Genomic DNA, 57641 nt, shown 5'->3' with positions numbered 1-57641 from the left:
TCTTCTGCTTGATGATGTGTTGAACATTGACCATCGACGCAGGATTTCAATGTTGAAATAATCACCTGTTCTTTTTGGATTCTTGGTAGATTTAAAACAATTTCCGTAAGGTTTTCACGAGAATGTTTTTTGGAACACTTGTGCCTAATTCCCTTACCAATTTGATGAAAACATGTTTTGCATATTCGTTTAGTGGATGTTTCTTTTACAGTTGAAATGTTCCCATTCAAACGTTTTGGTCTTCCCAGAAGAGATTTCTTGTGACTTTTACTTCTAGCTGTCTGGCAGATCAAACAATAACAAGTGGCGTTGACATTTCCTCGGGTATTGGCCAAAATTACAATGTTTTAAAAATTCGGAGTTATAGGTGAACGACGTTTGTTGAAAATACCTTTTTCATAATCTAACACTACCAGACGACAAGTTCCACATATAGAGCTGGGGTATTTGGAATTGTTTTTACCAAATGTAGTCCCGGTATAAGTGCACACCAGTTTATGGAGTTTGTCTGTTAAAGCAAATACAGACTTTTTCGATTTTCCGAACACAATCTTGGAACCGCACAAGACACACACTTTTGAACGATTTTCTTCGTGATTTGCTTTTTGTGGCATGTTGACAGATCTGTCAATCAAATTTAATTCGTAAGGTAACTAGATAATCAGAAACAAATGATGAAATTTGGCTTTATTAAAATATTTTCAATTTTTTTTTATCTTTCATTTACCAAAAATATGCCCGTATTTGTTAAAACAATTTTTTATATTACCCGATCTGCTAGGATTTTAACAAAAACATAAAAATGATCAGTAAATGATACAGAACCAAAATTGGAAAAGCATTTTCGTTGACAATTTTTTCAAACTCATTTTTGCTTAAGGACACCTGTGAGTGACAACGACTCAACATTTTTAAAAATGGTGGGGGTGCGCAACCCCCACTTAAGAGATGCGCCTAGAAGGTAAAAGTCCTTATAACACCAACTTGATTGAAGTATACGAGTTATCATATGTCACATTTCGACCACTATTTTTTATAGGTTTTGTCAGTCGTTTTACTACAGCATAAGCACTATTGTCAACTTGGTAGGGACCGTCGCATTGTTTTCCGGCGTACAGCTCCAAATTGTAAGTATAGTACGATTTTTTAGATCGTACTTTGCAGGTTTACTAGGAATGTATGGCGGAATCCACATTTTCCACGAAAAGCCTCTGACATTTCATCTACAGTTACAGTAGTATAATTTTCAATGCATCTTCGAACAAATCCATCAAGCATAGACCTAACTGCTGCTAATTTGTCTGTCTCCTTTCGAATTTCTCTGTCAGTGATGTCATCAAATATAAGACAACGCAAAAGGAACTGGAACCTATTTAGACCCATTGTCAGACGGAAAAACTCTACTCCTGTTCCATCCGTCTGCCAGAAAATATACTTTCCAGGCATCAATAAATAATTGTTATTGTTAGTCTTGCTCGTTTTTTTGGACCTGGTCTTTCTTTGAAAATGTTAGCTCGCTTTGTTTTTGTGATGTCTTTGTTCGGGGGAATTTTATTCCATTTTGTAGTTTTGTCTTTTCCCACATAATGAAGTCGTGGGTCAATAAAATTATCGGTTTGCAGTGCTTCGTCATGATCTTGTTGAAATGGCACATCGTCAGTTAGATCTTGCACAAATGGTTCATCTACTTCATCAGCTGACTGTTCTTCATATGTATTATGATCAAGATCTGCTTCAACAATATCTTCATTATCGTCGTCTTCTTCATCAAAAATTTCCTCCTCGTCCCTGATGTCTCTCCACAAATTTAGGAGCCGTTGTTGCTTTTGCTCATAATCACCCATACTGTGAAATAACAAACGTGTTATTGTTGTACACAAAAAAATAGGTATTAGATTTGCGCAATACGAAAAAATTCGTTTTTGTAGAATTTTCAGAAATTGTATGCAATATTGCAGCTCATAACATCACTGTAAACATTCCTCCAACAATCACATTAAAAGATAATAAACTTACCTAGCCAGAAGAAGTCAACAACCATTCAAACAGAACACGCAGTGCCACAATAACCTAACCTCAATATATTTATGAAGTCGTAACCGAAAATTCGACAACACACGCACACGGTCAAATTGACCGTGGTTTCCAGAATTAATTCCATGAAACCAACATTTTACCAGAAAATAGGTATTAATAAGAAAATAACATAAAAAATTAAATTTCATGCGCATATTCCTGAGGAAAATAAAATAAAACAAATTTTGAAAAAGTTACATTGAATAAACAGCACACCCGGTCAAAAAGACCGGGACGCGTGTAACGGCCGGTTAAGGAAATACTGATAATGGGGTGGAGGAAGAGGAGGATTACGAAGATGAAAATGAATGCTACACTTGAGAGTAAATTACGAAAACAACGAAACCGTGTTTCGTTTGCTTATGGAATTTGATTTTATTTCCTTCTTTCATACTCCACTTTACTATTAGTAGTGGAATATGAAAGAAGGAGATAGGATCAAATTCGATAACACCGTGTGATAAGTTAGTTTCTTTACTCATACCTTCCCAATCAAATTTTCATGGAAATACTAATGAGGAGGAGGAGGAAGAGGAAGAGGAGGATTACGACGATGAAAAATAATACTACACTTGAGAGTAAATTACGAAAACAACGAAACCGTTTTTTGTTTGCTTATGGAATTTGATTTTATTTCCTTCTTTCATACTCCACTTTCATATCACTAGTGGACTATGAAAGAAGGAGAGAGAATCAAATTCGATTACACCGTTTGATAAGTTAGTTTCTTCACTCATACCTTCCCAATCAAATTTTCATGGAAATACTGATGATGACGACGAGGAGGAGGAGGAGGATTACGAAGATGAAAAATAATACTACACTTGAGAGTAAGTTAGGAAAACAACGAAACCCTTTTTCGTTTGCCTGTGTAATTTGATTTTGTTTCCTTCCTTCATACTCCACTTTACTATTACCAGTGGGATATGAAAGAAGGAGAACGAATCAAATTCGATTACACCGTGTGACAAGTTAGTTTCTTCACTCATACCTTCCTAGTCAAATTTTCATGGAAATACTGATGTTGAGGAGAAAGAGGATTACGAAGATGAAAAATAATACTACATTTGAGAGTAAGTTACGAAAACAACGAAACCCTTTTTCGTTTGCTTAATATGTGATTTGACTTTATTTCCCTCTTTCATACTCCACTTTATCATCACTAGTGGAATATGAAAGAAGGAGAGAGAATCAAATTCGATAACACCGTGTGATAATGTTTTGTGAATTTTTATCATTTTAAAAATTAAATCTAATTTTACTGTTCGTTTTTTATTCAATTACATTGTAATTAATAGAGAGATGCAAAAATAGTTCAAGGACGCGGTTATAACTCCCACTCCTCATTATCATTGCCCCTCCAGTGTCGCGCGGCGAAATGCAAGATTTAACATACATATCATGCACCGACAGGCCAAGCGAAGCAATAACAGCGGACGCTGCTGACGGAAAGTGGTGGGAGGCGCCTGGCCTAAAACTGCATCTCCTTAGTAATTAAATTGCATTAACTAAAAAAAATTTCGAATAAGTAGAAAAGTTTTAGAAGATTAAGATAACAGACTTGGAAGGAAGAAGGTTAATCTAGATAATTTGCTCCTCATCTTCATTACCTATAAAATCACTTCGATTCCATCGATTGAATCACGGAGGTAGAAAAGACCGGAGGGAAGGTGTCGTGAATTTTGTGACACAGACTCAGGCACCGATTATGACCCTATTTGAAATGCGCGCTGTGCTAAGCTCCACCCTCTAAATGTTTAGCAGTCATAACCAGTGGCGGGGCAACATATTTTATGTTGACAACCTTATATATAAGTCTCTAAATGTTATTATGATCTTTAATTATAATCAAAATCTATTCAAATTAAAAACACCAACAACACGTCCAAAACTAAAACAGCACAACTAAACTCGAAACTCAAGAACGAACAATTGCATATAAACAGCACGTGTTACGTGATAGTACGCCACTGGAAATCCAAACTCTGTCAGCTGTTGAGTGTAGGAGCGCGTTTGCGTCGGGCTGGCAAATATTGGCGCCTTGTTCAAATAAGATCATAACCGGTGTCTGACCGGGTCTTGAACGATGCCAGAATCGTTACATTGCTAGCATACGGTACGCTCCCTCCGGTCTCTTCTACCTCCGTGGATTGAATACAAATTGTTACAAAAAAATATCAAGATGAAAAACAATCCATGTTCCTTTTACAAGTTGTCAAAGAAACAAGTGATACGTTCCTTCCGATTTGTAATAAATAGTCCATTAAATTACCGACCATTTGCTTTGCATCTTTGTGCAAGGGCTTCGGCTTGGTGGAATGTTTACGTTCAAGCAAGCAACACGTACCACGGTACATGACAGTTAAGTTGGAGTTCTGAAAAGAACTGATACTTCCTACTTCTAATTTTGGTTATAAAATATAAGTAAGCGGTAAAATAATTTTATATTTTGTTGATTACACATTATTGTTCTTTATTCACGCATGTCTGGCAAGTAAAATATGTCGTTTCTTTTTTATGCATCTTGCATACTGGTCCTTTTCTATTAGTACAAACAAAAATTAGTAATCTAGAGCAAAATTACAACATAATTCTAACCTGTATCTTCTAATCCATAATCGATATCTGAATCTAAACCTTCGTTCGCCAGTTCTTCTAATTCAGTTAGGTATTTCCTTGCCATTGTCAAAAACGGAGTAAATTCACATGAACCACTCGCTGCAAAACTTTCACTACTAATAAAAATATACAAGTTGACAGCTGTCAGTCGTGGATGCGCAGCAAAAATGCGTATGCGCTTTGTGACATCGTTTCCGAAGTGGGGTGACCGCACACCCCAACCGACGAAATCTAATATAACATAGAGGCGTATTCTGTAAATTTTATGTTAAAATTAACACCCCTGTTAAAAGTTAAATTATAATATGAACGTTAATAGTAGTTTACGATACAAGTAACGTTATTAGGGTTTTTACATTACAAGGAATATGTTTGAAGGAGGGGCGATTTCAAATAATTGAACAACAAGGATGGATTTAGTGCGATAGAAAATGATAGATATTGAAAATCGATCTGACAACCTGTATATTTTAACACCCCTGTTATAAATTGCAAATTTAACGAGATCTGTTAAAAATGGTGATAAAGAATATCGATGCGGTTATTTTTTGAACGTTCATGTTATAATTTAACTTTTAACAGGGGTGTTAATTTTAACATAAAATTTACAGAATAGGCCTCTTACTGATAACGTGATAACAGACAGATCTTGATCAATTTCACCTATATTATGTAAAATTGATTGATTGAGAAATACATAGACTCACAATGCTGTAAACTGTGTGTGAAAAATTTTATAAAAAGAAATTTAATTTTGGGGTGTCGGAGGACCGCTTCGTCACGGAAGGGTTAAAAAGTTAAAATTTTATGGAATCTATCCCGTTTTTCAAAGTACTATCACGGCCAAAAAAATGGAAACACCTAAATTGCTTATGTCATCGATTTTTATTTAATTTTTCTATTGTATTTGTTAAATTTATTTTGTGTCTGCTTTAGAATGAACGCCTCTGATTTTCTGACGTCTTTTAACATCAACGTGACAGAGAAATTGCACTTAACAATAGAAAAACTAAATAAAAATCGACGGCAGGAGCAGTTTAGGTGTTTCCATTTTTTTGGCCGTGATAGTACCTTTAAAAAAGTTAAAATTTTAGGAAGCTACCCAGTTTTGTGTTTTTTGTTGGGCCACTTCAGCACAAAAATGAATACGGTTTCGTTCAAACAGGTTATGAAATTAAGGCAAAAGTAAAAAAAAACTATAAAAAACAACATCGTCAATACAACCATGTCAAATAATAAGACAGATTTTTCACAAATTCTACCCACTGTAATAATGGAAATTCGTAAATTACGATTGGAATTAATTATACAAAAACAAATCGACTGAGAAATTATGAATTTTTGCTCTCCTTTTGGGGCCCACAGAAATTAATAACAACCAAACCGTGAATAAAACGGAAACTTGAAATAACATTTCGTTTTTATGAAAATTAATTTTGCAACTTCGGCCAAATGTCAAAGTGGACTATTGCAAAGTAAACTAGGTGTGTATGACCACATGGAAAGTAAATAATAAGATAGCAAAGTGAGCATCTTCAATTATTATTTAAACAGAGCATATTTAGAACAAGTTTAAAGCAAATGTTACATTAATTATTATTATTTGGTCTTGATTTCTTTACCTACGTGTGAGGACATACCTAGTAATAAATACTAATTAAAGGACTTAAATGAGTAAGAAAAACCAATTAAACCAATCAAACATTAACATTAAAAACCCAATTATTACATTAAAGTAATAAATAAATAAATGTTTATTGCTCTCTATGCAAATATGTAGTACAAGCAATTGCCATTAAATTTATAGAAAATTCAAAAAATCAAAACGAGCAAAAAATAAAAAAAGGAGATATACATTCGTTACGTATATTTTTTTTTATTAAGAATTCGTTAAGGTTTTGTAGTTCTTAAGTTAATTAATTTGGTGGCAACCGGGTATATGATCAAAGAATCATAGAGTGTTATTATAATCCTCACTATCGGCTCTTTATCCCTTTCGTTTTTGTCGTCGACGACGGATATTTTGACGTACTTTTTCAGCGGCGGAAGCGAGTTGATCGTTGCTGCGGCAGAACGTTCTCGGGCCCCGGCAGAAAGAAGCCCAACGTTCCATTTGCGGACAAAGCCCTCACTATACGAGGTAATATTTAATTTTCTTTTTCGCCGCGCTAAATCGATCACGAATTTTAGGGTTTTTTAGAGTTACTGGAGTAGATACCGATCCACACTTTTGTCGAGTTCAAGCGCTAGTTTAACGGCACCATTTTGTGCTGTGCACGACTGTGATTTCTGGAGGTTCTGAGCCATTTGGAGCCTGTTATTTTTTTTTGCCGCACGCTACTCGATTGCCCTGCTCCAATTTTCACCCCGACGTCCCCGACCTACCGCCACCATCTCTGGAGAAACAACCAAGGTCAGATCTTTCTGGTATTATCGTGTTTGCGCCAAAAATATAAAATAACTGCGTCGTCATAATTTCTTATGTTTACAAGGGATAATTCCAATTTAGTTTCGGAACTAAGTTTAGGCCAAGAAACCTAATTGTTCGTACATGTTCAACTTTTGAAATCAGGCGTCGTGCGAATATCTTTTCATTCTGAAAATAAAACTGTCGTTGGTTCAAGATATTTTGATTACCAATATATTCAGTTATTTGTTTAAACAATAGTTTTTCGATAATTTTTCCAAGAATAGATGTTATAGAAATGGGTCTATAATAATTATTAATATCATTCACATTGCCCTTTTTGTGTACAGGTATAACTTTGGGTATTTTTAGACCACTCGAGAAAACGTTATGAGTGATACATTTATCAGTTTTGTGTTGTGCACTTGGAGATCACAGCATCGATCTACTTAAAACAAATAAAGAGTTACACATACTTCTCGTATTTGGAACGTTGTCATTGATTGAGCTTTTTCCTTATCGGGGGCAACAGTAATTTTTAGCTGTTGTACATGAAGCTCAGATTAGTGTTATTTACAAATTGATGTTTTATAAAATGTACGCAATTGTACACAGAAATGTAAAAAATTCACGTATCAGCTGTTTCCACTTCTGACGATTTTTGAAAACATGAATTGTATAATAGTCTTTCAGATGCCAGACACACAAATGTGTTGGATTTCTCAGAAGTACACTGTTTTACACTGTTTTTTCGATTCTGTGTAACAGGATCCGCAGTATTTTCTTGTATTTCTTGCAATTTTGTGATGTTGGTTGTGTGTTGTTTATTGGTGGTCTTGGGTTATATATTTCCATCAAAACTTGCAACTTTCCCGGCAAATTTTTTAGTAGCAATCTCCTGTGTAACTGTGGTGTCACTAAATCTTTGCTTGTTTTTTTCAAGAAATTTCTTTTTGAAATATATTCCATTCCGTTTAAAAAAAAAATATTCTGGAATTTATTCGAGCCATTTCAACACATGTTTAAATATTACAATGGGCCGTCTTCTTGTTAATGGTGTTTTGTAGTATGTGGCACATAATTTGTCCACAACATCAACATCATTTAGTCAGATTTTAGAATTAAATTATTTCGGTTTTTTTTTTTTCTATAGTTTTGAGCACATCCGAGAATTAAAAATGTGGCAGTTTGAAATTAGAACAACTATCTTTTTGTGAAACAAATGGAACAGGTATCTCTTGTTTATTTTTACGGACTTTCTTACGTATGGCAGCTTTTTATTCTACAATATATTTTTTTAACATCTAAAACTAGCTGTCAACAGTTTGTATCTTCCGCTCTCGATTTCAAAAATTGGTTCGAACATTCTAAGAATGATGTTCTGTTCTGAATTACTTTGTTTATAGTAATATTTTCTTCAAGATGGGTTTTATAATAATTTTATAGGAAAAAATAAATTCGCTTACATGTTTCGATACTTTCAAGTATGATCATCAGAGCTTAAATAATAAAATAACAGAAAAGTAAACTTTGAAGCAACGATATGAAAATTCACCAGCAACCGCGTTAACACATCTCACAGTCGAGGGCCTAGATGCCGCAGTTTGCGTGCGTCGTCTTCTTCGTTGTGGCGTAGTCCGAGAAGGGGCCGTGGATCCCGGGTTTCACCCCGCTCCGTACGTGCAGCTTGCACGTAAGCCGGAGCTGCGGTTGCAGCAACTGTACTGAGCTGCACTTACCTTCCCATAATGATAAATGCAGCGCTCCTGCGTTTGATAATCCTTCTAGGTCGTGAAAAAAATCTGGTCCACCCCGTACACGAAAGAGTCCCTGTTGTTGGGCAACGGGCTATTAATAATAATAATAATAATAATAATAATTTTTATTGAACCAATTTTAAATAAATAAATTATAAACATTGGTACAAAAGGTGCAGATACAGCAAACACTGATATTAATCTGACCTGACATTAGTATCTAACCTAACATGAGTATTAAAAGAAGTTTAATTATTATTAACAATTTAAAACAGACCCAAATTTATATTTGGTATTTCTCCATTCAGCAGTCGTTGTTTTAGCAGTTTTTTTGAAGTTTCATTAAAAATGAGGCTCTTCTCTACGCCAATGACATTATTTATAACATACGCCGCCAAGTAGGAAAATGAAGACTTAAAACATACCAGGTTATGCCGTGGTATGTCAGCTGAAAAACACACATTTCTTAGGTTTTTATTGTGGATAGTTGATCGCAGCACTATTTTGTTAATCAAATAAGAAGGTGCTGATGTGTGCAACACTTTGGAAACAATTGAGACGTAATGAATGAAGCGTCGTTCACCTGACTTCAGCCAATTTAGTTGTCTAATGAAGGGGGTCACATGAGCAAAACGTGGAACAGTTAATGTATAGCGGGTACAAAAATTTTGAATTTTCTGTAGCCGATATTTTTGCAGCTGAGATAGACAAGGGCCGTATACTGTGTCAGCATAATTTAAATGAGATAAAATCAAAGCATCTGACAGCCGCTTTTTAGATTTAGTATCCAGATAAAACCTGTAAGGACTTATTTGCTTAAAAGATAAAAAGGTTTTTTTGCAAATGTGATTGACATGTTCCACAAACTTTAGTTGGCTATCAAGCATAACTCCCAGACTCTTAACCACAGAGGAACTTTTCAGGACATGATTGTTTACTTTTAATTCAACACGATTTCTACATTGAAAAAGCTTTGTAGCCCAGGGATTGGTTATGAGCAACACCCCGTCGCACAGTGGTCGATTTGTCAAACCTAGATGGACAAAAATAAAACAAAGTCATTTTCAGAAATAAAATTTAATTCTAAAACAAAAAGTTCCTATAAACAAATGGGCTAAATTGTCTGGTTTTCGAGATACTGCAAAAAAAAAAAAATTAATACGTTCGTATCTACTTGTTAGAATTATTTCCTATTTGAAAGTGTTGCGCTATAATATAGATTATTTTATAGAATATTAACTATATAATACCAATAAATATAATAATAATAATAAGAATAATGAAATAATAATACTATGTACCTATAAAATGATTAATACTAATGAAATAGTAATTATATACCAAGGGAGAGAAAACAATTTTTATAGCCGAGCTGAATTATACCCGAGACGCGTAGCGTCGAGGGTAATAATGAAAGCGAGGCTATAAAATGGTTCTCTCCCGTGGTTTATATATTATTTTTTTCACTACTAGCACATTTGTTTAACTTTTCTTTAATGACAATGTATAAAAGTCGGAACGAATTTAAGATATCCATGAAAATCAAATAGCCTGTGAAAACAAATGAATAAAAATGACATTAAACCAAAAATCTTAATAAAGAGCAAAATGTCGACTAGCGACGAAGATACTAGTGTGTGCACCCCGCCAGAAATCCGAAAAGAAGCAAGTAACGTGCAGTGTGATCAATTACTGCCACAAAAATCAAAAGAGTTCTACTTAAAAGTTTACGCACAATTCAAAGATTGGTGCAAAATTAAAAAAGTGGCCAAAGTGTCAGAAAATGTCCTTCTTGTTTATATGGAAGAAAAAGCTAAAAACAAAAAAGCTTCCAGTCTATGGGCCACATTTTCTATGTTAAAACAAACTCTTAAATTAAAAGAAAATGTGGATATTTCAAAATATTATAAAGTAATTGCTTTTCTCAAACGCAAAAATGATTCCTACACACCCAAAAAGGCGGCTGTTTTTGAGAAGCATCAAATCACAAAATTTATTTTAGAAGCACCTGATGAAATTTTTCTTTCGTCTAAGGTAATTCTGTTAATTGACAATGAGATTTTAAAAAACGCCAAATTACATTTGCTTCCAGGTTATTCTCATTATAGGAATTGCAGGAGCTTGTCGGACAGATGAGCTCTGCAACATGAAAATGACAGATGTAGATACACGAGAGGATATGATAGTCATAAATATCCCTCAAACAAAAACAAAATCTTCTCGAAAATTTGTCATTATGGAGCCCACCTGGATTGATGTGGTTAAAAAATACTTGACAAAAAGGCCGTCTCCTGATATGGCAAGGCTTTTCATTGGGTTTAGAGGTGGAAAACCGACTAGACAAAACATGGGACATAATACGATAAGCAAGACACCTTATAAAATAGCTCAATACCTACAACTGCCAAATGTCGACGAATTTACTGGCCATACATTGAGGCGAACATCAGCGACTATTTTGGCTGATATGGGTGGGGACATATTATCACTCAAACGCCATGGGGGCTGGAAAAGCTCAATGGTTGCTGAAGGGTATGTTGAGGAGTCTCTCACTGACAAAAGAAGAATTGCAAATATAATTCAGGGAACACCTCATCACATTAACCTACCTGCTCCTAGCTCTTCCAATATTTTATGTGAGAGGAGTGAAGAAGTGTGTAGTGAAATGCCATCTACTTCCACACATGCTGCTACAAACAGTGAAATAACTATACCGGTGGAGAACTTTACCTCCAATCGCAATACATCGGGAATCAATATGACGTGCCACAACTGCACAATTAACTATTATTTCAAATAATTATAGTTGAGGTGTTAATCTTTAGTTACTTTGTTGTTAATACTTATTATTCTCAATTTTTTAATAAACATTTGTCTTTCGAATAACACAATATTATTTCTACATTAACATTTTCATTATTTATTATAAAAATACTACTTCTTAACAGATTACACAAATTAGAGGTTAAAAATGTCGCGTGCTCGTAAGAATAACTGCAATAGATTTTTCATGATTGCTCTGGTGGCATTCTTGCTGGAGTGTGGTCCAGGCGGCAAATTTAAGATTTCGCAAGAAATTTCAGCTTCCCAGTTCTACATCATCTGTCATTAATAAACAATGTATAAAATGTGGCAGCTTAATGTCAAGTAAACACCTCAACTACGACATTCTAAGGTAACCATGGCAATACTGTCAATTATTTTCATTATCTACTAGTAGGAGAGAAAAATCCATTATTGGGTAAGGTGGAGAACAGTAATTTCTCAAGCATCAAACACGATATATAATGAAGTCTTCTGAGGCTAGTAGTGAAAAACAAATTTAAATGCATCAACGACTATTAACTAACAACTTATTGCTTATTTATTAATTACTGTTAAATACTGTTAAAAACACTAAACTGGATATCACATTAAAACAAATAACTTATTCATCAGAGTCTGAAGTAGAGAGTTCATAAGGCGAATCTTCTTCTGTGTCTGTATCCATAGTATCAAGTTCGATTTCGGTCGAGGCTTCAGGTATTGTCTGAAGCAACGATAATACGTCTGGTGATAAAGTGCTGCTTTTTTTCTGTTGATGGGTCCTTAGGCTGGTTATTAGAGGATCTGATGTAATTAAGAGCATATGCATTAAATCTTCCATTGTTTCTTGTCGCGAAAATTTTCTGCTGTGACGTTCTCTAAATCCTTTACAATCTTTATTTCTCGCTTCTTGGGCTTCTTCCGATAATTGCCCAATAGGCAAGATTGCTGACGAAATTATGTCACCTCCATGTATTAACAGTTTATGTACACTTGCTGGCATGTAGTACCAACCGTATTCTTTTACATACATTTCGGCAGTGGCAAATGTGTATTTATTAAACGCATCTAGATTTACTTTATGTATTGTCGAAATAGCCTCTAAAATTACACCAAAACGTTTAATAAGTTCTTGGTTAATACCTGTTATTCTAGACGATATTTCAGGATTTTTAAAAAATCGTCGAGCGGTATTACCGTCATTGGTGGTTCCACTACCAGGCTTTGGTACATCCACTAGTAATCCAGTTTCTTCCTTAAATTTATCTTGTATTAGTTTCTTCCGTAATTCTACTGCCTCCTTGTCATGCTTTTTTATCTGCCAGGTTTTTGTGTTAACACGATACGCAATGTGCAACAGACATTCAAAACATCTAATCCAGGCATGCAAATTGGAAATACCAAACGTCAAAGCCAATGGATTGACTGTTCTAGTTTGGTGACTTTTCAGGTTATTCATTTGTGTTGGAGTAGCTCCACATATATAACATTTCTGCGATGATTGTCCCATCACAGCATTGCAAACTTTGCCATTAACCATTGTCATCACAAGTTGGTGTGATACCATCACTCTATGGTTTTGATGTAGTAATTCTGTACAACTTAGTCCACTAATTTGCTGTTATATTTCAGCAACTTCTTTTTTTGTCATCTCAGCTGTTTCCTTTTTAAAAATTAATTTTATGGGACGGCAATAGCTTGTCGATGATGGTTTTGGATTTTGCCATAAGACCTTTCCATTGCAAGTCATTTGTAATGGTACCATGGAAATCACAAATAAGAATGAATCATCTGCCTGTGGTTGATTTGTAAATTTTTGCTTATAATGTCCCTGCCCAGAAGCACCATCACATCCCCACTTATATATCATTTTGATGTTTTTTTTTTCATCAGTGGTTAATTCATTAAGCAGACGTTCTTCTATCGACATTATCAAACGTTGAACCGTGTGATTCAACAACGCTTGCAGGTTTACTTCGGCGGAAATCTCGGAAATCTTTATGCTTTTTGGGTAGCAAGCTTTCTTTGCGTCCAAAAGTTGGTCATAACCTGGGTATACATTTGCGTTTTGTTTAATTGAAACTTTTCTAATCACGGTATATTGATGTTTCGTTAATTTAGTATCAACAAACAATGCCAAAGCTTCTTCAGAGCTTAATTTTTTTGGTAAGTCTTTTGCAGGTCTGTGAAACGCTTTCTTAAGTTTTGTGGCCCTTTGTGGAGAGGATTCCGTGATTTCTTTTACAATTCGTGCCGCATCTCTCCGACCACCTTTGCGTAAAGTCATCTCTGTAGCAAAATTAAGGCGTTCAGGTGTAATATTTAACAGAAGCTCGACTTTTCGCTTTTTTGTTTTTGAACTAGATTCAGGAAATAGCTTCTTAGGACGACCACGACTACCAGAACTAGTTCCTGGCAGGTTAGTTTTATTTGCTTCTGTTATTTCGGCTTTAAATATGAGTGCAACATCCAGCCATTTTGCATTTGCAAGAAGAAACCTACTCTCCATTCTATTACTACTTTTCCATTTATTTTCTGCGTGACGGCAAAAATACCTTACTCTTTCCGAAATAGTAGTTTTAATAGACTCACTGATGTCCGTAAGATTCAGATGCTTTACAATAAAGTTGTATACCTCCGTTTTCTTTTGCGCGGGAGTTGTAGCGCGGCGCCATATGTCGAATAACACACGTCTAGATACGGCGCCGGCGGCGGTGGCATTCTCTAAAAAAATTCATAACCCTCGAGCGGGCGCGCGTTCTGACATTCCAAGAGCGGGCGCGTCGTGTATTTTGTACACAATGAATAGATGTGTCGTTTAAATGTTAAATTAATGTTTTTTATTAAGTAGAAATGTTGACATTTCCTTTATCATTTTATTATTTCAATAATTAAACAACATATGACGCTTTAGATATAAAAATTTATTTACAAAATTTAACAAGAATGTAAGACAAAAATCAATCACTTTCGATTTATCTTTTCCTATAAAGTTGTCATTAGATGACATCAAACTAGTTCCAGGATCATTAGGAAAATCTTCTGTATTGCTACAGTCCGCGAGAAGTTCAATTTCAGATTCAGAGTCGTGACCACTGAACGCAACTACTTCTTCATCCGTTTCTGAAATATCTTGATTTTCTAATTCAGTTCGCTCCGTTTCTGAGTCTTCATCATGCAGAATTCTATACAGGTCATCATCTGTTAGGTAACGTCTTCTAGCCCTACAAAATTTATATAAGATCACAAAATTTATTGGCATTCAAAAACTTACATATTTTTAGTTCTTTTTCAATCGGTGTCTTATACAAAAATTAATAAAACGTCCCTTGAAAATCTGAAAACAATAAAAATATGATTTTATAACTAATTAATTTCATGCAACAGGTTACTAATTGAATGAATATAAACAAATGTTGGGCTAAAAATGACAAAATATTAAATACTTACATCAGAAAGCGCGGCGTGTACTCTATACACAACACGGGAGAGATTCTTGTTTTTGCTAACTGTTTAGTTCTCACACTCACAAACAAAAGTTTTACTTGACCACTCGAAAGACAAAACTCGACTAGAGGAATACCTGAATCTACCCGACCGGATGTTGTATTATGCTAATTTTAGAACCAATAATCTGGTCACCGTGTACAAAATACACGTGCGCGCCCGCTCGAGGGTTAATAAAGGGGCAAATTGGGGCAGTATGTTTTTTTTTTGTCTTATAAAGAATCAAACGCGGAATATGCCGACATTTATTCCGTCAGTGCCAACTGATGCCAACATTATTAAAACATTACTTAAAGTTGGGCTTTTTTACGATTTCCTGCATTTGAATAATATGGTGTTTTTAACTAATTTAGGCGTACGGTCTTGTAGTAAAATTAATTACATACCTTCGATAGGAGTATCCATAATAATGTATAACCTTCAAAACACTGTTTTCACAAACATTCTTCAAATGACGTGATACTTTCGTACGTTCGTACTGACTGACGCGTGAACTAGAGCTGTGTCGGGGTGGTTTTACCTGCTTCATAACAATGAAACCGGGAAAGGAAACAGTTTTATTGCTTTGGATTTATTATTCATAAACATTTGTCGTCCCATCGGCATTAAATGGTTGAATTTGAAAAATAAAAATTTTCTATTTTTGTCCACCTACATTTAACAAATCGACCACTGTGCGTCGTCGTCTACGGTATAAGTGAAGTCGCTCAGAAATATCTTTGAGTTGTCCAAAGCGACAACGGCAACTCTCTGGCTATTTCTAAACCAGCAACCGCGTTGATACATCTCACAGTCGAGGACGTAGATGCTGGAGTTTGCGTGCGTCGATTTCTTCGTTGTTGCGTAGTCCGAGAAGGGGCCGTGGATCCCGGGTTTCACCCCGCTCTGTACGTGCAGCTTGCACGTAAGCCGGAGCTGCGGTTGCAGCAACTGTACTGAGCTGCACTTATCTTCCCATAATGATAAATGCAGCGCTTCTCCGTCTGATAATCCTTCTGGGCCGTGAAAAAAATTGTTCCACCCCGTACATGAAAGAGTCCCGGTTGTTAGGCAACAGGCTCTTCCTAGCCCAGGGATTGATTATGAGCAACAGCACGTCGTCGTCTACGGTATAAGGGAAGCCGCTCAGATATATATTTGAGTTGTCCAAAGTGACAACGGCAACTCTCTGGCTATTTCTAAACTATTTATAGAACGCATAAATTTAATTAAAATTTGTTGCAAAAAGTAAACTCACCGGACTGGGCATCGATCCGGATTTATTTTGTTTGTCACTAAAATTTTTTTCTGTGTTAGCGACCTAGCTCCTCTTTGCGATATCTTACTAAATTCTGGGTTGTAAATAAAACGTTGGTTGTCCAAAATTATCTATTTCTACTTCAAAAAAAATGGTAAGGCAGTTACAGCCTCGCCCTCTCGCCACGCAAGTTCGTATGAGGCAATGTGATAAAATTTGCGTTGCAAGCCTTCAGGCGTGTTTTCGTCCCATAAGGCAACCATTTTTTTTATGCTCTTCTACGTTGAAACTTGCAGCACTAGTCTTCCGTTAGCTTTTCTGCTTAGGGGATTGTTTTTCTTAATTTCTTAAAAAAAAAGATAATTTACAAGAAAAACTGAACATTTCACTAAAAATTAATATGTATGTTTTAAAGTCTTATTATAATTTATTTTTTTTGTAATTTATACATTTTACGACTCTTTTCTTCTCTTTGCGGTGCTTACAAAAAATTTTTTGCAATCGTCGCAACGAGTGTTGAGTTTCTTATTGATACTATTTGGGCAAAAAGAGGATCTCGCTCTGGGCAGGATTGTTTTCTAACGTTACTCCACAAGCTTCTATAGCATTTTTCTCATATTTGTGAAGCCCATTCCATTAGCATGAACTAATTGATTTTACATATTGGTTTTTGTCATTTTTTGTCTTAGTTGTAAAAGGTTTACGCTTGTCACTACGATTTTCGTTCCATCATCCAAAATGCAAACTAAATGTAAGAGACAAAATGTCAAATTCTAAAGAAGACATTGATAAATAATATAAATATCAATTTAAAGCCGATAGGGCATATAAAATTTTGTCTAACGTAAAGCACCAAGCGGGGTCCCAAAATGACCCCAGCCGATATTGTATTGAATATAAAATTATAAAGCAACAATGAGAAATTAAAAAGGACAATCTCAAAAAAAAAGTTGAAAAAATTACGAGTATTTACAAAAAACACCCGCTTGGTGCTCTGAGGGTTAACGGTCATTTGAATAATTTTTTTGCAAACTTCACTTTTGTGATTCGCACAAACAAAAATAGGATTTTGCTCATCATAGGGCTGCGTGAAACTAATTAATTGAGCGCACTTATTTTCATAATTCAAGAGCTTCAAAAAAGCTTCAGTAAGGTCAGCACTATCATTTCAAAAGTTATAGGTACTCATATATATTTCAAAAAAGGTTGAACCTCTTGAACCGATAGGTACCGGCTCATTTACTTGTAAAATAGTATCTTTTTGCTGATACCAAAGAAAATCAGCAGGATCCGCCCATCGCCAATTATTGTGGGCCGATTTGGAGAAGTTTGTATGATTTTAACAGTGTCTGTAGCTGCATGCTTGCCTTTATTCCATAAAGTATGTTGTGTGGCGCGAATAAGTTCATTTTCTGAAAATCGTTCACTGAGTTCGTGGGCCAATCTCCATTGTGTTCGATTGCTCGAATCTGAAAACAGTTTTTTTGGTCTGCCGATACTTTTTTTTAATTTGTGGAACCTTGTAAACATTTTTCAACTAACCAGAATTCTTAGCTAGAAATTTTGTTTTGCAGCCATGTGCCGTTTTCCATTTTCTGTTACTTAACAAAAATATTTAGTTTTGTTAATGTACTTACATTAACAAAACTAAATATTTTTCTTTGTTTATTTCGTCCTCATGTTTGCGAAAAATTTGTAAACCGAACCTTTCTCTCAAAAATTCTTGTAAAAATCTTCTATTTGGGGCTGACGATGCCTTCAAAGGTTTTCCACAACCAACGTGCACCAGAAGAAGATTAAACATTTCTTGGTATGTAGTACTACGTGAACCTTTAAGAGAGAAAGAAAGTGCTGCACTCACGGCTGAACAAATGGGAATATAACATTAGTGGAGAAGTATTAAGAAGTAATGCCTTTACAAAGTTATGCGATTTTGGTTAGGTAACTTGAAGTAATTCCTTAACCCTGTTCTCTAAAAATTGAAATATGAAATAAAAAGTTACATTACTTTGACAATCGTTAAAACTTTATGTGGTATCAATATGATGTTACAAGAATTGCGAAACAATCATACTAACCTTCCTGTTTAACGCTCATCTCGGAGAATCGACGATATTTACAACAGGATAAAGAAATTTTTAAAAAGCAAATGATCTAGAATACACACTTTCTAGGTTCTTGCAAACTTCCAACTTTCAACTTATTTCATAGCAAAACTAGTCTTCAATCTTATCAACAAACAGCGGTTTGAGCTTATTTAGACATTGACAAATGTATTATGCTAAATCACCAAAGCCTACTAAAAAATGAAAATTTGGATTTTTGGCCGCGTAGGATACGATTCTGTCCCACTGTGCGCCGTTCTCGATCATGGTGTTCTTGCAGTCTTGACACGTTTGGGACTTATACATACACTCGACCGCAAAATTAATCAGACACTAGGTTTTTTTTTAATATAGCAGCAGATATTTAATTCAATAAAAAATGTAATGAAATATTAAATTATATACCATTATACAAATCCCGTAATGTAAAAATAAAAATTTGACTTTCCTAACAATATATAAAATATTTTTTTTAAATTAAAATATTTTTTTAATAATTTGAGACTGCAAAGCTGCAAAATTACTGGGCAGAATCATGGTTTAATACCGCGTAATTCCTCCTTGAGCTTGTATTACAGCTCACATCTTTGTGACATGTTTTACACCATTGCAGCAAACTCTTCTTGCGCTATCTCGTTCCACTCATGCAATGGCGCTTGCGTCAGCTGAACCACGAGGTTAAATTCGCCGTAGTTGCGCCTATTTCTTTCTCCTAGGTTGTCCCACCCATGCTCTACTGGATTTAGGTCTGGACTTCTGGGTGGCCACCTCAAAACCTGAATACCAACATCCCGAAGGTACAACGTGTGATTCCAGCAATATGCGAATGAGCCTTATTTTGCATTACGACGAAATTTTCCACAACAAATGAGGCAAAAGGCATTACATATTTTGCAAGATATTCCCTTAGGGTAGAAATATGTTGGAGCTGTGATAATAGATGATAGCGGAGAGGTAACAGCGCTGGTAAAAACGAAGCAATGCATTTAAATGGTAGCATGTATGTTGAAGAAGGAACCATCGCTTATATAAGTGCTGTCACAAGCGCTGCAAGCCACGGAATAAAATTTTATGTTTTCTCCGCTCTCATCTATGTAAAATTGCGTAAAGGTAGAAACATGTTGGAGCTGCGATGATAGCAGTGAGCAATTCAGCGCTGATAGCGGCGATTCTATAGCGATTAGACCATCGAAGATGTATGTGTACATTGGAGCTGTGCGCAAAGCGCAATATACTTGCGTCTTGGATTCTCTCGGCGTAGAATCCCGTGTTGTTAGTTTGATTTCGTCAAGTGAGTAATAAAAAGGACGTGGAGGACATGACGTTGTTCGAAAGTAGTGCTGCAGTGAAATATTATTTATTACGGAAAAACAAGAAACACTTTCGAAAATATGGAGTTCATCCAATTAACTGTAGACGACTCAAACAGGGACAGTTTCATACGACGTACAAAGAATTAAGGGAATATCCTGACAGATTTTTCCAATATTTAAGGATGCTGCCTGAGACCTTCGACTACATTCTGCAAATTGTGTCACCACATTTAAGAAAGAACTGGACCAATATACACAGTAGACCTATTCAAGCAGAAGAACGACTTGTCGTGACATTAAGGTTAGTATATTCAAATAAACTAGCAACTCATTAATAAAAAAAATATAGATACAATATTCAAATTAAAAAACAATTAAACATAATTTCCATTCTAATAGGATGGGTGATTATTGTCGTCATAATTAAATGTCTGAAAGGTTGATTCAGCCAAGGGCATCGTATATCTTGTCCTCTGGTTTACCCCGTATGCATAATCTTGAACGAGTTGCTGAACCCTATTTCTAAACAAAAGTTTGTTTTCGGGAGCTATTTTTCTCACATGGGGAAGTAAACTTTCAAAAAATTGTAAATCTTCATCTTCTCGTACTTTTTCTTTGGATTTGGCTGCCTTTTCCAGGCACTGTAATTTTTGCTTTTCAATTGAATTTGTGTGTGGGTGCTTATGGCAAGCAGAGCGACGGTGGTATATTTCGAGAAAGCAATTTGTATCACTTACTACAAAGTTCGAGTTTGAACATTCCCGAAGAAGACAGCTTACCAGGAACACAAATTCACATGCCATATGTTTTAATTGGTGATGAAGCTTATCCTTTGCTAGAGAATCTGCTAAAACCGTATGCTAAAAATTACTTTACTCCAAATGGAGGTTACTGTCTAAAGCTATTGAAACTAATGAAAATACTGCCGATAATATTACCAAAGCCATTTGTGTACTACGCAATACAATATTAGACAGAGAAGGTTTCGAACGACATCTTAGCGAAATTACTACTCTTGCAACCCCAAGAGGCTCTAATATCCGCTGCTCTCATATTGGACGTCCTACAGAAAGTGCCAAAAACATCAGAGACACCTTTAAACAGTTTATTTGTCATAATCGTATAGCTTAGACCGAATAATAACAGCAAATTGCCTTATTATTATGAATGTAAGTGTTATGTAGCCTTTTGTATTTGATTATTTGCAATAGAAAACATTACTACCAACTTACTAGAGGTTTGCACTTCCCTGGCTACAGCATCCCATAATTTATCCAGAATGTACCTGTTATGGTGATCTGGATGGGCTTGGTTCCACAATGGTTTCCGTTTCCACACTGCAGATATTATTTTTTCGTTATTCATAGTGAATATTACGTAAGAAATGTAGTCTATTTTATTTGAGGTTAAAATAAAACATTCACACTTTACAAGCAAGTGCGCGTGGTGCTTGAGCTGTGCAGACTTGATATTTTCATCAACTAGGGTACAGTTTAATCAAAGATTTTTACATGGAGCACAGCAGCGAAAATGTAAAATTTCATTTCTCGCATTTACATCGCTTATAGAATCGATGTTAAAACGCTGATCTGATCGCCAACGTTTTGCTCACTGCGTTCATCACAGCTCCAACATGTTTACACCCTAAGGTACACATAATCTTTGTTACGGGACTCTTGGGCTTCTTCGGATAGCATGCCCACAGGAAGTAATGAATATTTAATTATAATGGGTCCATGCACAAGCACCTTTTATGTACTGTGGGGGTCATAGGGTACCATTTATATGAGTCGACATACAATTTTGCTGTCTGCTGCAAATTTTTTAAATTTGTCTTCTTCGATAACTTTTTCACTTGCTATGACAGTCAAAATGACACAAAATCTTTCCAAAATACTTTTGTTAAAACCAGTAATTTCAGACACTTTTTCAAAATTTTGAAAAAATTTTGTGGCAACATTACCAGTGTTTGACGTTCCCTTTCCCTGTATCATTCGGTCTACTTTTACACCACTTCAAGCCAAAGTCCTTTTTGGATGTTCTTTTTTCTTTCTTGGATTTGTGTCTTTTCTGCAGCACTTGTCTCGAGCAACACTACGTCTGCCACGTTCATCTTCAATGTTTTTTAAGTTTGCGTACCTCTTCCATCGCGGCTTCCGTATATCCACCTACCATCGATGGTATAAGCGCTGCAACCTCACAGTTATCAGCACCACGTTGCTCACTTTTATCATCACAGCTCCCAACATATTTCCACTCTTATGAATCTGTCAGCGTTCATACTATCTCCCAGAAACATTATAAGGGCTGTACGAGCTTCCAAAAAAATGCCTCCACCGCCAAGTTGTACGCTGGGAGAAAAGCAGTATTGGATATATCTCTCACCAGGGCGTCTAAACACGCGTGGACTATTATCAAAGGAATATCTGGTGAAACGGGACTCATCCGTAAAAAGAACGTGTCGCCATTCATTAATTGCCCAGTTAAGTTGAATTCCCGTAAATGCCAAGCGCTCTTTGCGGTATGCTGCAGTCAAAAGAGGGGCAATAGTAGGTGGATGGGATGTCAAATTGTGTTTCCTTAACCTTCTTAATACACTATCCGAGGAAATAACCCTACAATAAACATCGGCAATTCTTCTATTCAGAGCTGTAGCAGTGAGTGTCCGTTCTAGGAGAACTTGCATTTGGAGAAACCGATTTTCAGCAGGGTTTGTTGATCGTGGTCTTCCTTGACAAGGTAATCTGGAGTAGGAACAACTTGCTCGGAACGTTTGTATAGCGTCCGACACTGTACTACGAGGTATACTTATTACTTAGGCTTTTAGCGATATAACGGATGCTGCGTCCATTATTGTGAAGAGCAACAGCTTGAGCAGATTCTTCGGAGTCATTTTTTTTTCTTTAACAAATTACGTTTGTCAACTTCCACTGTCAAACCAAAGAACACGCATCAGTAACAACTAATAAAGGAACCACATGAAACAGATTAAATGAAGGTTCCTAAAAAATTGCTAAAAATAGGGTCCGAATTTCCAATGGATCTCAACAGCTGATCAATATTTTCCGATCCATATTTTGGAAGCATCGGGGCTTCATCCATAAGAAAAATATCTATTTCTGCTAATTTTATGGCTTTCGATGATCCTGGTTTAATACTCGAGACTGAGCATGATGTTAGTGGTACTTTCAATCCAAAAGTTCTATGAGAAGTCCGCATTAGGCAGTAATATGAAAGGAATACCTATAAAAGCCATGCATTTCACACTGCATCGTTTTCCAGTGAGCATGTAGTACAGTTTTGTAGATGAAGGTCTTTCCAGTGCCCCCTGGACCATCAATGAAAAAGCATTTTGTTGTTTCAGTATTTGCATCATTTACAGCAGTGATTCGCAAACTTATATGGCTCATCGCCCCTTTTTCAGAAATAAAATTTCTTGACGCTCCCCAACTCCTTCACGCTTTTAACAACAGCAAGGAAAAATGCTAATGTCTAAAAATATCATAATGAAAACGTGACAAAATATTTATTACAAATTACAAAGAAGAATTTAAAAATACATACATCCTTATGCTAATGTGAAGGACTACCAATTTATCAATATTAGGCTCAATTTTTGTTAGTAGCATTCGTAAATCACCGCGATTAGTTATTTGCAAAGTAAAAAGAAATGGTGTAGATGTATAAGTGTGTAAAAAATAAGATGTAAAAGTATATGTACAGAAGAAAATATGTAAATAAATAAAATAAAAAAGAAATTAATTAGGTTTCCTCCGCATCTGGTCCTGGCACCTTGTACTGCCGAACCCCCGTCACGTGTTCGACGTAGATGTCCCGGCTCCACTTGATGGCGTCCGAACACATCAATTTCCGCATTAAGCCAGAGTATTTACAACTAATGCCTAAGCGGTTCATGGTGTGCTCGTTGGCCGGGTCCCATCCCCCGAGGGGTCCGACAGCGAAGCCTTCCAGGAATACTTCAAACCCCTCCTCCTCGAATTGCCTCTTCATGTGATCGTATTTCGTCCTCTTCTCCCTCCTTGCCTCCTCGAATGTCTCGTACTGGTTTTCAAATGTCATGGTGACATCGACGATCGTCACCCTCTTCGCCCCCTCATTTATGACGACAAGGTCAGACCTGAGACCGTCCGTGAATCCTGGGACCGTTTGATTCACCCTCTTTACGGCCCCGGGCGACGGCCTGATGGCGTTGGCCAAGCGATCCAGGATTGCATTGTGGCGGCGCGTGAGTGTGACATTGTGGTGGCCACAATGGTTTAGGACGTGTGACAGGGTTTCGTTCGCGTGGCCACATCGTCTGCACCTCTTGTCGCCGTTCCCGAACCTCTTCGTCCCGTTCAGGGGCACACATTCCAGCCTCGCACGATGGACGAACCTCCAGTCAGCAAAACGGGTGAAGTCTCCGGCGCGCATGAAGTGGTTTGGCGCCGTTGCGACGGATGTTCCGTGGTAAACTTTGCCCTGGTCAGGTTTCGCCAGTCGTCTCCGTTTGTAATAATTCCGGATCGCGCAGCGGAGGGCCTTCTCGGTGTCTCTTGGCTTTAGGGGGCTGTCATTAAGGGTTAACTGGAGCACGCCATTGTCGTCGGTGGCCCATGCGATGTTCATGTCGTCTTAATCCACGTCGTGGCCGCCCACAGGCGAGTCCAGGTGCTACAGATATCGCTGGACTCGTTGGCGAAGTCGCCATGCATGCTCCCGTTAAGGTACTCGGCTACTTCTGACGGCATTGCGGCGCGACGCAGCCTCCATCGTACCACCGACTGCAGGAGTCGCTCGGAGAGCGGTCCCACCGACGGCGATATCAGGAGGCGAAGGCCGTGAACGATCTGGCTAGCGTCGGCCACGGTGTTGATCGGCATCAAGTTCATCCCGCCCGTTTGATGGCTCATATATAGAATTTCCGCCCCCGCTTGTTGGGGCAGATTGAGCCATCTTTTTGCGGCCGCCTTCAACTTATAGTCGAACGCCGTCAGACGTTTTTTGTCGACCGTTGCATTCTTGAGGTGGAAGGAATTGCAGGGCAGAATGAACGTGCTGACGGCGTCGATTTTTTGCCAGAGGGCCAGCAGCGAGGCGTCGATTTTTATTAGGTCGGCGATCATTTTTTCCAGCACTTTCTCCCCGCAGGGTGCTTTATGGTAGCCGGTCGGGACACCCAGATGTTCGTAAAACGTGTTGGAACGGCTTCTCGATGTTTCCCGTCATAATATGCAGGGTGGCACATTTTCGGGCGTTGAAGGTCAACTCTGCCCAGCGGGCCACCGTTGTTGTCACATCGAGAAGCCGTTGCAAGTCTTCCGGCTTCGGCGTAATGAGGGCGACGTCGTCGGCGTATGCAAGAGTGTCAATCTTGGACTCCTGCATCCTGTAGCCGACGTTGAGTGCCCCGATGGCGCGAAGAATCGGCTCAATCGCCAGATTGAAGATTATGGGCGAGAGCGGATATCCTTGTTTGACGCCGGCTTTGATGGGGATGGCCGACGTCGGTCCCGTACTCGTGCGGACGTTGGTGGTCGTGTCTACGTAGAGGTGTCGCACGACCTGGATGGCGTCCTCGTGCAGGCCTGCCCACTTCAGCGCCTCAAAAATAGTGTTGTGCGTTACGGAGCCGAAGACGTTTGTCAGGTCCAACCACGCGACGCAGCACCGTTTGCCGTTGCGATGGGCGTCAGTGATGATTGACTGGAGCACGAAGTTGTGCTCCGCGCACCCGTCCACCGGCATGAAGCCCTTCTGGCTCTCGCTGACGCGTCCGTTGCGAACGGCCCAGTTCCCCAGGCGTTCAGCATGCACGGACGCGTAAGCCTTGGCGATGGTATTTGCCAATTGCTGATGTCGTCGCGGTCCCCCTTTTTGTGAATGAGGATCGTCGAGAAGGTGGTCCACGCCCGCGAAATGTACCGCGAATCCCGTCGGGACCGGGCGCGATGTTACTACACCTCCGTAGACGTCCCCACACCTCTTCCGCGGTGAAGTCGGCGGCGAAGGGGTTGTTGTCGTCGTCGTCGTCGTCTGCGAGGGGCTGATGTTCTGTTTCCTACTTTTTTCAATACATTGAAACGTCTTTCTTGTTTACTGGACTGTGGCCGCTGTGCTGCAGGTTGTGACATGTTTGTGACGACACGTGGTGTACGGTGTAGGTTCCACCGAGGGGTTGGTCAATAGGCCAAAATGGCGTACAACCTAATTCCAATTCTGGCATTAGTAATTCCATTTTGAAAAAATTCCACCAATTCCATTGCAATGCCAATAATTCCATTCTAATGCCAAAAACTCCAGAAATTCCACCCTAATCACAAAAATTCCAAAAAAAAAATCCTTTCAATTCCCCTGTTTCCGTCTCATCCGTTCAACCTCATGAGGACTCGTGTGTAACATCGTTACGTCGACAATGTTATCTGTGATGTTATCGTGGCATTTTTAAAATAAGAAATTGAATTTGTATTGAAATATGTTAGTATAGACTATAGAAACGAAATTGTGATTTATAAATTGCATATTGAACAAGTACAAAAATAAATATACTTCTGTAATAAAATTTAAAAAAATAGAAAACAAACAAAATATCTCGAAAAATATATTACATAATTATTTTTAAATCTATATACTCGGTCCGTGTTAACTCGTTCGCCTTCTTTAGTTAGCAGCCAGATCAAAGAAGTCAAGTGTCGGTGTTCCGACCTGTCACGACCCGTTTGACCGCCATTTTGTAGATTTTTGTGAAATTTTGTGAAGTTGATGAAAAATAGTACTGCAACTTCACATGCGCAATGACGTCGCAAGGTTCGCGTGGTTCATTGTGCATGCGTAATAACTTTCACTTAATAAATTTTTGTTCAATTCCAATGCCAAATAATTCCACCATAATTCCATCAATTCCACTTAATTCCACATTTCAATTCCCCAATTCCAGTGATAGCGTACAACCTAATTCCACAGTGACCAACAACTCGGGTTCCACTTAACTAGGGTTACCAACCTGCATCAGATGAAAAAGAGTACAATTGAAATTTTTATTATTACAATTTCCAAGTATTCATAGAGGTATATACACATATTGTGTATTATTTTATTAACAGGTTTAGCGCCATGGCGGACACCGGTGTCCGCTATATGGTTTTTCACTATGGCCATGGCGGACACCGGTGTCCGCTCTGGTTTCTAAACTTTGTTGATCATTCCTGGCCAAGCGGACGCACTTTTGAGCTATTTAACGTAGTGGTGTGACCGCTGTGGCCCTGCGAAACTGCATCCTGGTTCCAGGTTTTTTATAGCAAAATTATTTAGAAAATAATAATGTCATAATTTTTTTATGTTTAAAGAAATTTATTGAATTGTTACGAGCCAAACTCACAGCTCGTTGCCGGCCTGCTAGTGGAGAAGGGGTGAGTTCCTGCGGGTGCAAAGAGTCAGGTCGCTAGAGGTTCGCAAAGAAGAGAGAGCACACTGTTTTGTGTAGCGACGTCGCCAGGGCGCCACCAGTTTTTATTAAGACACAATTACAACAACAAAAAACCGGAAAAATATTTAACTATTGTAATTGCAAGCTGTTACTTAAAATATTTGATTACAATAAAACCTAAGGTCACTAATTAAAAAGAAAAACAAGTAAGAGTGAGAAATAACTAAATAATTAAGCAAAAGAAAATGAGTAAGATATTAATGATAATGATTTAATGCGACTAACTGTTTACGATAAATACGAGCGATACGAACGAGGTTTACGAAGCGAACAAATTAGTTGGAGTCGTAACGAATAACGATTTGATTAATTATTTCGAGGGCTATGAGATAAACGAAGTAGGCCACACGCTCGGTAGTCCTAACGAACGTACGAAGGTATTACGTAGAGCGGAGCGTCACAGTCTTACCGATTGTTATTACTAGGTTATGTGCGAGTGCTAGTTACACCGAACTTCGAAACGTTTTGCGATACAATAAAGAAAAAGGTAAGGCGACTAATACTTAAACTTAATGAGATGGAATGGAAGTACCATGGGCACCTGCCTCCTTCGATATCCACGACGAGATGTCGAAACACAGCGGCGTCGCAGCGAATTTCCAGTCGATGTCGAGTCGAGGTTTTTGGTGACGGCCTGTCCAACCGATGGTAACTCTCCAGCTGTTCTGGGAGGGCTCACAACTGCCCACGACAGTTGGAATTCATAGAATTCGTTCTCCCACTCAAAACTGGCTCCAATTCTCGATCACGGGAATAACAAGATCAGCGACAAAACAAAAAAGCTGCGGATCGACTGCAGCTTCTCCGATTTTAGCGGGATGGTCTAGTGCTCTTAATCAACAAAAAATCCGACGAAGTTGTAGTGCTCGAACGCACTATTTCTTTTACAGCTCACAAATGCGCTCCAAGCGATAGCACCTTTTAGGGGACCCAACAGATCCGACGAATGCGATTCCAAACGTAACACCAAATAAAAGGGTTGCTAAAACGAACTGCAAAAGAGGAAAGCACTAACCCCCAACACCATTCAACACGGAGTACCAAAGCAAAATGGATTCCCTTCAACCTGCGATGACGTGGCAAGGTAACGAAGCGAGAGTTCACGGAAGTTTGGCCCTCTAGTGGCAAACTTACGAAACGTCGAATTCCGACGAAAATCCCTAATCGATGTAACTAATGAGTGGATGCGATGGTTATTAACAAAAGAAAAAAAAACAAACAAGGCTATCAAGATTCCAGAAATGACGAAGACTCTAGGGGACGCTCCACGGCGTTTGTTCCCACCTAGGTAAGCAAATGAAATTCGCGAACAAAAATTAACAAACAGAACGAAAATCGAATTTCAGAGTGAAGCTCTGGGATGGCGCGATCCATCCAGTTCCTTATAGCAAGAACCAAGCTGAAACGATCCAGAAGACCGATCTACAAACAGCGAGGCTGAAACACTCATCTGAGCCCCTCCAAGCTCAGAATCATCGCGACAGTCTTGCGACTGGGGGAGTCAAAAGCTCGGGACGAACCCTCCACCAAAGTTGTCCTTCATTGCCACCGTGCCCAACCCAACCACCCATGCACGAAATGACGAAACGAAAAAAAAAACGAGTAAACAAAATGTAATCCGATCCGAGAATGCCAATAAAAAACCGAAATAGCTACTGCGAATTTTCAATTCGTAACAGAATAGTATATTGAATATTTTTGTATTTATACAATGTATGATTAGTACAAATTATTTATTGTGGTATAAGTTAAAGCACTCGAGGCAATATCTTGGATTTCCATCGCATTGTTGACAATAGGTAGTAACTTTCTTCACTTTATTCTTTTCGATAATGCCATCCACCTTTTTTTGGTAGCATCCTTTGCAGTATCGACGATTTTCTCGAGCTTTACAGTCTAGTCTGGTAAATTGATGTGTTTTAAGAATTTGATGTCTTGGCTGACGAGTTTGCGCAACATCGCGTTTATCTTCGAATTTCAACAAGTCTTCAGTTACCAATAAGCGAAAATCGTTTATTGGAATGTTGCTTTGTTCAATATCCTTGTAAATGATGTGAGCATTTACCATTGAAGTACCTAATCAAACATACATAAAAGTCGCAACATTTACAAAAAAATTAAATGATTTCTTACCCAACAGTACTTCAATTGCCAGTTTTTTGTACCAGCGGATGGACTTCCGTAAAGCTGAACTGTAGCTTGCCATTTGATCAGAAAGATCAATCGAACTTTTGCCTGAATTATAATGCACGATAGCTGTGGGCTTTTGAATAGATTTTCCTCGGCGTTGAATTTCTACCATTTGGTCTGTATGACATGTGGACAAAACCAAGACATCCCGTTTGTCTCGCCATTTTGACTAGACATATTCCTCTTTCGTTTTCTTGGGAAAATACCTCACCTTTTTTCAGTTTCTTTTTTATTACTTCTGGCGGGTTTCCTTTCCGGTTCGTCCGCAATGTACCTAAGCAATGTGTTTTATGATCTAACAGTATGTGCGCAAGTTGAAGACTTGTGTACCAGTTATCTGTAATACACAGTCTACCGCTACCTAAGAGATCTTTCGCCAACTTGAGCACAATTTGTGTTGAAACGGCCAGTGGATTATCTGTCGTTTTCTCTTTTCCTGCATAAATACTGATGTTCCAGGTGTACCCGTTGTTGCAACAAAGTTTGAAAACTTTTATTCCGTACTTATGTGTTTTCTGTGGATTGTATTGTTTGAACACTAGTCTTCCTTGAAAAGGTACCGTCGTTTCGTCGATACAAAATGTCTTACCGGGTGTGTATACAGTTTGATAATTTTTGGTGAGCATATCGATAAGCGGTTGAATCTTATATAGACGATCTCCTTCAGGACACTGTTCGTTATCGGAGAAGTGTAGCATCTTTAGCAATATTTCAAATCTGTTACGACTCATGACGTTACGAGCAACGTCTGATTTTAGAAGCCATTTCTGAGACCAATAATCGCGAAGGCTGTTCATACGAACCATTCCCATATAAGAAAGCAGACCTATCAAATGTATGATTTCTGCCCGAGTGGTTGGTTCCCAATTGTGCACACGAGATTTGTTTGAAATATTGTTATTACACATAACAAACTGCGTTGCATAAATGTTGGTTTGATCCACAATTGCATCAATTATATAAAAATCAACAAAAGCAAAATAATAGTCAATTGGGTGGTGTCCCATCAATGCGGCCTGCCATTCCTGTTTTATCCCACTTTCAAAATTTTCTTCAAATTGAAGATGATTTCCTACAGGAGGACCCCAGACTGATTGTGTCAAATCATATAGCGTTTGATCAGCATCATTTTCTGTTTCAATCCATTGTAATATCCAACATTTTAAATGTCGTTGTTATATTTGTTGTCTGATTACATTTAGGTACTGAGTACGGGGGAAGGGTCACAGAAACGCAGGTTGCGTTCCTAGAACTTTATTCTAACACTACTTAACCCACACTATCCAACTGTACAATCACCTCTTATATATATTCCTTACGTTAACAATTTTCCCTACTCATTTTATTGACACTATACTACACCTCTACCGGACAAGAAAAAAAAAATTACATTTAAGTAACATTTAGATGTAATTTTTGTCTAAAACTAACCCATTCGCACAATCATTCATTCTGAAACTTGGTTTAAATTAAATCTAAACATGTTATGACCTACGCTAACTATTACTATTAAAAATTTTTCTTTTGATGACTTTACAAGACATGCTACACTACATGCAACGTGAGCCGTGCATAGCGTTAGTCATCTTTATGATATAATTTTGTTCTATTTTTATGCACTGTTACCTGTTTACTATTTTTAATTATTTTCACATTTGGTGTTTCTTCTCCTAAAACTTCGAAAGGACCGTTGTACACAACACTTAATTTATCACCTGTTTCGTTTTGCACTAAAATTAAATCACCTTTCTTATAAACTATGGGATTAGCATTTTTATCGTACTTATCTTTCCGTTTAAGTGTACTTGCAACTAAATTACAATGTGCATCTTGATGTGCTTTCTGTAACCTAAATTTTAATTCTTTAGAATAATCGTCAAAATTATACATTGGCTCGATTTCCTCAACTAAATTGCTAGGAATTTTACATTTTTTCCCGAAAACTAATTCATAAGGAGTGTACTTTGTTTCCGTATGTACTGTAGTATTATAAGAAAAACACCAATAAGATAGCCATGTACTCCATGATCTCGTTTTATTTTCTGTCATCGTTCTCAAATAAGCTCCTAAAACTTTATGAGAATTTTCAAGTGCCCCTATACTCTGATGATGGTAAGATGTAGAATGCAACTGCTTAATATGCAATAGTTTACAAATTTCAGACATTGTTGATGAAATAAATTCCGTACCCCGATCTGAAGCAATTTCTTTCGGAATTCCGAACCGTAAAATAAAGTTTTCTACAAAATTTTTAGCTACTGTTATCGTGTCTTTGGTTTTTAATGGATACGCTTCTACAAATTTAGTTAAATCGCATTGCAGTGTGAGTATATAGTTAAAACCATATAAATCTTTTTCTATGGGGCCTACGATATCCAAATAGATTTTCTCAAACGAAGAAGATGGTGTAGATGTAATTACCATTGGTTCTTTTATATGTTTACTAAATTTCTGTTTTTGACAACTATCACATTTTTTTACAAAATTCGTAACGTCTCTACTTAATCCTGGCCAAAAGTAATATTTTTTAATATTATTTAGCATTCTGTTAATTCCTGCATGACCACTAGTTGGTAGTAAGTGGAAATCATTTAAAATTACTGTTTGTTCATCTTTATTAAATACACGTTGAGCTCCTGACACAACATAAATCCTTGGAAAAGGAAGGTTGAACTTATTTGTATTTTGGGTACCCTGTGAGCTCATTTCATTATTACATATCCTAGCTAGGTCTCTTATAATATGCGCATTATCATTATTTTTTAAAACTGTCAACTCTGTAATATCAAATTTTTTACAAATTAACGCTAAATCTCTCGACAACTCGTCTCGCGCTGATGCCGATCGGGATTTTAGGTTTGTGTAAATTGTTGACACAGCAGGAATATAGGTAAAATTTCCAATCTTTTCTTTGTGATATTTCTCAAAACTTTTGGAAATTGCCTTAGGATTAACTACCAATTCAATACAATCTTTGGGTTTTTTGAGTATTTCTACAATATTCGGGTGATCAGTCCGTATGTTTGCAGTAATCTCTGAATTGTCATATTTCTGGTCACTGGATTTACATTTTTTTACTTGCGCTCTTGTCATCACAGCAATCAAATTTTCATTCATACTTTTCAATTCATTCGATGTCACACTCACTCGTGATAAAGCATCTGCAGAGACATTATCTGCTCCTTTCACATACTCGACAACAAAATCATACTCTTCCAAACATAATCTAAATTTAGTTAATCTGCTAGAGGGATTGGTAAGATTGAATAAATATACCAGTGGTCTGTGATCAGTTAAAATTTTAAACCGTCTACCATACAGATATGGTCGAAAATGTTTCACTCCCCAGACTATAGCTAATAACTCTTTTTCTATAGTTGAGTAATTCAATTCGGCTTTATTTAGAACTCGACTGGCGTAAGCTACTGGTTTACTATTTTGATTTGATAAAATAGCTCCAACTGCTATCCCAGATGCATCAGTTTGTAAAATAAACTCATTTTTTTCTGAAAAATCTGGATAATCCAATACCGGAGGTTTCGTAAGAGCATTTTTAAGATTTAGAAAAGCTTGTTGACAAGATTTAGACCATTCAAATGTTACATTTTTCTTACAAAGTTGATTTAAGGGTGCTGCCCTTTCAGCAAATTTTGGTATGTACTTTCTGTAGTAATTAGCAAATGCCACGAATCGTCTTACTTCATCAACTGTTGTCGGAATAGGATATTCATTTAATATTTTAGTTTTACTAGGATCAGGTAAAATACCATTCGATGTAATAATATGTCCCAAATAAAGAATCTCTTTCTTCAAAAACTCACATTTTACTGGATTAAGTTTCAAGTTTACTTTCCTAAGCCTGTTAAATACTTTAATTAAATTAGAATTGTGATCTTGTAGACTTCTTCCAAATACAATTAAATCATCTAGGTAGACAAAACATTTTTCATAATTTAAAACAGACATTGCTATTGTCATTAGTCGTGAAAAAGCTCTGGGACTTGTTTTTAAACCCATCGGCAACCTTTTCATTTGAAACTGCCCCTGGTTTGTAGTAAAAGCTGTATAAGGTCGACTTTGTTGTTCTAATTCTACCTGATAGTATCCCTGACTCAGATCTAAATGAAAAAAATATATCGCTCCCGATAATGAATCTAAAATATCTGTTATATTCGGTAAGGGAAATTTATCGTCCTCAATTTTTTGATTAAGTAACCTATAATCGATAACTACTCTCCATTTCTTTTCCCCATTTTTATCATTTTTCTTTGGAACTAGAAGAAGTGGTGACGAATATTCGCTTTTAGATTCTTCTATTATATCATCTTTTAACATGTTACGTATTTGTTTTTCGATTTCTAGTTTTTGTGTTTGTGGAATCCTATAGGGTTTGACATAAATAGAACTTGTATTATCCTTCAGTTTAATGGATTGTTTATATAAATTAGTAGTCGATAATTTATCTTCTGGTAAATGAAATATATCAGCGTATTTAGCACAAATATTTTCAATTGTTTTCTGTTCTTGTGGATTTAACGACTTTAAGTTTAACAAATTTAATAAATTTTCTACTCTATCAGCCAGAACTGTATTTCTCTCAAATTTACATATGTTATATTCACATAATCTTTGCAACTCAGGTACACAGTTTTTCAAACATACTTCAGTTTCTCTTGTATTGAGAATTTTGACCGGAATTTTACCATTTTTTGGTCTAACAATACTGTTGGCAATAAAGACTTCAGAACATAATTCTTTTGACACAATAACACAATCTTCTTTAATTTTTGTCGATAACCAAAAAACAAACTCACATCGCGGTGGAATTGCAATAATATCATCATTATCAGAACGTAACGGTATTATAGTTTCTTTATTAAAATGTGACAGAAGTAAAGTATCCTTTTCAAAATCAATAACTCCTCTAAACTTTTTCAGAAAATTTTTACCTATAATGCCATTTGTTGAACACGATAAATTTTTAAATACGTAAAATTTTTGAACAAAATATTTTCCATTATATTTCAATTTTAAATGAACGTACCCTTCTGAAAAAATATAACCTGTAATCCCCTTAATTTTCAATTTTTCTTTTATTATTTCAGTATCGCTAGATAAACATTCATGCTTAATAGCACACAATGAAGCTCCCGTATCTACTAAAAAACTAAAATTATTATCGTTTACTCCAAAATTTACCCATGAGGTGCCATTGCATTCACAAATTTCATTAATTATTACTTTCTCGAAAAAACTGGTGGTTACGGGTTTCTACTTCTGTGTTTTGTTTCGTCGTTTCTTGGACATGATTAATTTGTTTATTTGATTGGTATTTACGAAATGAATTGTTGTTATGGTTATGATTAAAAACTTTCCCTGTTGAGTATTTGTTTCTATTAAAATTACGATTTGTGTTTGATGTATTCTCTCTTGCATAATTTGATCCATTTGCGTTATTATCTCTACGAAATTTGTGTGAATAGTTCCAATTTTTATGTGAATAATCCGAACCTTGGTTTGGTTTATATTTCTTGCTAGCGTTATTATAATTCCGTTTATTGTGATTTGCTGTCATAATTTGATTTTCTGGACCGAAGCGTGATATTTCTTCATCCTGCGCTACTTGAATCGCGTCTTTAAGAGATGAAAAATTTCTAGATGCAACAATGGTACTTAATTTTTGATTACGCAAGCCATCCGCGAATCTTTTAATAGCATTTTTTTCATTCACTGCTTTTAAAATATTAAATGCTGTCGACTCGCTATTAGCTTGTGATATAGTAAGATTAACAAATATTTCTTCTATTTCTTTACCAAAATCTGAAACGGATCTATTTCCTTGTGTGGCGCGCATTAATTTCGTTTGCAAAGCGGTATCGCTTTTCCTTGTAATCAAATGTGTTTTCATATCCGATATGAGCAAAGCAACACTATCGTAATTCGATTTAAGTCTAAGTTTCGCACCAACTGAAAGACGTGTTTTCAAGACAAAATTTATTAAAGAAGGTTTACCGGTTGATTCTAACATAGTATCGTAAAGTTCTATTGCGTCCATCAATTGCATTGTTACAGCCTCATCATCATTCATGACAGGTAATAGACTAACAGCCGTTTTAAGATCAAATGCCATCTTGGAGCCGACACTCGTACTGGTACTTTTTGAAAAATTTAAAATTTCTTTGTATATCTTTCGTATCTCACCAATTAGTGCATTTAATTTTTTAATATCTTCGTCAGTATACTCCTTATTTGTTACATCTAATTTAACCTGCTTGTTTACCTGATCTAAACATTTATAAATTTGATTTGCTTCATCTATCTTCCTATTTACACACTCAATAGTGCGCCTATCCCGACCGATTTTTATTAAATAAGTTCTTATCTCTTTTAATTTGTTATGAATGCCCGTTAAGTTTAACTCCATCAAAAGTTTCTCAACCTTTCATACAAAATTAGCATATCAAACATTTTACGATAAATCAAACAAATAATTACAACGATCAGCAATAACAATGAACCCAAGTTTTATATCTAACATGCAAAAAAAAATTCTCGATGCAATAACTAGTTAATTTGCTGAAGTTCCAATTTTCATTTCCTACGAGTGAAAATGTACTTTGCACTTCCTTTGACCAATGTTAACCCGACATATTTCCTTTTTGAAAACCTGTTACAATACCTTATGCGCAATTTCACGAACTTAACCACTTTTCCCACTTTCAATAGATTAAAACTTAACTTGATTTTCACTTTCCATTCAATCACTGCACTGTAACACTACATCACTATGCCTCTGTAGTAGCGTCCCTGGAATGCTCCAATTCATTCTTATGGATTTCTTGACGTACCACTTTTCTTAGCATTTTCTTACACTTTTTGATTCCCAGCCATAGTAATAAAATTACCAACACAACCGTCAAACAGATTAAGATCCAATCCGTCTTCGTTATGGTCGCATCCCCGCTTGCTGTTTGCGCAATTATGACTTCTTCTTCCGACGTTTTACTGCCCATGTCTTATTTTCCTCTGACAACGGGTTTCAGTTTCAATTATCCTGGAATCCTGAGTCCTGTCACGGTCGCCATGTAATATCCAACATTTTAAATGTCGTTGTTATATTTGTTGTCTGATTACATTTAGGTACTGAGTACGGGGGAAGGGTCACAGAAACGCAGGTTGCGTTCCTAGAACTTTATTCTAACACTACTTAACCCACACTATCCAACTGTACAATCACCTCTTATATATATTCCTTACGTTAACAATTTTCCCTACTCATTTTATTGACACTATACTACACCATTCTTCATGTGCCATATTATCGTCTCCAAAATGAGTCATAAAAACTGCAGAACTATCTTTCACCTGTTCTCGTTCTATATCTTCTTCAGATTCACTTGTTATATCTTGATATTTGCTTTCTATTTCTTTTGTGGTGCGTTTACCACGAAAGATGTTAGAAGGACCTGGCATATTTTCATTTCCTACCGATAAAGAAGAAATATTCTTCGTCTTTTTTACAGGAATTTCGCAATCACTATCAGTAGAATAATTGTCTGAGTTTGAACTATCAGGTAAAACAAAACCTGGATCTACGTCAGAATCTGCTGAGTACGGTTCACTTAGTGAATCTTCGTCTATTGAAAATTATCAGTGTGATATTTCATATAACATCTAATTTTCGGACACTTACCACCAGAATGCTGTTTTTGTTCTAAAGCTAGTTTTACAATTCGTTTTCCACGACTGTTCATTTTTTCTACAAAAATAAACACAACGCCACTAATAACACCCAAATAAATAGCAGATTTTAAGACAAAACCTGTAAAATTGCAATGGCGGACACTTCGGGTCGTCTCGTGTCCGCTCGGTAGTCACGTTCCACAGCGGACACCGGTGTCCGCTAAGATTGTAAACGGGCCACAGCGGACACCGGTGTCCGCTGTCTGTTTTTTGTCAATTGGCAAACAAAAAAAAATTGAAAAGTATTTTTTTTGATAAAAAATAAAACTATATCTGAGAAATTGTCAAAAAAACGGTTTGGTCCAGGGTGACTTTCTGTTCGAATTACCTTGGCGCTAAACCTGTTAAAGAACCACAACACTATGTATGTATGTATACATGTATTTCTCCTGAATAACAGTTCTAAACTTAAAAAAAAAAATAATAAAACAAAAATATCATATTCGTTCGAAGTAAGTTAACAATAAACATATATAAACAACAGTAAAAAACTAACAGGAAGAAGAAGCAGCACCAACTGAAAAGAGTAGCCTTGCTTCTCACTTCTTGTAGGAGTCCTTTGTTTCGAAGACAGTAATCATAAAATTGTTCACAAGTCAAATTTTTGAAATTATATTGCACCATCAATATCTTTTTAATAGATTCCGGCATCAACCTGTTTCTTTGGTCAGTCCAGGTTGCTTTCATCATACTAAATATTCTCTCAACATTTGCGTTATGACCCGGAATGGCAAAAAAATAGAAACATATTTTTAAAAATTCAGAACTTGCTGCTTGTTCTCTCTTCAAAATATTTTACCCATTTTAAATCAGCTGAAAGCGTAGCGAATTCATTATTTGTCTTTTTAATCTCGTCTAAAAAAATATTTAAATTCTTTAATTGATCAAACAGCATGGAATCGTTTATCTGTAAGCCCCATTGATCTAATAAAGGAATGGATGGAGCCTTGTATACGTTTCCATACGCGAGCGAGTGTAATCAACATAAGAAAGAAATAGCTAGAGCGGTTATGCATCAGTGGCGAAAGGACGGCTGACCACGTATCACGTGCTGGGTGGCAAGAAACGCTTCATTTGAACGGGAATTAATACGTTTTCTTACGAATTTGTTCAAACAATCAATTATAACAAATGTCTGTTAATGAAAACTATATTTTTACTTCCCGAGCGTAAGCAAAGGAAGTATTGTAATCGAGTCCGTCGGCCGACTCTCTACTTTTACGTTTTCTCGATCTTTCATGACCCCTAGAAGACGAAGAAACAGGTCTCCCATTTCCGTCTGTCTGTCCGTCCGTCTGTCCGTCCGTCTGTCCGTCTGTTGTCCCGGATTTTTATTAGACAGATAATCTCCGAAAGTACTCGACCGATTGTTGTGAAATTTTGTACTTATATTAAGTATATCATGTAGATGGTAAAACGCTAACCAAAATTTGTCTAATCATCCCCACCACTAATGCGATGACGTCACTTCAAAATTGTACATAGTAAATGGGTTTTCAATTGTATAAAATAACATAGTCCTACACATGTAGTTTACAACTCTGAATCGACTTTTCACCCGAAACGTCCAGATTTTTGGAAAAAAAATCAAAATTATAAAACAACATTTTGAAATTTAATTTTTAATCTGCTAACCAGAATGCTTTGAAATGTTGCAGATGTTTTAAGGCTATAAAGAGCATCATAAATCTTTAGTCAAAAAATATTTGCTTATCCCCTCCAAAAACTTGATGACGTCAGCTCAAAAGTTTGTGGAATAAATCATATCTAAAATGTACAAAATATGATGAGCCTGTACTTGTGATCTATCACTCCATTCATATTTTTTGGATTTGCATATACAGGGTGACTCAAAAAAATTAATGAATGCGTAAATATATTTTATTGATTTAATCAGGAACTACAAAACCGAATGCTCTGAAATCTTGCAGATGTTTTAAGGTCATAAAGAGCATAATAAATGTTTAGTCAAAATATATTTGCTTATCCCCTCCAAAAACTTGATGACGTCAGCTCGAAAGTTTGCCGAATAAATCATATCTAAAATGTACAAAATATGATGAGCCTGTCTTGTCATTTATCACTCCATTCATATTTTTTGGATTTGCATATACAGAGTGACTCAAAAAAATTAATGAATGCGTAAATATATTTTATTGATTTAATCAGGAACTACAAAACGGAATGCTCTGACATCTTGCAGATATTTTAAGGTTATAAAGGGCATAATAAATGTTTAGTCAAAATATATTTGCTTATCCCCTCCAAAAACTTGATGACGTCAGCTCGAAAATTTGCCGAATAAATCATATCTAAAATGTACAAAATATGATCATTCTGTACTTGTGATCTATCACTCCATTCATATTTTTTGGATTTGCATATACAGGGTGATTCAAGAAAATAAATGAAAGCGTAAATTTATTTTACTGATTTACTCAGGAACTACAAAACCGAATGCTTCGAAATCTTGAAGACATTTTAAAATTATCATAGGCATGGTAAATTTTTGATCAAAACGTATTTGGTCGTCCCCCCTAAAAAATTTATGATGTCACCACAAAATTTAGCTGAAAAAATCCTATCTAAAATGTACAAAATATGGTGAGTCTCTTCTTGTGATTTATCATTCCATTCAAATTTTTTCGATTTGCATATACAGGGTGACTCAAAAAGATTAATGAATGCGTAAATTTATTTTATTGATTTAATCAGGAACGACAAAACCGAATGCTTTGAAATCTTGCAGATGTTTTAAGGTTATAAAGAGCATAATAAATTTTTAGTCAAAATATATTTGGTTATCTTCTACAAAAAACTGATGACGTCAGCTCAAAAGTTTGCCGAATAAATCGTATCTAAAATGTACAAAATATGATGAGTCTGTACTTGTGATTTATTATTCCATTCATATTTTTGGATTTGCATATGCAGGGTGACTCAAAAAAATTAATGAAGGCGTGAATTTATTTTATCGATTTAATCAGGAATTACAAAACCGAATGCTTTGAAATCTTGGGAATATTTTAAAGTTATTATAAGCATGGTAAACTTTTGTTCAAAATGTATTTGTTCATCCCTCCTAAAAAAATTGATGACGTCACCCTTAAATTTTGCTGAATAAATCCTATCTAAAATGCAAAAAATATGATGAGTTTGTACTTGTGATTTATCATTCCATTCATATTTTTTAGATTTTCTTAAGAGGTGGTTCAAAAAAATTAATGAAGTCAATTTATTTTATTGATTAAATTAAAGGCAACACTTATTATTAGTATTACACCCCAACCAACCCAATTTGGTAGACACAAAATTTGTTAAAGGAAAAACTCGGTTGAAACATAAGGATAGCACGCTTATGTACATCGACTTTAACATTACAGACCTGCATTTGTTTTATGCGTTCACTTGATTCCGCGAATGTGAAATAGACATGTTTATAATCAACCAATTGTGAATTTCACCGTCAAGAATTAAAATAAAACCCAATGTTTTATATAATAAGCGGAAGTCGAAGCAATAAAACCGACGGTCGTTTTGTTTACAGTTTCTCTGTTTGGCTCTCACGTATGCTGTTACGCCTGTCATCTTAAATTAAGAATGTTTATACATACACGATTTTCAGTTGCCTCTGATACGTAGGTATACGTGAGTAAATTGTTTCGTTATTTTATTGATTATTACAAATCAATATTCAAACGACCCGATTCATTTTCCCGAAAATTTGAGAATATAATAATTTTATTCTTAGTATTACACTACATCTATCCCAACTGATATACGTGTCCTTGCAAAAATGTTGATGACGTCATCGCAATTTTTTTTTAAATTCCCACTACAAAAATGTAATGAGAAAAAAAACACAATAGGCATGCAGTCGTCAAGTTTCCGACAGCGAGGGAAGTACTGTCTAAACTTTTTAGACCAATTTTTACAGTTTAAATTAAAATTATGTGTAATGTGAAACAACAAAAATCATGTAAGTGGTGGACATAGTCTTTTAATAAAATGAAAGGTATAGAGAATCTACAATATATTACGAATTCAGTTGGTACAGTAATCTTCTACAAGTTAACTAATCTTGTAGTGTATGTTCATTGGTAATTCTGAAATTTTTAGGATAAAGTAAAATTACTTACGATAAAAGTGACAGGGTGCCTAATTAAATTAAACATATTAAATTGTGTGGAATTTTCTACTAAAATCTATTTTCTAAATCCACGTACAAATAGCTAAAACAATAATCAATAGATATAAAATTCCCTCTTTTTGTAGCAATAAACCGTTTTTTTCGTAATTCGGAATGTTTAGGGAATCTAACAAATTTTTTAAATTATTTACGAAATCCTTCGTCTGTATATGTGATTATTACCTATGAAATGAAGCAGGATTGCTTTCTTTGCACGTTCGATTCAATTATACGCACAACACGATTTCACGATGTTTAACAAATAGTCCAATAAAATACAACTTAAGAAGACTGTAGACATTTAAATAAGGTAACTTGAGCCTAAAAAACGTAAATTTGCAAAAATACACCTTCAAACACCATGCGACAGCACGAAAGAAACCGAGGGGTCAACCACTTGCCAAAAAAGTGTACACAGGACTACGGATTACGAGGATTGCGTAAGATTATACGGGATTGCATGATTCGTATGAACTCCACTATGACTACCTTATTTAATACTGAACTGCACTGGCCTGTATTGGACTGTTCTGGACTGCACTGGACTCCACCGGAATACACATAGATTATATTGGATTTTGCGAAAATATCTCGATATTCAGTAGGATTGCACTGAATACTTAAGTTACAATTTCAGTTATACACAGTGTAATTAAATTTATTAAAATATAAACGATCAAAATTTTAAATATAATATATATTTAACAAGTATCATATGTATATAAAAATATATATTTGTTAAAAAAAATGCACATTCTGCCCTCAGTTTGAGAATTTTTTTTATTTTTCAAATAAATTTTTTTCTACCCCTATCTTTCAGTCTTTTGATAAAGAACTATCTATAAATTACACTTTCACAACCATTCTGATAATAATAATACTAATTAATACATAATACATAGAGAAATTTCACATAATTCCATGCGTTATGGGAAAATTTTTACATGATTTAAAAAAATAGAAGTAACTTATTTTCTAAGTATAACCGAAAGCATGTTACTTTTCTTTCAAAATTTCCCTGATAGAGCAAAAAATTGTCATATGGTCGCCATTAATGGTGGGACGAGGTACAGTGCATATATAATATTTTAAATTATAAAATCCATGCACATCCATACTCATAATTTGAAGCGTTTTATCCTTCCCTATTTGAAACCACGAACCCAAACATCCAATCCCTCGCGCATGGTCGGTTTTTGGTGCAGTGGGTGCTGTCAGGTTAGAATACTCTTGATTCGACAAAGTAACTCCTGATAAGTATCTAAACGCTAAAATGCGCCCAATTACAACGGAATTGTCTTCAGACCGAAACGCGCACCAACTCCCAATAGAAACACTTTCTTCACGAATTGAAAAATCTGGATAAGAGCTGAAGCTTTTAAATGCATTTAATGTCTTGGTTGAATGATCGACATTAGACGCTTGAACGCGATGGAGTCGATCACTACTGATTTTCGTGTCTCCACTGCTTAACAACCAACAAAGAGATGTTTTCCGAATGATGCACTGATTGCCATCTCCTGCAAGAACTGACACAAAAGGACTTGTAGGAGATACTTTTACATGTTCAAAACTTGTCAACCCCAATGCACCAGACGAAACAATGCAAAGATCTTCTAGAACATCATCGTTATCATCTATATCGTCTTCTCTTGATTTTTCGCCCACCTCAAGGCGTGAATTTTCAACTAAATTGGCATCCGTTTCATCACAATCTGTGAATTCATCATCTTCACTACTCTCGATATCCCCATATTCCTCATTTTCTTGGATACCCGTTACAATTTTTAGATACGGTAACGGAGTTGGCTCAGTATGGTTTACCATGCCAAAGTTTTTAGCACGATGAAAACCTTTCTGTACCGCTTTGTGAAGTGCTGTTTGCAGTTCCAAATCTGAGGGCAATGTAGTTGATAAAATTGGTGTAGTACGTTCGTCTGATACCAACTTGTTAGATCTTGGAAAGCGGAAAGTTTTGTCAAGGTTTTTAGAAGATTCGGTCATAAAATCTATTCTCCGAACTCTATGCTGAAGTTCCAAAATACTAAAATTTATGACTGTAGAATATGTGCTGGTCATGGAACGTGCCGCTCTGAAAAATTCTTCACATGGTTGGCTACTGAACAGCCAAGGTAAGAAAAGATGCGTTTCTTGAGAATCTCTGAATTTCCGAACAGCGTGAACCAAGCTGTGAGCATTTAGTTCAATACACATGTATGTATTATAAGTAGAGCTGTGCGGTCCAAATTTATTTATCCCCACTATCCGTCCCATCAGGTCAGCAGTGCAGGCCGCTGCAGTCTTGCCTTCCTCGCTTCTCGCTTCCCAGTTGTGTATTATTTTTCATAATTCACACCAATCGGTTTGTTGTCAACGAGACCGACACTTGAACATTATTAAAATTATTGTTCTTATTATGTCGTGGATATGGATTTTAAAATCATCAACTGACTTTCAGTCAACATTATTTTTCGCGTAAATTTCTTCACGATACGTAATATCGGCTGCGAGACACTGGCCTGCAGTAGTAGGGGTCGATTCAAAGCGTTTAAATTTCGACCGCCTAGCTCTAATTATAAGCAACGCGCGGAAAAGTATCTCAGCAGTGCAATTCCCCAGTTGAAGTAAGGTGTGTTTTACAGCGAGTAGTGGGGACGCTTTGATCTGGTCCACAAGGACGTTGCCAGTGCATTTCGTTAGGAGTGTTTACGATCGCTAAAATTACTTCAAATAATAATACGCGATCCCCTTTCTAATTTTTACACCACAGGGCCGCATGTTTGTTATATTGAAATGTTATATCATACAAAATGGCAAACACATTTGTAACAAAATGGTTAAGATTGATTAAATAAGAAACCAGATTGCCGTGTATTGTTATAGCAACAAAATGAATTGAGGAATCTTTAATATATATAACTGCTAATGTTAGAATAAACGTCAGTAATTAAATTTATTATTGAATGCATTTGTTTGTTGGCAAGTTTCAAAAATGCGGTCACATAATTGAACTGATAAGTTTAAGGTTTTAATTGATTCAGTGTGCGTCCGTTGGTAACAAATGTGTCAGAATTCATGAAAGAGACCTTGTGGGAATAGTAAGTTAAAAATTAAAAAAAAAAAAAAACACTAGTGATCTTTACTTGTACTGCTTACCGGAGGTTCTATACCGCTCGTGGAAGGGTCACCAACATTCGAGCCATTCTTGGTAGTACGGGTTTTAGCACTATTAAAACCCTGAATAATTGCAAATTTTTCTAAATTCTCTTCAGTAAAAAAATGTCGTTTTGCCGTCAAAAGGTCTTTAAATTTAGAAAATGACCTTTCCACGTCGCAACTAGTCACTGGAGCCAAAGCGAAGCAGTCTAGTAAATGAAAATATTTTTCAGCTACGGCATCGTCTGTAACTGAATTAAAGGCAATTTGCCTTAACGTCGTATAATCAGGATTGCGCTTTATTATGTCATGAAGTTTGTCTTCTAATTTTTTAACGACGGGTACCTCAACGGCCTTTAGTTGGTCAAATAAATGTTCGAATTTTTCAAAACTTGATGTTAGGGGCACATTTTGTTGTTCAAGACTTTTTATCACCGGTAAAATGGGTTCAAAATTGGTGCTAATAAACTGTACTTGTTGTGGCAAATTTGCGTCCATTAAAATTTTTTTGCAATCTTTTATGCTGACGGCTTCATCGGGTAACGTTAAAACAAATGATTTTATCAACTGAAAATGTTCAGCATAAAAGAGTGCTGCTTGCAACCACGTTCCCCACCGTGTAATCACAGGTTTTGGTGGAAGAGGTATATTAGGACAGTGTGCCCGATATATGGAAACCCTTGACGGAGATTTTAATAAAATTTTTTTGCAAGTACTGATAAGCTCGTTTACAGCTGGAAAAGCTTCGCGAACGAATTCGCATACCCTATGGATTGCGTGGGCAAAACACGTTAAATGTAACAGATTTGGGAAAGCCTGCTTTAGAAGTTTACCTACTTTCAACATCGTGGCAGCAGCATCTGATACAAAAAGCAAAATTTTAGTAGCATCGTCTATGGCAATATTGGCAATGGCATCCTTTACAATAGTGGCTATTTCTTCGGCGTTAACGCTAGCTCGAAATTGTGTAGATATTAAATATTGTTACGAAATACACCCTTACGCCGCCCCAGTACGACGCCTATGGCGGTCGAGAGCCTTCTGGACGTACGCACGGCGCTGATGGGTGAATCATCGCTGTTGACGGCCGAGAGGCGGGCGCATAAAGACAGGTCTGGAGCGTCTCGAAGCGGCGTCCAGGGGAGTCTCGAAGCGGAGTCGCGATGGATGTTCGTGAAGGATCTCGATCAGAGACTATGGGTTTAAAATAGAGGCGACCGTAGGTAATGGATTCATTCATCCAGTGAAGACAGTCGAGAGCGCCGGAATAATTTCTGTACATATTCGTCGCAATAGATAGTGTTGTAATTCGACCTGAAGAAATAAATTTTTTGAGTTTTACCAACACCCGATTTATTATTCGTCCGTCAATCGTAACAATATGGTTGATATGGCGTTTGTGGATGCAAAATTCCAGCAATTACATTGATAACGTACCTACCCTTTATATCTATTGTCTCATCAGCACTAATCCATATATAATTATCTGCTAAGTTATTCTGTATTTTTGTAATAGTTTTGAGGTAATAGGGTGTAACGTATTGTTTCCGTATGGTAGACTCGTCTGGTAAGTCGCGTCCCGTATATTTTTTCATGAACTGTTTAAAGGCAGGATGGTTTAGTTTGGTGAGAGGTATGTTGGCTGAAATAAATGCCTCACAGATATCTTCGTAGAAATCAGTTTTAGATTGTCCTACAACGTTGGCAGTATGTTTTTGAGTTCGTATGTGCCTTCGTAAACATGTTTTTGTTCGAAATTGTAAATTAACGGAACAAAAATTACAAACTACCGTATTTTTTTTAACAAACGTAAAAATATTGCCAAATTCATCCAGATAACTACTCATTGTAATGAACTTGTAAAAAATTCTAAAAATGTGAAACAATAAATGAACTTACACAGGTAAAAATCAAAATAAAAGTTATAATTCTAAAACACGACACGAAGAAATAAATTAAATTCTTGCAAATAAAATGAAACACCTAGAAATCAAAATACAATTAATAATTCTAACAGGAAAAAGAACGAGCTAAATGAAAGTCTTGCAAATAAAACGTGTAAGGTAGAAATCGAAATAAAATTAAGAAATAAAATTAACAATTCTACAACGAAAAAGAACGAAATACATGAAATTCTTTCAACGAAAACGTAAAAATGATGCACTACTCTTTGTTGTCGACAACTAAACAAATTGTTGAACTACGATTTTCACCTGAGTTAATACATGCAAGCATGCAACGTTAATGACGATGCTAGAACAGAGCAACACGCGTGTCTGCAGATGAACGTTGAGGAATCGCCTAGGAAGGATTTTCGTTGCGCTTTGTGCTCGCGCTAGCTCGAAGTGGCGAGGCTCACGTGCCCCCACTTCGACGCGACGGCACTGAGGGAGTGAGATAAATTTCCGCGTAGTGATTATAAGTTATAAAATTTTGGCTAAGTAAGTAACCTTCCTCATCTGATATCCATTTCCGCCATATTCGCAAAAAGATAACCCATTCCCACAACAGTTCAACTCTTTGAAGTGCGGACAATGCGGGATTAATGTAGGCTGCCAGTATTTCTCTAATCATTTGAAGATAGGTCACAGTTGCTTCGCTATTTGGAATTGTTTGAGTGAGTAGAGATGTAACCTTCATCAATTTTTGTACAGCACGGTAATTCATTTTGTCTTTTGGATTTAAGAAGCTACTAGTAAGCTCATGGTGATCCTTACTTATAGTGCTTATCAACTCTGCCAAATGGCCACGAGAAGCAACATGGTATTTTCCAAATGGAAGCACTCCAGATGGTCTAAGTAAACGTGTTTTTAGTTTTGCTCCTATGTGAACATGATCTTGAACGAAAATCATTTCTGGGTCCATTAAAGATTGGAACCAATCCCAAGAACAAGTAGTTGCTATGGTTTTATAAATCATACACTTCAACAAACGAGTGTCACCGTCAGAGGATATTCCAACAATGTCAATTCCAACATCCTTTGCTATCTGGACCATCCATCTCCACCTCTTTAAAATTTGTAATGCATTAAATTTGTTGTTGGAGCCAAATAGGGCCAAACAAAAAGTTGGAGCTTTTTCACATAAAGGTTGAGCAATTATGCAGTAAGCATAATTACTTGTTTCAGCACTTTCAAAATATTCTGTGATTTTCTTGCAAGAAGTGGCTGGAAAACTACCTACAATTGGTAAACATTCATCATTTAAAGGCAGTACAAATCCTACAATTTGATTAGTTGACGAGTGATACTGTATTCTGCCTGCGATCCTAGTTTGATCTTCACTCAACCATATTTTAAGAGGTAAACCGCGGCTGTCCAAAAATTGCCGAAGTTCTATAAATCTGAATTTACCTTCTGTTATGAGTTCACTATTCATTAAATTGCGGCGTACTACCGAGACAGATGGTAATGATAAATTGCTCGACAACAGCTGGTAAAGCGAAGGTACTCCAAAAGTAAATATATATGTTGCCATTTCTTTAAGTACTGCATCGTACCTGTGACCTCCCGGTTTTTTTCCAGCATTCAATACAGCACTATCGAGTAGTGCTTTTAGCAGATTGCTGACCTCCGGAGTTTTCTCAGATTTTGTGTACATTTTCATTGACACAACCAGTTGATGTTTTAGTCTTTGGTTTTCATTTAGAAGGTGTTCTGTAGCATTCAGTAGTGAAAAAAACTCTGTAAGTTTGTGGCATGTAGCTGATGCTTCCAGGAGCTTCCTTTTAATCCTTTCTGAACGAGAATGGAGTGTTCGAGAATCTGACAAATTCTTCTTTTTACTGCAGGGGTAGCTGGTCACTCGATCAACTCCCCTGCTAATTGAAAATTTTCTTCTTGATTTTCTGTAATATCGGCGTTATTATTTTCTTCTATTTCTACATTAGAAGATAAACAATTTAAAGAACTTCTTCGCTTCTTTGGACTTGTACTCTCGTCTGAATCACTGACACTATTTTCTACAGGTGCCTTAAGAAACATTGTTTTTAAGGTATTCTGTCTTTTTGCACGTGGTTTTGGCTTGTGTCTTTTTATATGTCTGTAGAAATTGGACGGGCTCCATCGGTTTCTAATCTTTTTTATTTCGAATGTGACTTTATAGTTTCCGATAGGGCAAGTCACAGCAGCAACATAAGCTCCGGCAGCGAAAGAAACTATCGCTTGAAGGCGATCAGAATCGTAAGTTTCAGTCTCGCTTTATTATTGGCATCTAACCAGCTTTTAAGATTTTTTTCTAGCATTGTCTTTTCCGCTAAAATAGTATCATCAGAAGGTACATCAGTTTTGTGGCTGCTGCTTGTTGTTAAAAGTCCTGGAGATATAGTAGATACGCTTGAAGACGACTTTCCACGGTTATTTCTTGATTTAGACATTGTTCCTTGCATTGTTCCATGGGAGCAAACAATTTTCTTTGCTACATCCACAATTAATTGAATATTGTGAGCATGACCCCCAAGAATTTCATACTCCTCAGGTGCATACATGTAAAATTCACCATACACCAACTTTAAACTCTTCATGTATTCGTCTTCGTCACCTCTAGCTTTCTTAAGTAAAATTTTGTGTAACGTTTTTGTCATGAAGTTTGTTACCTTGGCTAGATCATCATTTGTAAATTTGGCAAGTGTATTTAGTTTGTCATACCCCATGATTTTAAAAACCTCTTTTAAAGATTTATCAAGAGTCAAGTGATAAGGGGCTGCTGCTTAATACTGCCATAACTCTTCTCCAGTCTTCTGAAAATACAGAAAAATTGTGGCTAAAATCTTCTTTCAGGAACATGCTATCACTATCATGCTATGTACCGTACAAATAGCAACAGTGGCTACAGTGGATGGTTGCCATATCTGTCTGAGCTAGGGTTAGACGTTTTATGTAAACACCTAAACAATAGTAAACAACGTAAAAAACGAAAGAAAAAAAGAAAACAACGTATACGGATCCCAAAATGTTGACAATTTGAGGTTATGTTTACAAACTTAACTACAGAATTCTATGAACTTAACAACGAGACAACCTAAGTTACTACAATATCCCAAACCAGAAGCTTAGATTTTTTTCAGAAAGCCCGAAATTTTTTAGTTTCGCCCCACTTTCCAATTTTTTTATGGGTTGGAATACGCGGTGATTTTTTTTAATTTCTGATCTAGTTTTCGCTGCCCACTACGTTACTAAATTACCTAGCTCGTTTCAAGAAACATACAACTTTTGTTGTGACTAAATCACAAATTTAAAAAATCCACCGGTATAATAATATTTCCTCGAATATTTCCAAATGGTTGTCGACATAGTAGGACATTAATTTAAAACCGGGTTATAGGCTAAATATTGCATGGATATTTTATCATTTTTTCAAAATTTTTCACATTTTGAAAAAATTGTATATACAATGCACAATTTGCCAAAAGTTTTTGATTGTCTATTTTATCTACTCTTCAGGTTTTCCTACGTTATCGGAATAGCATGGCGGTGTAAAATAAAATATTATATACAATAAAGGGTTTTTAACTATAGATAACTTATGAAAGATCATTTATTGTCCTTTATCGTAGTTTATATTTGATTTCAAATTACACCATTACATTAATCATCTAAATTTTGGTTAATTAGGGATATAAAGCATACTACATGCTACTAATAACGGAACAAAAAGAATTACATGCATCTCTCTTTCAGGCACACTAAAACTATGTTTACAAACACAGACAACAATATTCTATCAAAAACAGTAAAAAACAAACCTCAAATAAATTAGTGGTTTCCTGCGTGTCTTCCATGTTTGGTCTGACTTCTAACCTAACCTCAAATCAGTGAGACAAAACTCGTGCTAAGCTATTTGATGAACCTCGGGGTCAACGCTCATTGCGCGCGCAAAGTATTTTGAACTGCGTGGCTGCACTAGACTACACATGCGACTACAGGACTGCGTTAGGATTAAGCTAGGATGACGCTGAACTGCGCTTGGATTGCAGTGAACTGCAGTTGGATTGCGTGAGACTGCGCTTAGATTGTGTTGAATATGCAACTACCAGTGAACTTCGAGAATTACACAGGATTTTAGAGTGGATTACAAGAGTCAATTCATTAATTCTTCTTTCGGTATCTTCACCCAAAGGTTGATTATTATTTTCTTGCATCATATTATCTTCGTCTGGGTTATCGTTGTTCATCTCTTCGCGATTAGGGTAGTGATCTTCTTCTCTTCCAATTATTTTTGCAACATTGTGCAAAGTGGCACATGCCAGCACAATCCGTGCAGCCTTTTCGGGATTTACCCGTAGGTGATTTAAACACGGAAATTTTTCTTTTAGTATCCCATAAGAATCTTCCACCAGTTTCCGTGTCAATTTATGGGCATTGTTGTACCGCCTTTCATCTTCGGCACCAGGGTTTCTGTGGAGAGGAGTCATCAACCACGGTCGTGTTGCGTAAGCTGAGTCACCCAAAATGACTGCTCCTGGAAAAAGCCTCCATCCTTGTTCAAACCTTCTATAAATTGCGGTGTTTCGAAAGACTCTGGAATCGTGGACGCTTCCAGGCCAATTTGCGTTAACTGCATAAAAATAATTATTTGGGCCGCATATCATCATGACATTTAATGAATGATCGCCATAGCGATCAACGTAGACTTCTTCATGATTAGAAGGGCTATCGATGTTTATTAAGGTGCCATCAACACATCCACAGACACATGGGAATCCACCTTTGCGCAAAAATTCCATGGCAATGTCTTGTGTATTTTCTGGCCACCTAACTTCCTCTTGAAACATTGTATCAATGATTATGTTGACAACTTTCTTAATACTTCGACAAACTGTCGATTTTCTTACGCCGTGCATGATGGCTATCCCATGCATCTGGGCCCCATTCCCTAGCCAATGTAGTGTCAACAATAGTTGCTGCTCCGCTGTTAGAGCATGATTTCTTCTATTTGCAGGGGCTAACCTAGCTCCGATTTTGCCTAAGACATACTCCACTTGTACCTTATTTAACCTGAATGCTTCTTTAAAATCGAAGTCGTTTTCAATGGTAAAATGTACCCTTTCTTTATATATTTTTCGCCTTGGTGCTCTTTCATCTTCATTTTCACTAGATTCATCGCTTGAAAACAATATTCTTCTTATCATTTTGCAATCACTTTGACAACGCAAGGTTTATAGACCACTTTGCGTCTAAATTGCAAAATGAGTAAATTTTGCACTTTTACTTTCTAAAATTTTATAATGGTGGAACAGAAAACTAGAAAACATAACGTCAAGTTTATACTTTTCACTTTTCATTTTACTTTACCTTAATAAATTATGATGGGTGTGGTGGAACGCAAAGTACGTTTGACAAGTGTAAAGTGTAAACTGCAAAGTTGCAAAGTGAATGGTGGAATAGGCCCCAGGTTGGACATTGTGCTCGGGAGATATGGGTGAAGGATAAGGGGTGGACGAATTATGTGAGCGATATTCCGGGGGCAGGTGTAGCTTTGATAATTCGTGTATTAATAAATGTTGAATCTGAGTCCTAAAATGCAATTTGTTCAAAGAAGGGAGTTTTCGGACGTGGGGTAACAGGGATTTAAAAAAATTAATATCTTCGTCGTCTTCTTCAGCTTTTTCTAACAAAGCCAGCTTTTTGGTTTCTAAGAGCAGCATTTCTTTTTCAAAGTGGGAGTTGTCCACTTTCATCTTCCGCTTTTTTGGGACTTTAATAGGACACGCCGGCTGCTTCTTAGAGACCTCATTTTCTATTTCGCTGTCTACTTCACTTTCTTCCATAGCTTGCGAAGCAGAGTGTGTGGTTTCCTCTTCTGACGCAGGATAGACAGGAGTTTCTGTTTGTCCTGCATTTTCCTGTGAGGTAGCTTCCATCGAAATTGTGGATAAATTGCCTTCTGTACTTCTTGGAGTCACTGTCCGTCTTAAAAATAGCATAGCTTCAAAATGACACCACGTTCCGGTATACCGTGGAGCTTCTTCAGCATCATCGCCAGTGGGTGTGGGGATTTTTTTTTGCTCTTTTTTGAACGTGTCCCTCAAATTCTTCCACTTTGCTTTGACCGTGTCTTCTAAAAATAAATAAAAGTTATTATTGACCGCTGAAAATTACCTATTTGTTTGCAGATATTTGGCAACAGGCATACAGTTTAGGCAAATAGCTTATTCCTTCAGGATCAGCAAAAGTTCTGTAGCTACCATAGTTCTTGAAGTTTGCAAGGCTATATGGAAAATACTTGTGACAAGGCATATGCCGGAACCTACAGTTTCGTCGTTTATGGAAACTGCTAAGTTATTTTGGGAACGATGGCAGTTTCCTAACTGTCTCGGCTGCATAGATGGAAAGCACATCAGAATAAAAAGACCAGCAAATTCTGGATCCATGTATTATTGTTACAAAATTTTTTATTCCATTGGATTACTTGCTGTGACAGATGCAAATTATAAATTTATAACAGTAAATGTGGGGTCATATGGCAAAGATAGTGACGGTGGTGTATTTGACTCGTGCCCTCTACGACGTGGCATAGAATCGGGAAAAATTAATCTTCCGAAGGAAGCAGTTTTAAATGGTTCTACAATCAGAGCTCCTTTTGTTTTCCTTGGTGATGAAGCTTTCCCACTATCTGAATAACTCATGAGACCTTTTCCACGCTCACAACTGGATGATTGTGGAGAAAATGATAATTTTAATTATCGACTATCACGGGCAAGAATGGTTGTTGAATGTTCATTTGGCAGCATTGTTACGAAGTTTAGAATTTTAGGAAAAGCCATAGAAACAAAAGTAGAAAATGCTGTACATATTGTAAAAGCTATTACTTTGTTGCACAACATAATTATAGATCTTCAAGGAGTTACAGAATTTGATATACAACAATTTAAAAACGTTAAAGTTGATCCAAGGGCCTATGTTAGACCACAAAAACGAAATAATGCTTCGACAAGAAAAGCAGTTTTGACTAGAAAAAATTTTTGTAAATTTTTCAAATTGCGACCTATCCAACGTGTATAACCTTGTAACTATTTTTTTTTTTGGGTGCGCATAATGATAATGATTGCAAAATTTGCAAATAAATACTTAATAAAAAAAAATATTTCTTTTTTGCCTACATTATTTTAAAAGTAAATTACCAAAACATGATGAATAAGTTTAATTTTGTTCTTACTTGTTTCCTTTAATTCCTTGGCGATTCTAGTCCACTCCCGGTCCACCAATAGCCGATTGTGGTACCTTTTATCGGTCAAGTCCCAAAGAAACTTGCTTTTTCTAACTGCAGCAATTAAAACTTCAGCGAAAGGTTCGGACATCTTCAATTTTTCTTGATAAAAATCACTGGCTTCACTGGTGGTGACTTCTTCCCTACTGACGCGGTTGATCGCGCCGCCCGTATCGGATTCGCCTCACACGTTTTCCGCCTGCGACTACATATTTCACAAAGGACACCGAAACTGCTTGCATATGTTTGAAAAATCCGCGCCGCCCGCATCGCCCGCTTCGCACGCTGCGAAACGCTCAGGCTGGACGACCCGTTAACCAGATTTCGCTTTGATAGGTACGCATTAAAAAAGGGTGCGTTTATGTTGGAGCAGCGATAAACGATACGAGAGCGATGATAAGAGCAAAGAGTGAAACGAAACAAGTGCATTTTTCTTCAGTCTGTTCATGTAGAAGCTGTGTTAATAACAGCTGTTCTTTAAAGACACAGATATGGCCGATTTCTGCGACTCCTCATCAGAGGAAGATGATTTAGTGCTGATGTCAAGTGCAGAAAAATGGTGCGTTATTAACAGTGAATTGATTAAAAAAAAGAGACAATATGTGGCTCATCCTATTAATAGGAAGCGCCATGCGTTTGGTGAATTTCACCATTTATATCCTGATCTGAGAAAACATCCACAGAAATTTTTTGAATATATGCGAATGACAATAGAAACATTTGATTACATTTTATCAAAGATTTCTAGCGCAGTTAATAAAAAATGGTGTAATTGTCACGCCAGACCCATCATAAATGAAGAAAGGTTAATGGTTACAATAAGGTAAGTTTTAATAGAATATATTTTAATACAGTTTAATAAAGTTTAACATTTTAAAACTTAAATTCATTAAATTTTTAAAATAAATTTTCAATTAATTATTGATTTCATAGTGTAGTAAGAAAGGATTGATCCTGGTCGCAAAAAGATGTGATAACAGAGCGAACAGCGTTTGGAGAGTTTGCTATTCCTGTTTCATTGTTAATAGTATTGTTGTTAGAACTCCATCGATGACCGCCTAGGAACTCTTGAGTAACTTGGAGCACTCTCATCCTGTACGCCATTTTGTCAAGAGGTGACAATTTTGATACATGAGGCAATAAACTTTTGAAAAAGTTCAAGTCCTCGTCATCTCTTCCCAACTCGACTGTCTTTCTTTGATTTTTTTTGTCTTCTAGGTACTGCAGTTTTTGTTGTTCCAGGTGAATCAGCTGTGACCCTATGTCAACGGTAGCACGGCGTTTTCGTGTATTTGCAGGAGTATGATTGTCAATAGTATTAGTAGTTAATGGTGTTGGTGTGAAGCTTTGTGAGGAAGATGGTCGCGAAATGAATGGTGCTGCTGTGGAACTTTGAGAAGAAGATGGTCGCCCAATGACATCAAAAGCAGGTTGCTCTATAGAGTCTTCATTCCCTTCACTCGTGGAAATGTTAGTTTCTTGCGAAGCACCATCTTCTCCGTCATCTAAATCAATATCCGGGTCTATATCGTCAAGTTCTCTTGTTTCTGGCAAATTGCCTGTAGATAGTCTTGGGGTAAACTGATCTTTTAAAAATCCCAGACTTGCGAAATACGTCCATTGCACCTTACATGATAGTCCTCCACGATCACCAGATCGTGGTTTTGGAATTGAAGCCAGAGTGGTCCTATATTTATCACGTAGTGACTTCCACTTCGCCCTAACTGTAGCACCTGTAATAAAAGCTTATTAGGTACATTCTCTGCAGTATTTTTTTTTTTTTTTTAGATATTTATCAACTGGTCAATCATTTAGAAGTTTAGCTTTTTCTTTCCGTATGGGGCCTGCTACAGTTTCGCAAATCGTTAAAGAAATGGTAAAAGCTTTATGGGATATACTTCAGCCACTTCATATGAAAGTCCCAACCCAACAGGAGTTTAAGGACATTGCAAATGATTTCTATAAACTTTGGAATTTTCCTAACTGCACAGGAGCAATTGATGGAAAACATGTTAGAATTGTCTGTCCACCTCACTCAGGCACGATGTTTTATAATTATAAACAATATTACTCTATTGTTCTCCAAGGCTTAGTAGATGCGAATTATAAATTTATCACTATTGATGTTGGAGGATACGGAAAACAAAGTGATGGTGGAACATTTAGATCATCTGCTTTGTTTTTACATTTAACAGAAGGACGTCTTGACATTCCCATCAATGCTAATTTACCAAATTCCGAAATTACAGCACCGCTTGTACTTATAGGAGACGAAGCTTATCCCTTATTACCAAATTTATTGAAACCATATAACAGACAACAATTAGATGCAGATAAAGAATATTTTAATGCTCGATTGTCGCGTGCGCGAAGAACCGTCGAATGCGCTTTTGGGATAATTTATTCCAAATGGAGGGTGTTGAGCAAAGCGATAGAAACTAATGTTAATACGGCCGACGATATTGTTAAAGCTATTTGTGTGTTGCATAACACGATAATTGATGTAGAAGGAATTGAACATCATTTAACGGATTTAACTTTTTTTCCAAGAACCGCAAATATGAGACCCGATGTTGGAAGACCCGCTCTTGTTGCACAGAATGTTCGCAATTTATTTACAACGTATTTGTGTAATAATCCTATCACAAACACTCCATAACTTTGTTTTATGCCATAACCTCTAAATAACTGTATATATTCATATCTACATGCAAAAATATACTTTAAACTTACGTGTTGTGTTTAATTTTTGCGCCACCTCATCCCACAACTTGTCCAACACAAATCTGTTGTGATGATTTGCATCTTTTTGGTCCCAAAGAGATGAACGTTGGAAAACTTCACAAATTAACGCTTGCACGTCCATTTTAGATGATAGAATCGGAGCGAAGAAATATACAAATACAGTTTTCTTCGCTCTCATCGTTGCTCGGCAAAAAAGCGATGCTCTGCGCAGTGCTTCAACATAGACGGTTGCATTTATAAACATGCATTCAGTGTTGCCAACTGCAGGGAATTTTCCCTTTTAAGGGAATTTTAGGATAAGAAAGGGAAAAAGGGAATTTTTTGACAAAAGTCGGCAATTTTGGGGAATTTTTAGAAACATTCTTAAGTAGGCTGACAACGCAGCAAAGAAAATGTGAAAATTGATATACTATTTCCAGCGATAGATTGGAAAATTTTGAATTCACAATCGCCAATCGGAGAATCCAAAATATACTAACATTATACGCTTAAAGCAGTTAAAGAGTTGTAGTTTAAGTTGGCAACCAACGTTCGTTTTCCCGCGCAACGAATTTCCTACGCCTCTATGCCTGCGCCAGTCGGCCGGTTTCGTTTAACCTGTGTTTTGGTCGATCAGCTAATTTAAAATTTTGGTTCAAAAAGTTAAAAAGTGTATTTTTTCCGTTTAGTGTTTGTGTTTTTTTACTTGTTTTGATTTGTTAGCTATGATATTATAGACCTTTGTGCTGTTTTTGGTATACTGGCTGAAGTTTGGACATTTTAGGTTAAGTTGTTTGTGTCAAAAAACGTTTCATATGGACCCCATGGAAGACATTACGAATAAAATTCATAATTACGCAAGTGACTTGTTGATTTATTCTGTGCAATAATTATATACCATTATATTTTGTAGCCCTTTTCAACCCGGTGCAGTATGACTGTTGTTGACAACATCGTGGCACAGAAAATGATTGCCAATGCGTATTCATTTTTCAAGAAGGAAAATTTTAATTTAAGATGCCCTACAGAGGTTGTTACTTCAATATAAAGTACGTAATGTTATTCGAAATGTATGTTCCAGTATAGATAATATTGCCTGTTGGAAATAAATTGTGTTATT

The 57641-nt window shown here is 36.5% G+C and overlaps 2 protein-coding genes and 2 long non-coding RNA genes across 4 annotated transcripts; 1 reads left to right on the top strand and 3 right to left on the bottom strand.

Moving 5' to 3' along the window:
• The first annotated feature begins 10701 nt into the window (after positions 1-10701).
• On the top strand, positions 10702-11659 carry LOC135123680 (uncharacterized). Its single transcript, XM_064048529.1, has 2 exons — positions 10702-10893; positions 10952-11659. The coding sequence occupies exons 1-2, from the start codon at positions 10714-10716 to the stop codon at positions 11657-11659; spliced, it is 888 nt and encodes a 295-aa protein (XP_063904599.1). The 5' UTR covers positions 10702-10713.
• Positions 11660-14690: 3031 nt separating this feature from the next.
• On the bottom strand, positions 14691-15331 carry LOC135123140 (uncharacterized). Its single transcript, XR_010279554.1, has 3 exons — positions 15115-15331; positions 14939-15001; positions 14691-14888 (listed from the first exon to the last, which is right to left on the bottom strand). It is a non-coding gene; the product is annotated as an uncharacterized LOC135123140 (long non-coding RNA).
• Positions 15332-23588: 8257 nt separating this feature from the next.
• LOC135123854 (uncharacterized) lies at positions 23589-24455 on the bottom strand. The gene has a single exon (XM_064048731.1). The coding sequence runs from the start codon at positions 24453-24455 to the stop codon at positions 23589-23591; it is 867 nt and encodes a 288-aa protein (XP_063904801.1).
• Positions 24456-29229: 4774 nt separating this feature from the next.
• On the bottom strand, positions 29230-29529 carry LOC135123695 (uncharacterized). Its single transcript, XR_010279691.1, has 2 exons — positions 29446-29529; positions 29230-29388 (listed from the first exon to the last, which is right to left on the bottom strand). It is a non-coding gene; the product is annotated as an uncharacterized LOC135123695 (long non-coding RNA).
• Between the last annotated feature and the right edge of the window lie 28112 nt (positions 29530-57641).

Source organism: Zophobas morio, unplaced genomic scaffold (assembly GCF_036711695.1).
Source record: "Zophobas morio isolate AGI-343-1 ecotype UQ-CSIRO unplaced genomic scaffold, CSIRO_AGI_Zmor_V1 ptg000006l, whole genome shotgun sequence".
NCBI lineage: Eukaryota > Metazoa > Arthropoda > Insecta > Coleoptera > Tenebrionidae > Zophobas > Zophobas morio.
The sequence above is the reverse complement of the archived record's forward strand: the minus strand, read 5'-3'. Positions and strand labels throughout refer to the sequence as shown.

Excerpts from the sequence above, each read along its gene's own strand:
- LOC135123854 (XM_064048731.1), bottom strand. The coding sequence starts at position 24,455 with ATGAACATCGCATGGGCCACCGACGACAATGGCGTGCTCCAGTTAACC.
- LOC135123680 (XM_064048529.1), top strand. The coding sequence starts at position 10,714 with ATGTTAAAACAAACTCTTAAATTAAAAGAAAATGTGGATATTTCAAAA. Across the intron at positions 10,894-10,951 it reads AAATTTTTCTTTCGTCTAAG|GTTATTCTCATTATAGGAAT; the intron begins GTAATTCTGTTA and ends ATTTGCTTCCAG.